Source organism: Papaver somniferum, chromosome 8, assembly GCF_003573695.1.
Source record: "Papaver somniferum cultivar HN1 chromosome 8, ASM357369v1, whole genome shotgun sequence".
NCBI classification, from domain to species: Eukaryota; Viridiplantae; Streptophyta; class Magnoliopsida; order Ranunculales; family Papaveraceae; genus Papaver; species Papaver somniferum.
In genome coordinates, this window is record NC_039365.1 from 136,460,579 (window position 1) to 136,532,667 (window position 72,089).

Consider the following 72,089-nt stretch of genomic DNA (forward strand, 5'->3'; position numbering starts at 1 on the left):
TGGGTGAAGAAAACAAACAGGCGTAAGAGAGATTTGGAAGAAGACGACCCTTTTTCTTGAAGGGTAAAATCGTAAGATACATTAAAAATTTAGACGGGGTTAGTCCACAAGGGAGTTGGAGGAAGTTTAATGTATTTTGATTCTTGTGGATATCGAGGGAGTGTAAGATAGTATAGGGATTTTGGTGCTTCGAGTGTAGGGAGTTTGAGAGACTCTCCCAAAATTTCTACTCTTTTGAGAGATTTGTAGTGAGGAAAAAATACATTATAAACTCCTTAAAACTCTCCAAAACAAACCAACTCCATAGTATTCTAGTTTTTACCACTAGCAGGGAGTTCAAGAGTATCTTTCAAACTCCCGACAACTAACGGGTTTTCTTAGGGAGTTTGGGAGACTCTTCTAAACTCTTCCACGATTAACGGGGATTTCGAGAGACTTTTTCGAACTCCCCGCGACTAACGGATAAAAACTGAACTACAGTCAACTCTCCCGAGGACTAACCCCTGTTAATAACGAACAAAATAAAAAATGGTCAAATGTTTACTTTGACGGTCAAAGACTGGTCTAGGTACCAACCATTAATTATTGAAATGTTGGATATCAAAACTAGGTATTGGACATTTGCTGAGTACCAAACGTTAAATAACCTTTTTTTTTTTTTCTTTTTTTTTTTTCAGTGAAGACATAACGGCCCATCAATCGTCTTACTAGTTGTGCGCTTTTTCGCATAATCTTACCCTGCCGACAAAAACGGTATAATATAGAGTGGGAATCAATCAGACCTCCAATGTATGCCTATTGTATGACAAGCAAGCCAAAAAATACCTTATCTACAATTTCATTGCCATTTCGTGACCAAAATTGCAACTATTTTGTATGCGCCTATGCGGAGCTACATAAGTACGTACCTACAAACGATATCACAGTTAAAAGTTGTGGAAGGTTAAGAGATTGCAACGAAAGAGCAAAAAGGTCTAACATGTGGTTTCATATGCAATGATGCGGGGAAGATTCGGAAGGAAATGAAAGAAAGGAAGACTACTAGTTATTTTATTCTTTTTGAGGCATGGATTTTGTTGAAAATTAGAGAACTATTACACGATGTTACGAATATAAAGTCTTTGGTAATATTTAGTTAAGGATAGTGGAATCGCCAAATTAATTGGTTTCTATCCGCCGCATCCTGCATAGTTAGCTAGTCCATCTGCAGTTTTATTTACTTCCTTATAACTATAGTGGATATTGTTCACAGACTATATGGTGAAAGGCACAAGAATAGCTTTGAACTATTGTTGTTGGTGAAACAAATTTTGAATCTCTACTACTCAATGAGGGATTCGTTCAAAAGCTACCCAATTTTGAATTTTTGATTTAATTGAAGGAAATTTTCAAATCTTGATATTCTTTTTTGAGATAAAAGGGTTTGGATTTGCCTTTACATTTTACTCTTTGTTCTTATTTTCAATTTTTCTTACGATTTAACTTTTCTTTTTTCAATATAACCTTCTTTTTTTCAAAAATGAATGTCACACTATGTACATACAAGTCATTTGAAAGAATAATATTTTAAGAACGACTTATTTCAAAATCTTCTTGTTTATAACAAAGGTGAAAAAAGAGAAGATGCACCTATATGATTAGTATTTCTGGTTGACTTGACCGAGTGAGTTTTATATGAGGGTGTGTTATCGGCTTTATAGTTTATACATGATGTTCTTCAATTATTATGAAATATGTATTGTTGTGGTCACAAGGCAAAACAATTAATAATCACCGATATTTGATAGATTTGCTTCTTTTTTGTGTGTGTTTGATGCAAATTTTGTCTTTATATCGTTTTTGTAATCAATAATAAATTAAAAGCTACATGAGGGAAGTGGATGACCGTGAAATGAATTTCGTAACTTTTTTTTTCCTCACAAAATTGGTCAATTAATCTAATTATGACAATTCGTGGATGAAAAAGGCATGTAAAAATTGATACTATTTAACCTGGCTAAATTGGGGCATATGTCATTTAATTAGGGCCTATAGCTACGTGATAAAATAGGGTCATTACGAAATAATTCATAGAAACCCCTTATCCACTATTTATGTTAATGCATGATATGTCCTTGTTAGATTAGTGCTAACTCAAAAAATTAAAAAGTGTTTAATCAAGTTAATCCTGAGATTAACTTACATTAATGCATAATCAAAACCTGTAAAATTTTTTTTTACTTTATCCAGAATCGGTTGAAGTTAATGCATTTGTAAACCAATTCTGGGTTGAGTTTTATGCTTGGGAAGATGTAAACCCAGAATCGGAGTTTGATTAATACCCACATAAACCGATTCCTAAAATCGGGCTTTTATAATGCACATGTAAACCGATTATGCCTTACTTTCAGAAACAAGATATTCATTACATAGTTTAGGAAATTAGCCCACTACATATATATAGGACTCAGTATGGGAATTCCAGAATTTGACACATCAAATGCTCGTCAATGAACCTCCGAGCACGTCGGTACAACGTCGTGTATTCTTTGTGGTGAATGAACTTTCTTTCCCCATTACGAATTCTCCATAGCCCGTTGAAACGTTCCAGCTGAAATTCAATGAATTCTTATATGTTAGTATGTGAACTAGTATAATTGAAATAGGTATAAAAATGATCGCATTACTCACTTTTTCCCTAAGAGGAGCTCTTGGATGATAGTTGTACACCATATTTCTAACTATTACGTACTCTCGCATTGCGCCTTATATGCAGTTGAATCGAAAAGCCAAGTCTCTCTATTTTCGGTTGTTGGGATTCGTGGTACGCCCGCAAAAGAACTCTTTAACTCTCTTCCAAAACATTGAATAGATTTCATTCGGACGTTCGCGGAACGTATTAGCAAAGGATTTAACCAGACACAAATCTTCAAACGGTTCCGATTCCATTTTATAAGCTAAGTGTGTGATGTGGGAGTGGCTCAAAGAGGTTGTCCTTATATAGACGAAGTATCAACGGCTATTTTTTTTTAATTCAATTCAAACAATCGGATTTTATATATTACCACATAGACCGATTTTGTCCTTACAAAATCATATAAATTTCCTCTAACAAATCGGGACTTTGTAATGCACATGTAAACCGATTCTCAAAGTTACAGAACTTTTCTTCATAAAAATCGGATTACATATTTATACATGTAAACCGATTCTAAAAGTTACAGAACTTTTCTTCTTAGAAATCGAATTACATATTTATACATGAAACCCGATTCTAAAACTGAACATTTGGGAAACTATCAGAATCGGATTACATATAGTTATATGTAATCCGATTCTGACAGAAAGAATGCTAGAATCCTCCATTTTTTCCACACATATTAAGTCTTTCATAAACTAGAAACCAGATCAAGTCATTCATAGACTAGGAGCCAAACATAATTCGACAATAAGTTTAAGACAAGACATAAGTTTTTACTCCATAATTATCCATCCTTAAAGACATAAACATGAATATAACCATTCATTCGTGAACATCCCCACCACGGCCACGTCCACCGCCACGACCACGTCCACCGCGTCCTCGTTTACCAGGTTGGGCGTTGCTCGATGCACCTTCAGTCATCTTTTTTTTGGAGGGGGGGGGGGCTCTCTTCTTCTTTTTTGGCTCCTCCTCCTCATCCTCCTCCTCATCATCATCACCACCATCCTGCTCCCCAAACTTTGCACCAGATTCTACATCTTCGAGACCATTCAATTCATCAATTAGATTTTCATTGGCCTTCACATTTTTCCCTTCCCTGATTTCTAGCTTTGCCTGGGTTATCAAGTGTCCGACTCGTCTTCTATGTTCAAATAACAAACATTCAATATATAATGCTAAAACCATTAACAAAATCGTAATTGAGTAACAATACGCACTATGTAATCGAGAGTCGTATATTTGTCCTCTATCTTGAGCCTCTCATCTACTCGTATCACCCGAGTATGCGAAACTTTGAGGTACCACGGTATGTAACCCGAAATTGCCTCGTCATCTGCTCGAGATGGACCATCCAAAGGATATCCGTGGAACGCTCTGTCGTTCCAATAATCACATGATGGGAAAGGCTTGTGAACAATGATAATATCATTATCATGTGATTTGGTTTTTGTCTCATTGATGTTGAACATCTTGTGCGCCTTTGGGACTTTTTGTACGTAACCGCATTGTCTTGCGACTCTCGCAGGGTTGTACATTACATATCCTCTTGGTTGAAACAAAGAACCAAAATATTCACTTATCTCTCGTCATCCAACCTTCTTTCCTTTTCCTTTAGCCAAATACTCCTTGTAAGGATCAAAGACAACATCCTTCGTCGTCAAGTTGTCTAACTGGCGTCTCAAATTCAGAAAATCCATTTTTTGTTTCTTCGGCTTACTTTTGTAGTTGTACTTGTCTCCAAAATGCTCTCCGTCCTAATCCTTTTTCTCAAAAGTCCTTTTAGCAAATATTGGGAAGTGCATATATATCCAAGCCTGCAGAAAAGCCATATTCCCTCTTATTTGGTTCCTTTGAGACCTAGAAGCCTTTCTCACCTCCTTCAACGAGTGTGCAAGGATGGCAGTGGCCCAAGAGTATTCGTGAATCTCTCCAAATGGTTGCAAAAGCTGGATAAAGTTGGCACTCACACGGACACCGGAAACGTCGGGGAAGATTACATCTCCCAGGACATACGCATTGGCCGTGGCGATGATACGTTGCGGCGTCACCTCTTTTACCCAGTACGAAGCTTCTTTGTTCCCATGAAGTTGGCCCTCAGCCTCGAGAGATGGAATATCCTCTGCTTTGCCTTGCCTACTAGCATCTCCCTCTTGGTCTTCTCCTCATCCCATTGGAACACTTCCTTGGTCCACTCATAAATCTTGTCCCACCCAAGCTCTGGATCGTACCCTTTGTGCTTCACGGCTTTACCTTCTATGCTTAGGCCGCTAATTAACTTCGCACCATTTGGACTTATCGTCGTTTCTCCAAACGGAAGATGTAAAGTATCTGTTTCCCCGTAGTATCTCTCGGAAAAGGCGGAACAAAGAGGTCTGTCATAACCAAGGTGGTCCAAATTGTCGACCGCAGGTACCAACCCCGTAGAATTGACTAGATCGATTATTTCCGGAACTTCTCTAACGGTTGATTCTATTCCTTCCAGTGGCCATTTCCTCATCATACTCACTAATGTTCCTGGCTTTATAAGACGAACGACATCCTTGTGATCCTGAAAAGGCGAGGGTACCCAAATATACCTCAAGCTAAAACTTTTCTTACCTATAAGTCCTTTCTCCGAAAGTGATTGTCTATGGACTGAGTCGAGACAATACAACTAATTGGTTCACACTTCGTGTGATCGTCTATGGATACGAGATCGAGACAATACAACAACGAAGTATGTTTACTTGATACAGAGGTTCGGACTTAACCAAACACAATAGGATTGCTTATCAAGTAAATAGGAATTAACGTTTGTGTAATTTACTTTAATTATAATAAAACAATTATAATGCTGAATATAAAAGTAAATGACACAGCAAGATTTTGTTAACGAGAAAACCGCAAATGCAGAAAAACCCCAGGACCTAGTCCATAATTGAATACTCTCAGGATTAAGCCGCTACACAAAATTACACTAACTTCGTATAGTTGAAACCAAGTAACTAACCCTATAGTTTACCTAGTTCCTTCTGTATTCCCACACCTCCAACTTATAAATAAGTGACGTACTTGGAACAATTCCTTTGGTTCGTATTCCAAACAGTAAAGGAACAAAAAATCTGTTTGGTAACAACTCTATCCAACCAAGTGATATGAGTCGTACAAAAACTCTTACGTTTATCTCAACATAAACTCATTCGTCAGGTCCTTAGATCTGTCTTATATTCAATCACCCAAAGGTAATCGTTTAAGATTAAGCCAACAACACCTTTAATCCGAAGAATCGTGTTGATGCCGATCTACTCAATTAATCAATCCAATCTACCACAAGGATAAACCGATTATTAATTGGATCCTCTTTTAACGAAACAAGTATTGTGCACACCAAAGATTATAAAACCCAAGTCAGATCTTCAATATCTTCTTTGTCTTCAAATCTTCTTAAATCTTCAATAAAAACCTGCAGACAATCACTTGAATCTCTTGTGATCAATCACGCACAGAACGGAGTCTGTTAACAATGGATTATCACAAGATCGTCTTTAGAACTAACAACAGTCTAAAGATCCATGTCGGAACTCTGAACTAGTTTGAGTGAATCTTATATCAGAAGAGAAGATTCTCAAGAATAAACAAACTAGGTGGAATCATATTTCAACCACCGTTAGTTAATCAAATCAATCGAAAACAAAAGATAAACCGTAATTATCTAGTTTCCCACCAACAGTACATGCTAGAGCTTCTCAATCCCAAAGAAGACTTTAAACTGAGCGGCCGTAAGAGATTTCGCCTAATTAGGTTACTCTCCTCTCCGAATAGGCGGCTACACCAGTAACAACAACAAAAGAGTAAATCTCTTGTTACGAAGGATTAGTTTGCTAGAAAGGCAAACTTCGAGTATTTATAGACAAGGAAGTTTGGACACCAAGGAATTTCCAAAACCGAAAATATTCTCAAGATATTCATTAAATAACATATTCGGTTTTCATAATTCCTGGAAATGCTCTGTCCAAAAATAATGATCGAAATCTCTCGGAAAATCTAATTAGTAAATGCACATTACTAATTCTGTTATTTTCCTACAAAATGAAATTAATAACCTTAATTAAAAGATTCTTAACTTACTTATGTTTCGATCGTGGGATTCTCTTCCCTTAGTCGTTAAGGAATATCTTTGAACAATTAAAGAAATAAACATTCACAGCACGTGTTCAAAGTTTGTCGACATCTTAACTTTGTAAGTTCTCTTTCACACTTACAACCTTGAAACTGATTTGCCACACTTCCAAACAAGTTTAGAATTGGTTCATATGAATTTCTAGAACTATGTGATTGATCAAACCAACATTCAATCACAATCATGGGTTTAACGGTTCTACCAAAACAAGTTTCGGTTCTACCTCCATGTGAGTACTGTGCATAATCACACTAGCTTTCCAAAAATTCGGTTGACTAGGTACTAGGATCGGTTCCCCACATATATATGGTATCTAACTTATATGTGTTTCACATGTCCATAGGATCAGTTCCCCTTTGCCTAAAAACGTGTTGCGCATGTCCATAGGATCGGTTCCCATTTCTTCTATAAACCTTGTTGCACCTTATACAAGGATCGATTCCCTTTGATGTACTGCACCCCTTACAAGGATTGGTTCCCATTTCCTTTTAATTGGTCAGACATACAAAATCGGATCATACCACGGGTGATTACTTAATATCGGTTTTACTAATAAAAGTTATACCAATACATACGTCAGGCCTTTGTGAGTAGTTCTACCAAGAACACAACAAGTTGTGAGCGGTTATACTCTATCACACGTATTGGTTGTTCATAAGATATGCAATGAATAACAAAACTAATAACACCTGGAAATTTCCTTTTCGGCCCACAAACAAGTTTATGAACTTACTTCCTTAGAACACATGTAAACATTGTTCCCTAGGATGAAATCCTCACCTCATACCCATACATAATCACAATAGCATTCAAATGATTATGGTGATGTCTTATCTACAAAGTTTAATGGTTAAGCAATAAACCTCGTATTGTATTCCTTAATACTATGTATATTTAGAGTTCAAATATGCTTCGCAGTTATGTTTTCAATATGCACGACTTGAAAGATACGTTAGGGAATGAAACAGTTCAAGTCAAATATCACTAACCTCAAGTGGAAGGATGATTGTTGTCGTTGTAGCTCCTTGCTTCTTCACATCTTCAAGACTTCGCAATACTTGTAATGTCTCATATCCTAATACTCTAGTACATAATCAAGCAACTCTTAACATGAGTTTTTATTCAATAAAATATGACAACCAAACTTGACATACCAACGCTTAGTGGGTTCAACCGAGCAATGCTCTAACAGATCCTATAAAACAAAACAACCACGATGGACAACAATCAAAACAGTACACGGATAATAATGTTTACATCACATAGCATAAGGTTTAGGTACTTACTATGGTATTGTAAACGACAGAGGCCCAACTGTCTTTGTAACCCCATAATACCTTTCCTCCATCACCGGGTATCCCTAAAGGTGGATCATCAGGGCCGCGAGCAAACATCTTCAGCGAGTCGGGCATGTGGTCACCTTTCTTCTTCTTTGGTCCTTTTTTATTACCTTTTTCTTGAGCATCTCCTCCTTGGTCTTGTTGTTGAACTTCTTGTTCTTGCACTTGTTCTTGAACGACTTCTCTTATCTCTTAATCACTTTCTTCCTCACCTTCTTCTTCATCACTTTCATCCTCACCTTCTTCTCCATCACTTTCACTCTCATCACTTTCTTCTTCACCACCTTCCTTGCCACCACCTTCCTCATCACTTTCACTCTCATCCCTTTCTTCTTCACCACCTTCCTTGCCACCACCTTCCTCATCACCTTTTTCTTCTTCAATTTCTCTATCACCACCTTCTTCACCACCTTCCTTGCCACCACCTTCACTTTTTTCGGAATCAGATTCTTCATGTGTTGGTTGCTCCGCTTGAGGTGGTGGGTCATTGATGATGATCCCTTTGGCTTTACTCCCCGTGCCCCTTGGGATTCGGTGGGAAGCATTCAAATTTTTACCGTCTTTTCGGCGAGGTCCCAAAGGCTTAGGAGTAGCAAGGTCATATTTCCGCCTATATTTCTTTTCAGCTTTATTTTTTTTGCATGTAGAATACGGATTTAAGCGACAAAAAACAATGGAATAGAATGCATTTTTAAAGTCAAGGTACATAATCGGTTTACTCGATATACATATCAAATCCAATTCCTAACATAATAAAATTCACAGTCGGATTTTGTTAAGTGCTAATGTAAACCGATTCCAGAAATCGGTTTACTCGATATACGTATAAAGTCTGATTCTAAACTACACAATCGGTTTTTGTGAAGACATATGTAATCTGATTCCAACAAAATAAAGATCCAGGAATATTGCCTACAATAATCGGGTTATTTATACATTAACGTTCACCGATTCCTTTTCACATGCAGAACAATCAAGTTTAAGAACATAATCCGTTTCTAACAAGCATCGGGTTACTTCGACATTAACGTAACCCGATTTTGTGAACACTGAAATTTTTTGATTTCAAAATTCTCGATTTCTAACCTAATGCATGTTACTAAAACCTAGTTTAGAGGATTGGGTTGATAGAAAAGTACCTGATTCGACCCATTTCCTCCGCTTGTGCGATATGAGAGGCTTTGGATTGTTCTTGCACTTCCTTCGTTTTATTTGAATCGCTTCAACAAGTCCGGGATTGTCGGCACTAGAATGATTCATGTTAGTGGCATACTTAGTTCTTGTTGGTTTCGACATTTTATAGAAGAAAGAAAACGATTAATCATTTTTGAATCGTCGATCATCGACGATTTTTGGTTTCAAAAAAAATGAAAAAAGAGGGAGTAGAGGAGATGAAGAATCGGTTTTTAGGTTAGAAATTGAAACTGATTTTTGTTAGTTAGGTTTATTAAGGATTGATAGGGATAATTTAGTAATATTAATATTTTTTTGAGGGTAATTTTGGTAGTTTACATAAATATTAGACACCCCTTATCATTGTGTATTAGGTAGATGAAGTAATCTATAGTCCCCAATTAAGTGGCATAGGCCCAATTTAGCCAGGCTATTTAAATTGACGAGAATGTAAAAATAGCTAGGATGTTAACAGTTTCATCCTACTCATTTTCAAATACTTTTTCTTATTTTTAATTTGCATCAGGATGCATCCAGTTTTATCCTCGTTATTTTTTAAGTTTAAGCCAGAATGAATCCAAATTTATTCTTGCTATTTTTTTGATTTTCATTTCACCCATACTAATTTTTACTCGTCCATTAAAATCATGTTTTAAAAATATTTAGACAATTGACCTAATGTCTTTTTTTTTTTTTTTTTTTTTTTTTTTTTTTTTTTTTTTTTTTTTTTTTTTTTTTTTTTTTTTTGCGTATAGCTTACCTCGGCATTGTGACAGTCCGACCGGAGATCAATTTTGGAATTCAAAAATACGATACTCCTCCTACTTTAGATCTTTGCTTTCTTTGCAAGTGGGGTAAGGTAATCAATTATTGTCAACGAAATTCAAACTATCCCACCAATTTGACTTTTCTGTTCACTAATTATATTTCTTCTTTTCTCCCAACATTTTTCGCAAAAAGTTCCCAGCAGGATCAAATTTCGCACCTGTTATTGTCTAAGCTTGTCTATGGTCCATGACGTTGTACCCGAAGATCTTATTTGATAACTAACGCATCATACGTAATTATATTAAAATGATTTTAAATTGTAAAATTACATTGCATTACGATACGATTTTAATTTAACTATGAAATTAAAATTTGTATATATGATGGGGTCACTAGGGAAAAAAGATTTCTCACTTGGTCGGAGCAGGTAAGGGTTTTTGCTTTGGCCTTTTCGTAAGATTTGATTTTTTTGCCGTGGAATGGTTAAAGATTTTTTAAACTCTCTCCCTCATAAATCATTCGGTGGTGTGACTGGTGTCCTTTAGAGAGAGTGGGGGCTGGTTCCAAATCTGTGTTTTGATGTCCGCGTGATAGTTATTGGGTCCATCTCTACTTCCCACTAGTCCAGCATGCTGATTCGGTGTAATTTTATGATTCATGATTCAGGAAAAGGTTTTATTGACCAAAAAAAAACGTTGGCAGAACATGTCCGTAGACATCTTTTCAAGAGAAGTTGTTCATTACATCTTGATCATTCCTTCTTCGAGAGAGAACACGGGGGGTGCAAATTTCAACAATGCATCATCTGTTTAACTTACAGAGTTCATTTAAGAGAACGGTTTTATTGTCCAGGGTTTTTTTCCGACACGATCCGCGGCGGGATTCGAATCTTTGACCCAACAACTTGAGAGGTCGATCCTAGCCAACTAAACTAGCCCCAGTTAGTTTTATTGTCTAGGTTACAGTATGCACGCATTGCCGTTTTCCGAACCTGGAAACGTCCCTGGACAGCTCACCGTGTTAAGAGTGGGCCAGTGGGGTAAGCTCAGCCCTAAAAGACATTATGTTAAGAGAGAGAAAAATTGGAAAAATATTGTTAAGCTCATAATTTACAAGCAGAGGTTGCTGCATTTATCGCGAAAATCCCCAAAGAAATTCTGTGATATCTTTTCTTTAGATAAGTGGCATTAATATAGAAGCCTATTATAGGGGCTCCAAACATTTGTTTTTGAGGGCCTATCGAAAGCGGATCATCAAATAACAATTGAAAAAAATCCCCTATCCTATTAATTTTGCTAATGGTTGGAATATCATAAATTAATTAGTGTTAATGATTGATTAACAAAACTAAGATTAGTAATCAGATTAGACTAATAATTTAATTTATAACTAGTATTGGAAATTATATTTAACTATCCATACAATCAAAAGCAAAAAAATAAAAATGTGGGTTTTTCAATTCATACCCAATCATAATCATTATTGGATAATATAATCGTCGTTGAGAAATAAAAATGGAAAAAAGGGAAGAAGAGGCGATGAACGAGAAAAATAGAGGAGGAAGAAGAAAAAGAAAGACGTTTGTTTGTTTGTTTAAGGTTTAGTTTTGTTTTAATTAGACTTAAGTTAGGTAATTAAATTAATTGTTTTCCTAATCACTAAGAGAGGACCACCTAATAATGAGAATATAATTCTTGTTCACGTATCTTGAGTTTGATCAAGGGGAAATTAGTGAACCAAGCTGGAAGAAGTACTCAGATTCATGCAGTTATTGGTTCGATGTCTCAGTACGAATGAGTTGTATGTATGCTCCGGATAAATCAATAAAGAAAATGGATGCTTTACAAAGAAATTATTTGTGGAACAAAACAAACTCTAAAGGTGGTCATATAGTTGGATGGCAGGATATCTACCAAAAAGAATGGGGGTTTAGGATTTAAGAATCTGAGATTTTTTAATGAAGCTTTTTTTGGCAAAGTTGGCATGGCAAATGACTCATCAGAGAGATGCAAAATGGGTTCAACTGTTGTAAGCTAGATACTTCAAGAATGGAGATCCTTTAGCTTTATATGGTGAGATTAAACAGAAAGGTACATGGATTTGGAATGTGATTCAAAGAGGCTTGCAATAGATTAAACGTTTTCATGTCTGGGAAGTTGGTGATGGTTCTAAAATCAATATATGGTAGACTAATTGGTTCAGTGAAGGGATTCCTCATAACTTTCAATTCCATGTCTATTGTAATATGCTTTATTCTCAGCAAGTCTCTGAATTTATAGATCATGAGAACAGAATATGGAGAACAGATAAGCTACAACAATTTTATTCTAATGAGCAGATTACTAAGATTGAGAATATTAGAATTTCTCAACAGCCAGCAAAGGATAAACTGAGATGGTCTTTGACTGGGAATGGTCAGCTTACAGTTAACTCTATGTATCAGGCTATTGTTTTGCAAAATTCTAAAAAAAATGTCTGTAAACAACAAAAGAAGATGTGGCTTATGATATGGCATATTGAGGTGCTATTCAAGTGCCAACTGTTTATATGGTAGATTTCCAAAGATATCTTAACAGTGGCTGCTTGACATCAGAGAAGTGCTTGTTTAAAACCATTCTAAGTGTGTGATGTGTGATTTAAGTTTGGAAACTGTAGAACATTTGATGTTTTAATGCTCATTTGCTCAAGCTATATGGTCTGGGATTTCTAACACTGTTCTTCAAGAAGCACAGAAATACAAAACAATACAAGATTGGGTAATTTGATTTCAGTTGCAAGGAAGAATATGATCAATTAATGTGGTGTATATGGAAGACCAGATGTTTGCGGGTCTTTGAAGGGAAACATAAATTTCCTAAGGTTGTGATTCAACATATATTTAAGTTCTGTCATGATTACAAGATTTGCATTTACTCATGCAGATCATAGCCACACATTTAAGCATCCTTTAGTATCACCTATTTCCACTAAGAATTATTGGCACCCTCCTTCATTGAATTGGTTAAAAATCAATGTTGATGCTTCTAACAATCCTAATTCTAATAATGTTGGTGTTTCTTTTGTGGTTCGCAATCACTCAAGAGAGTTCCTGAAAGCCATGGTCTGGACAATAAGAGTAAGAGATGTGGAACAAGCGGAGGCTCTAGCTCGGCTTATGGCTGTTCAATGGGTTATGCAGCAGAAGCTCAGTAAAGTAGTCCTGGAGGGGGATAAAAAAAGCAATATTGGAAGCCTTAAACAAGAGTCTACCGGATGCTGTCAGGTGGGAGGATCACAATATTCTGCTTGAATGTTTAAATCTAGTTAAGAGTCTTAATAAGTTTGAAATTATGTTTAGTCCTAGAGTTTGTAATAGGGTAGCTTATGCACTAGCTAAGTTTACTAGAATAAATAAATGTCGACAGTAGTTTTTAGAGCCTCCTAAGGTTATCATTCCTTTTCTGCTCAGAAATAAGTATGAAATGGTTGTTAATCAAGTAGAGGAATAAAATGCTGGTAATTATGCTCATAACATAATGTAAAATAGGAGTTTACTTGAGTTGGCTTAGTGTTGGCTTGTTGTGAGTTCTAGTCTATGTGTCAGTCAGATTCTAAGTGAAATCTTAGTATGTCTGTGGTGTTTACTTGAGTTGAATTGTGAGTCTTTTATAAATAAAATATTTATTTTTCTTCAAAAAAAAAGAGTTTGATCAAGGAGATTACCAGCTAGGAAAATACTTTGGAACTGAATTTCTTTCGATAAATTAATATAAAAACATTGCGGATTTAATGCACCAACTTCAAGAAAAAAACGAAAAATTAGTTATAAATTTGTAGTATTTTCTCTAATAGTTTATTTATCTACAAAAAATAAATACTGAAACCAATATGAACTAATTTTAGTATCATACTGCCTTTGCTTCAGGAAAAGTAATATTCTCACTTTTCATTTTTGCCTAAAAATAGCCCATATCGAAACAGTGAAAGTAAAATAAAATAAAATTGAGGCATAAAAAAGAATATATTAAATTCAGCTAAGACTACACGGGGGTATGTTACCCCATACACTCTTCAAACAACCATCTTTCATGTCCTACAAGAATCGGCCTCAATCTTGACTATCACGTCGATTTGTTATCTTTTCTGGATATTGTGGCTAGTTAAGAGTGGTGTGACAATTAGAAGCACACAAAACACTTGCAAGTATACAAGGCCAAGATTTGTAATAAAAGGGTGAGTAGGGGTTTGTCCACAGGGAGAGGAGCATACAAGAAGTCTTCCTAGGCTAACAATGGTGACAATGCACTATGGCAGTGAGCAAAGCAAGGTAAATCAGCAAAGAACCAACTAAGAAAAGAAAAACAGACAAGAACCAAGGCTTGGAAGCCAAGGGCAGAGTGAGGATTGTGCACTGACTTCAGTGCACAGAAGCTACAAAGTGCAAGAAAATAAAAGGCAAGAAAATTAACTGAGTTGAAAGCACACAGGACTGAAAATGCAAATTACTGAGAAGGGATTGGTGGTTAAGCCAAGGCTTAGGATCCACCTTGTGTCCTAATCAAATGACATGTTTCTAGGTTGTGTTTGCTCCTATGCATACATCTAGAAATGGAAGAATACCAAATTGCTCACTAGTCTGCCCCTAGCATTGGCTGTCTTTTGACAGTACAGCCAATCACAGGCTCTATGAGCATTGGTATCTCTCATTTGCTCAATCAAAACAAAGCAACAGGAGAACTATCCTAGCTTCTAGTCACATGACAGTGCACAAGGCTTCAGCTGAGCCTTGGCCTGATGCTGTTTAGCTCATGCTAAACATGATATAGCAACATACATACATTAATACAGATGATTCATACACAATTAACATTCAAGATAAAATTCTAAAAACACATGCAACATTAACCATCAACAGATAAGCAATTGAAATTGAAGTTCATTAAAATTTTGTGACAAATTCTCTACTGGCTAGTCCAGAGAGATACACAGTGTCTTTCACACACTCCACACAACACCAATTTATACCCAATTACCCATTTAGGGTTTTCCCCCAATTTTTCCCCAAAATCAGTAGAACTAGGGTTTGGTGAAATTGATTTACCTACTGTTGATGAGATACTCGCTCCATCTCGTCGACCCACTCTTCTCCTGCTTCTTCTCGTTCCTCTCATGCTCCAATTGATGCTTTAATCATCACTTATATCCCCAATTTCTCACCTAGGGTTTCAGTGAGCAGAGAGATGAGAAATTGAGGTTATTAGTGATGCTAAAGAGATGGTACGTGATGGTGATGATGGGCTTAGGTAGAGTAGAGTTGGGGAGAAAATAGTGGAGTGATTTGGGGTGAGGTGGTGGTGATGGAGACGGACATGGTGGTGGTACGGGGTATGGTGGTTCTGCAGAGGGGGGTGATGGAGGAGATGGGTTCGATGGAGAAAGGGGAAGGGTGCGTTTGTTTGAGGTCTAGGGTGTTTGGCACTTGGGTGTGAGGCGAGTGTATCGAGTTTGATGATCTGCGACGCTGAGCCGTGGGATAGGGAGATGAAAGATCAATCGGACGGTGATATGAAGTGAAGCTTGTAGCGACCGCTGGATTATATAATACAACAAAATCAACGGCGCCAGATGGAGTTAGGTGTTGTAGTGTTAGGCGGAGATATCCAACTTCGATGCACAGCAAGGGAGCGACCGTCGGATGCTTCTGAGAACTGATCTGACGGCTGAAGACGCAAGCGGGTATGGATTTGGGTTTTAGGCTTTTGGGTATAGAATATGGGTTTGGGAAATGAGTTTGGGCTTGGAAAACCTTGAGCCCACTTCTTCTTTAAGAACAACTTTCTTCTTCTTGAGCCCATTTCCAGCTTTTTGGACGTGCGCTCCATTCTTTGCGGCTTCCTTGCGTGATTTCTCCCGGCTTTTCACTACTTTTCCGCTCTTTTCGCTCCGCGACTCATCCGAACTTTATTTATTACCTAAAATGCAAAATTAATTAATAAAAATATTTATTCTTGAAAACAATGAAAATACAGAATATGGGATAAAATGTAGAATTAATGCATAAAATGAGTTAAATGCCAACAAAAAGGGATAAATATATACAATTTGGCACTCATCAAATACCCCCAAACCTGAATTTTACTTGTCCTCAAGTAAAACAAAACTAAGGAAATCCTAACTATACCACTGTCGCTGGTCTCTCGAATGCATTTAGCGTATGCACTAAGCCTTTTAAACCACTAAGTGTCCCTAGTGGACGAGTTGAAGTCTCGTGAAGGTTTGCTTAGAACGTACCTACAAAGTTCTAGGTCAAAATATAAGCTCAGATTCCATCAAAGTGACATGTGCAAAACAGTTAAGCTCACAGCAAAATGGAGATGTCAATCTAGCTATCGAAGGCACAATCCTAGCACTGATAACAAAAAACATGTGATAAGAGTGTAAAGTGTATCTACACATGTGTAAAGAAAGATCTGAAGTCATGACTACTAATCACCAAGAGATAGTTTCTCAGGCTAAGAACTGAGGTCGAAATCTAGCTAGCTGTCCGGACTTTACGAGAATTGTGAATGAGTTGGAGGTATTTCACAATTACTCGCGTTGTACATCAATGGCATACACCCTCCTTGCTTACAACAAAAAACAAAAGATGACTATTTACATGACTCTTATTTACATTGACTATCTCTTTTTATTTTTGGAACAAGAGAGATGGAATTGAAAATACTTGATTTTTTTTTTTTTGTATTTTTTTGATTTTTTTTTTTTTTTTTTTTTTTTTTTTTTGAATTTACATTTTTTTTTTTTTTTTTTTTTTTAACAGAAACACTTTTGATACATAACAAAAGGAAACAAAAGATTACATGACACTTTGCAAGAGGTAGCCCTTTTTGATGCACCCAGTTAAATTCGATGGTTGTCTTTCTTAATGTAACCTCCACCTTCTATCCCAACCAACCAAAGAACAAGCTAGTCAAGTTTCGTTCAGTATTCTAAAGTGATTGGCAATCGTAACTTCCTATCAAACACCTTGAAGATCGAGGCCATACATGTATTGGTAGATCGTGCGCGTGCAAATTTCTTATCACTATGTGAATTGTGCTAGAATCAGGGTGCCTAAATATCTAGACTAAGACTCCTAATAAAAATACATATTTGCACAAGAGTCAACATTTCAAGGTAAATGAGCTCCATTTTTATGATTTTTTCATTTTTTAATTTTTTTGAATTTTGATTTTTAATTTTTTTGGAATTTTTCAATTTTTTCAAAAAAAGAAGGAGTTCGTTTTCAATTATGCAAATTATCATGGTATCTACTTATACTACTATACCCCCAAACCTAAACTAAACATTGTCCTCAATGTTTCAAAATGGAAAGAATTATAAAACAATATGAAGAGGAACATGCTGAGTAGAGTAAAAGGAGAGAGAATACCCGATTGTACGGTGCAGCTCGATTAAAACTCCGTTATTCAAGGCAAAAATCCATCATATTAGCAGTCACAATGGATGAGCACAAAATATACACAAAGGAAATTTAACTAACACATTATCTACAAGAAAATTTGGTTTTTAATGGGATTGGACTTTTTGGAAAAAATTTGGTTTTGTTGGGAACATTTGGTTTTGATGGGAAAACGAAAAATTTTGGTTTTTAGGGAAATTTGGAAAACTTTTTGGTTATTTAGGGAAAGAGTGGACCAGTTTAGTCCACATAGACTGGGTCCTCCAGGTTGGTTGTTTCAATGTCGGGTGGAAATGGCTCAAGGAATGGCTTTAATCTCTGCCCGTTGACTTTGAAAACGTTCTTGTTGGAGACATCCTCCAGCTCTACAGCTCCATGAGGAAAAACTGTGCGTACTAGGTACGGACCCTTCCATCTGGAACGCAGTTTTCCTGGAAAAAGATGTAATCGGGAGTCATACAGCAAGACTTTCTGACCAGGAGTGAAGGATTTGCGCAGAATACGCTTGTCATGAAACATCTTCATCTTCTGCTTGTACAGCTTGGCACTGTCATAAGCCTCATTTCTCAATTCTTCCAACTCGTTGAGTTGAAGTTTCCTTTGAATTCCAGCTTCGTCCAGAGAAAAGTTCAGCTCTTTGATTGCCCAGTAGGCACGATGTTCTAATTCCACAGGTAGATGGCACGGCTTTCCATACACTAGACGATAGGGGGACATGCCAATTGGTGTCTTATAAGCTGTTCTATAGGCCCACAAAGCATCATTCAATCTCAATGACCAATCTTTCCTGGACGGGTTGACCGTCTTCTCCAGAATGTGCTTAATTTCCCTATTAGACACTTCCACTTGTCCACTAGTCTGAGGGTGGTACGGAGTAGCAACCTTGTGAGTTATGCCATACTTGCGTACTAAAGACTCAAAGTACTTGTTACGAAAATGTGAACCGCCGTCACTGATGATAGCTCTAGGGGTACCAAAACGTGCAAATATGTTCTCCTTTAGAAATGAAAGTACCACCTTGTGGTCATTTGTTCTGGTTGCTATGGCTTCTACCCCTTAGAAACGTAATCAACTGCGACTAGGATGTACAACTTGCTGTCAGACATGGGAAATGGACCCATGAAGTCTATCCCCCAAACATCAAAAATCTCCACAATCAAAATGGGGTTCAATGGCATCATGTTTCTCCTCGAAATGCTTCCTAGCTTTTGACAGCGTTCACAAGCAACACAATAATCATGGCAATCCTTGAACAATGATGGCCAATAGAATCCACACTGCAAGATCTTTGCAGCGTTTTCTTGGCACTGAAATGGCCTCCACATGCTTGGTCATGACAGAAAGATATCACATCTTTCTGTTCAGTGTTGGGGACACATCTCCTAATGATTTGGTCTGGACAGTACTTAAACAAATATGGGTCATCCCAAAGGAAATGTTTGACTTCAGCCAGGAATTTAGAGCGGTCTTGTCTCGACCAACGTGAGGGCATCCTACCTGTAGCGAGGTAGTTAACAATATCAGCAAACCAAGGAAGGTCTGAGATAGACATCAGCTGTTCATCTGGGAATGATTCTCTAATCAGCTCACATTCATCAATAGACTCTAAAGTTAATCTAGACAAATGATCAGCAACCACATTCTCACAACCTTTCTTATCACGGATTTCGAGATCGAATTCCTGTAATAAGAGTATCCATCGAATAAGGCGAGCTTTAGCATCCTTCTTGGAAAGAAGATACTTCAAAGCCGCATGGTCTGTGTATATGATGATCTTAGACCCTATCAGATAAGATCTAAACTTGTCTAATGCGAAAACGACGGCAAGCAATTCCTTCTCGGTAGTTGAATAATTGAGTTGGGCATCATTAAGGGTTTTGCTAGCATAGTATATCACATATGGTAGTCTATCAACTCGCTGTCCTAAAACAGCACCAACAGCATAATCAGAGGCATCACACATAAGTTCGAACGGAAGCTTCCAATCGGGTGGTCGGACTATAGGAGCGGTGGTGAGAAGGGTTTTTAATTCCTCCCATGCCTTCACACAAGCAGCATCGAAATTGAAGGCAACATCTTTGGAGAGAAGACTGCACAGAGGTCTGGAGATTTTGCTGAAATCTTTGATGAATCGCCGGTAAAAACCAGCATGACCTAGAAATGATCTGATCTCCTTCACAGAGCAAGGTTGTGGTAGATGTTGAATGAGGTCAACTTTAGCTTTATCCACTTCAATTCCTTTTCTGAGATGATGTGTCCTAGAACTATTCCTGAATTCACCATAAAATGGCATTTTTCCCAATTTAGAACAAGGTTCTTTTCTTTACATCTGGATATCACGAGGGCAAGATGCTTCAAACATTCGTCAAACGAGGAACCAAAAACAGAGAAATCATCCATAAAGATCTCGAGAAAACTATCTATCATGTCAGAAAAAATGCTCATCATGCAACGCTGAAAAGTAGCAGGTGCATTACACAACCCGAAGGGCATACGTCTATAAGCAAACGTCCCAAATGGACACGTGAATGTAGTTTTTTCCTGATCTTCCGGAGCAATGTGAATTTGGTTATAACCGGAAAAGCCATCTAGAAAACAGTAGTGACTGTGTCCAGACACACGTTCTAGCATTTGGTCAATGAAAGGGAGCGGGAAGTGATCCTTCCTTGTTACTGTGTTCAACTTCCTGTAGTCGATGCATACTCGCCATCCTGTGGTTGTACGAGTAGGGACTAATTCATTCTTGTCGTTCTGAACAACAGTAATGCCTGACTTCTTAGGCACAACTTGAATGGGACTAACCCATTTGCTATCGGGAATTGGGTATATGATACCCATCAAGTAGTTTCAGGATCTCTCCTTTGACTACATCTCTCATGTTAGGATTAAGTCTCCTTTGCATTTCCCTCGATGGTTTGGCATTCTCTTCAAGGTTAATGTGGTGCATGCAAATGGTGGGACTAATTCCTTTGAGATCTGAGATGGTCCATCCTAAGGCCTCTTTGTGTTCCTTAAGTACTTCTAAAAGCTTACTTTCCTGTTCCGTGTCTAAACATGATGAAATAATGACAGGTAAAGTATCAGAAGAACCTAGGAATGCGTACTTCAACGTACTAGGCAATGTTTTCAATTCAAGCTTGGGTGGCTCAACAATGGATGGAATAAGCTTGGAATCAGAGAGTAGGGGTGGTTCCACTTCATATTTCCTTTCAGTGACGTCCATTTGAGGTACAGATTCGAGCAGAGATAGGACGTCACTACAGTATGCATCATCATAGGAATCAGGGTTAAAGTTCTCCATACATGCTTGAAAGGGGTCGACGGATAGAATGTTAGTCAACGAATCTTGCATTAATCCTTCAATCATATTAACTTCATGCACATCATCATCATCAAGATTCACAGGTTGTTGACTAATATCGAACACATTCAATTCTACCGTCATGTTACCAAAAGACAGTTTTAACACTCCATTCCGACAGTTGATGATCGCGTTGGACGTAGCCAAGAAAGGACGTCCTAAGATGACAGGAATGTGACAGTCTGGGTTTTGTACAGGTTGAGTGTCTAAGACAATGAAGTCTACGGGAAAATAGAATTTGTCAACCTTGATCAAAACATCTTCGACCACTCCACGAGGAATCTTGACAGATCGGTCTGCCAGTGTAGAGTGATAGATGTTGGTTTCAACTCCCCAAGACCTAACTGCTCATAAACAGAATATGGCAGTAGGTTAACACTTGCACCTAGGTCTAATAACGCTTTATTGACCGTGTGTTCTCCTATAGTGCAAGAAATTGTTGGACATCCTGGATCCCTAAACTTGGGTGGAGTTTTGTTCAGAATGATGGAACTCACCTGCTCAGCTAAGAAAGCACGTTTTTGCACATTGAGCTTGCGCTTTTGAGTACACAAGTCTTTGAGGAATTTGGCATAAGCAGGGATTTGCTTGATTGCTTCAAGAAAAGGAATGTTGATGTTGACTCTCTTGAACAGATCTAACATCTCATTGTAATGGGTACTTTTCTGTTGATAGATCAATCTTTGAGGAAATGGAGCAACAGGAAGATGAGTTGGCAAAGGGACATTCACAGCAGTAGAATTGTCAGATTTTCCAACTTGCTCAGATTCTTTGGTTTTCTGGGGTTGTGGAGACAGCGTGGAATTTGTATCAGATTCATTAGGTTCGCCCACGTTGTTCTCGATGACTTTACCACTTCGGAGGGTGGTAATGGCATGGATTTGATCAGGTGAGGTTTCAGTGCAGGATGTTGTGCCTGTTTGAAATATCCTCTTTGGATTTTGTTGGGGTTGGCTCGGAAGTTTACCCTTTTCTCTCTCACACATTTGATCCATCTTTTGATCTAGATTTTTCTGACTTTGCATCAAACTCTGGAACATTTCCTCTAGGTGGATAATCTCTTGTCGGTATTGTGTTGAGGATATGATTGTTGTTGAGAGTTTGATTGTTGTTGAGGGTTTCTCGGGTGTTGATAACCTTGATTGTTCTGATATCCCTGATTGTTTTGATAGCTCTGATTGGGTTGAGATGGTCCTCCTTGAGTGGGTCCTTTTGACCATGAAAAGTTAGGGTGGTTTCTCCATCCTGGATTGTAGGTCTGTGAATAAGGGTTATGCTCTGGTTTTTGAAACATGGCATGTGCCTGTTCAAGCCTAGACTCCTGGACTGCAAGCAAATCTGGACAATTTTGGAATTGATGGTTGGGGTCGTTACAAGCAGCACAAACAGACGAAGCGACATGTTCTCGGAGAGTAGTGGTGGAAGGTTTTGAATTTTTATGTAGTTCTAACTCTTCTAATCTCCTAACTATTGATGCCATGTTTGCTCTACCCTCAAAATCCGCTTCAATCCTAAAAGCCTTTGCTTCGGATGTAGTCTTTCTGGTTTCACGGATGGATTCCCACTGTTGCGTCTTTTCAGCTACTTCAATCAAGAAGTCCCAAGACGCGTCAGCAGTTTTATCTACGAATAGACCATTACACATCGACTCAACCGTTGTTCGGGTGGACACATCTAGACCTTCATACAAAATTTGCACAAGTCTCCATTTTTCAAAACCATGATGGGGACATTGGAGCAATAATTCATTGAATCTCTCCAGGTATCTAGCTAAGGTCTCACCTTCTAATTGCACAAAGCTATTCAGACTTTGACGAATTGTCGCAGTCTTGTGGTTCGGGAAAAACTTTTTGAAAAACTCCTTTATGAGGTCATCCCATGTCATGATGGATTGAGGCTGTAAAGCATAGAGCCAGGCCTTTGCCTTATCTTTCAGGGAGAAAGGAAAAAGCCTTAACTTCAGGGTTTCGTCGGTCATTTGAGTGAAACGCAGAGTTCCACAAATTTCCTCGAATTCTCTCACGTGGTGGTACGGGTTTTCATTCTCAACACCTCTAAAAATAGGAAGCATCTGTATTGTGCTTGATTTCAGCTCATAATGGCCATTAGCCTCGGGCAGCAAATACAAGAAGGTTGACTGGCTCTAGTTGGGTACATATAATCCTTGAGGGTACGGGGTTCTCCCATTGTTTCTGGTTGATCTGGACTGTCTCCCTCAGAACTTAGAATTTCGATAGGTTCGTCTGGGTTAATTCTAACAAGTCTGTTTGTCTGGTCTCTGTAGGTCACAATCATGTCCTAGTAGGTACCTTAACTAACATGTTGGTCAGACAGAGCAATCGGAAACAATTTGGCCCACAAGGGTTATGAAGATTTGGTTTTGAATGGGTTTTGGTTTAAAGAAGGGGTTTTGTTTTTGGTTTAAAAAATTTGGGCTTTGGAAAAAAAATTTTGAACTAAACCTAGCATAAATTATCACAACTCATAAAAGAAAATAAAAACAATAATAATAATTAAACAAACCCATAAAAGAAAAAAAAAATAAAGAAAAATAAAGAAAACAAAAAAAATAATTACAGTCCCAAATATAAAAAAAGAAAAAGAAAATAAAAATTATTACAATCCCAAATAAATAATTAAATTTATTACAAGCCCAAATTTGAATTTAAATGAGGCCCAAGTGGGTTAACTCATGGGTTAGGCTTACTTGTTTTTGGAGGGAAGCCCAAAAATAGGCTTTTTAGTCCCCTTTTAGTTGCACAGCCCAGTTGGGCTTTAGGATCGTCCTAAGCAGCTCACGTCCAAGCCCAGCAGCAGCAGCGAGCCCAAGAGCAGAAGTTGCAAGCCCAGCAGAAGTTGCAAGCCCAAGAAGTTTGAGGTTACTGAGCCCAGCTCAGTTGGTTCAAGCCCAGCAACAAAGGTTGGACAGCCCAGCAGCAGAGGTTGCACAAGCCCAGTTGACAGCTTGGCAGCCCAGTTGGCTTGGCAGCAGCTTGGCAGCAGCAACACAGCAGCTTGGCAGCAAGCAAAAGCAACAACAACAGCAGCAGCAGCAGCTTGGCAGCAACAGCAGCAGCAGACTTTGAAACTTCAAAAATATGGCAGCCAGCTCCCCGGCAGCGGCGCCAAAAACTTGGTGTGAAATTAGAAGCACACAAAACACTTGCAAGTATACAAGGCCAAGATTTGTAATAAAAGGGTGAGTAGGGGTTTGTCCACAGGGAGAGGAGCATACAAGAAGTTTCCTAGCTAACAATGTGATGCAGATGGCAGAGTCAGAACAAGGTAATAGCAAGAACCACAGAAGAAAAGCAACAGAACCAAGGCTTGGAAGCCAAGGGCAGAGTGAGATTGTGCACTGACTTCAGTGCACAGAAGCTACAAAGTGCAAGAAAATAAAAGGCAAGAAAATTAACTGAGTTGCAAACACACAGGACTGAAAATTAAGTTACTGAGAAGGGATTGGTGGTTAAGCCAAGGCTTAGGATCCACCTTGTGTCCTAATCAAATGACATGTTTCTAGGTTTGTTTGTTCCTATGCATACATCTAGAAATGGAAGAATACCAATTGCTCACTAGTCTGCCCCTAGCATTGGCTGTCTTTTGACAGTACAGCCAATCACAGGCTCTATGAGCATTGGTATCTCTCATTTGCTCAATCAAAACAACAAGGAACTATCCTAGCTTCTAGTCACTTGACAGTGCACAAGGCTTCACTGAGCCTTGGCCTGATGCTGATTAGCTCATGCTAACATGATAGCAATACATTAAACAGATGATTCATACACAACTAGCACATTTGAGATAACTAAAAATATGCAATTTTCAACTTAACCGATAAGCACTGAAATTGAAATTCATAAAAATTTTGTGCAAATTCTCTACTGGCTAGTCCAGAGAGATACACAGTGTCTTTCACACACTCCACACAACACCAATTTATACCCAATTACCCATTTAGGGTTTTCCCCCAATTTTTCCCCAAAATCAGTAGAACTAGGGTTTGGTGAAATTGATTTACCTACTGTTGATGAGATACTCGCTCCATCTCGTCGACCCACTCTTCTCCTGCTTCTTCTCGTTCCTCTCATGCTCCAATTGATGCTTTAATCATCACTTATATCCCCAATTTCTCACCTAGGGTTTCAGTGAGCAGAGAGATGAGAAATTGAGGTTATTAGTGATGCTAAAGAGATGGTACGTGATGGTGATGATGGGCTTAGGTAGAGTAGAGTTGGGGAGAAAATAGTGGAGTGATTTGGGGTGAGGTGGTGGTGATGGAGACGGACATGGTGGTGGTACGGGGTATGGTGGTTCTGCAGAGGGGGGTGATGGAGGAGATGGGTTCGATGGAGAAAGGGGAAGGGTGCGTTTGTTTGAGGTCTAGGGTGTTCGGCACTTGGGTGTGAGGCGAGTGTATCGAGTTTGATGATCTGCGACGCTGAGCCGTGGGATAGGGAGATGAAAGATCAATCGGACGGTGATATGAAGTGAAGCTTGTAGCGACCGCTGGATTATATAATACAACAAAATCAACAACGCCAGATGGAGTTAGGTGTTGTAGTGTTAGGCGGAGATATCCAACTTCGATGCACAGCAAGGGAGCGACCGTCGGATGCTTCTGAGAACTGATCTGACGGCTGAAGACGCAAGCGGGTATGGATTTGGGTTTTAGGCTTTTGGGTATAGAATATGGGTTTGGGAAATGAGTTTGGGCTTGGAAAACCTTGAGCCCACTTCTTCTTTAAGAACAACTTTCTTCTTCTTGAGCCCATTTCCAGCTTTTTGGACGTGCGCTCCATTCTTTGCGGCTTCCTTGCGTGATTTCTCCCGGCTTTTCACTACTTTTCCGCTCTTTTCGCTCCGCGACTCATCCGAACTTTATTTATTACCTAAAAATGCAAAATTAATTAATAAAAATATTTATTCTTGAAAACAATGAAAATACAGAATATGGGATAAAATGTAGAATTAATGCATAAAAGATGAGTTAAATGCCAACAAAAAGGGATAAATATATACAATATTTGGCACTCATCAAAGAGTGACCTAATATACAACATAAAGTAGATAACTTCAGAGGAAATTTTAGCTAGGGATTACAGCAGCAACAAGAATGCTCATGGGATGTGGAATCCCTACCACATATACTCCCGGGTGATTCGTGATCTTATAACTAGTTAGTAGGAACCAAAACAATAGCGACAATCTCATTCGGCTGGCCACCCCTATCATAGATTGGATAAAGATCAACATTGATGGCTGCAAGAGGACATCAGATATGGAGGGTGTTGGATTCATCTGCAGGGACTTTGAGGCAAAAAACTGTGACGACAACGGCGTAACCACTAGGAATCACGACTACTTTAATAGCTGAAACTTGGGCCTTGCTGCTAACATCTAGAACCGCTACAAAAAAGCAATGGTCAAAAGTTCTTTTTTAAACAAATTCCGAAAATCTTCTTCGTTTCATGACCTATCCTGCTACACCGCCCTGGTGTATCTCTGATATGATCAGAGGCGGAACTAGGTTATGACTTACCCAAGCTCAAGCCACCCTTAAATCCCCCCCAAAAAAAATTATATCCCTTTTAAAGTTGGGTTGACACAACAAGCCTAAACTATAAGCTTAAGCCAGGGTGAAAAGTGGTCAAGCTAGGACTGATAGCCAAGTCTAGTTCCACTAGTGGATATGATCGATGAACTAAAGAGAAGAACGCGACAAACACCGCATTCTGCTACCCAACACAACTACAGGGAAGGAAATCATGTGGCAGATGGAAGTCAAACTGAAATCTATCGACAAAAATCTGGGGCCAGACAATCCCAAATATTACTAATCATATTATTTTTCATGACTTTACAGGGTATTAAACACCCACACATAACTGTAATCTAGTTTTAGTTCTTTGATAAATGCATGTTTAAAATAAATAAGGAAAAGAAAACTCGTAGAGCCATTTATTACTATTTGGTTTAAGAAATTGGTTGTTATATGATCCCAGATTTTTGCCGAGAAGATTCCTTATTGATTGTCGCTTCCTGCATAATTGTCTAACCCGCTTGTTGCTTGATTGGTTTCCCTGTATTTATAGTGGAGAGTGCATTGTGGGATTTCACGAATTACATAGTTAATATCTGATATCAAAAATGTTGTGATACCGAGATGTTGTGCCATTGAGATGATTGTTGATGTCGTTAAATCTCTGCATATAAATCCCTCTATAACAGGTTCGGCCCTGTCCGTGTTTATTTTAATCCAATCTATGTTGGGACCAAGGAGGAAACCAAACCACAAAAATTATGGTTGAAGTACGAATCGGGCGTTTGTTGTTTACTGTTGGTTGCATGTCAGAAAGATGCAGAGGTAGGACACTGTTTTCCCGAGTGAATTCTTGTGTGACTGGGCGATAATTTCCGAACTATTGAGGTATTTAACAATAAGCAAAATCATTTTCTAGCTAACCGTTGGGACATAAAACAACAACAATATACTATGGTTATGTCAGAGGGGTTCTTAAGTCGTAAGAGTCGAGGGATTGTAGTCGAATGGGTGATTTGGATAGGTTGTCCATTGTTGGTGGACCCTCAGACATAAAAAGTAGAAGGTGTTTGGTGGATTCAAGGTCTAAGTCAGAGTGTAATGGAGAGGAAGAGTGGGACGATTGAGGCAGAAAACCGTGATTTAAAGTCTCGTTCGTCTCTCTCGGCTCGAAAACAAGGATCGCTGTAGGGGATTTAGACATGACAGAGGATTTAATCCTCGCTGGAACAAATAAATATGCGAGGATCCAATCCACATTTATTGACTAATAAAATATATTATGAAAGGATTTTGGCCCACTTATATCTTATAAAATCTTATAAAATAAATAATAATATATTTGAGCGACTCGACAAGTCTTCTTTCCCTCCTTCGCCACTACACTCAGACCTTCCTCCTTGATGATGTGGCGACACTGTTAAACTCACCACATCCTATTTCCACTAAACTCAGCCTAAGTGGTACCACGGGCATAAGTGTGAGAAAGCTAATGTCGTTTGAATTACAGACTTAAACTTTCTCTCTCTCTCAGGTGTTTATAACATTTCAAAACACGCTACCTTCACAACAGGTGACTAACGTACATTTTAACCGTCACCTGCAGTTACCACACACACACACTTTTCGCACAAGTTTAAGACGGTTTCCTGACCCCCCCCCCCCCCCCCCCCCCCCCAAAAGAACAGGGTCTATGCAGAGGCAAATACACTGAGCTTGTACCTTAAGGCTGAAAACCTACTGCTGGATAAGCCTTTGGTTAAGATATCTGCTATTTGATCTTGTTTTGAGAGAAAACGAACATTCAGAGCTTTTGCTGCAACTAACTCCCTGACATAGCAAAATGCAATCTCTATATGCTTCATTATGTGATGGAAAATTGGATTTGCTATAAAATATATGGCTCCCATATTATCACACCACATAACTGGTACTCTTGGAGAAGAAAACTGCAACTCATGAAGTAAGGACTGCACCCATACTAGTTCTGAAGTAGCATCTGCTAGAGCACGATATTCTGCTTTTGTGCTAGATCTGGAAACTGTCTTCTGCTTTCTAGAGCACCATGAAATAAGATTAGGACCCAGAAATAGTGTCATGCCACCAGTAGATCTTCTATCAGTGATATCACCAGCCCAATCAACATATGAGTAAGCTTGAAGTTGAAGAGAAATAGACCTTTTAAATTGCAAACCATGAGAGATAGTGCCTTTTAAATACCTTAGTATCCTTTTCACAGCTGACCAGTCTGCATCAGATGGATTATGCATATGTTGACAAGCTTTATTAACAGTATAAGAGATATCAAGTCTTGTAATGGTTGCATATTGAAGTGCACCAACTGTGCTTCTATAGAGAATTGGATCTTCAAATGGAGAAGAATTCATCACAGAAGTTGTTGTAGAAATAGGAGTTGCACATCTAGAAGCATTATCCATTTTAGTCTTGATTAGAAGATTAGAGACATATTGTGCTTGTGAGAGTAAGATACCTGCTGAATTCTGTATAGCTTGAATGCCTAAGAAAAAGTGCAAGAGACCCAAATTCTTAATGGCAAATTCTCTGCCTAAATAGCAATCAATGAATCTATGTCAGTGGAAGAACTCCCTGTCATCAAAATATCATCCACATAGATTAAAATGTAAAGCACTGAAGTAGATGTCACTCTGAAGAAAAGTGAAGTGTCAGTCTTAGAAGAAGAAAATCCATTCTTAACCAGAAACTGACTCAATCTCTCAAACAAAGCCCTTGGGGCTTGTTTCAAACCATATAGAGACTTTTGAATCTTGCACACATGACTGGGAAGCAACTTATCTGTGTAACCTGGCGGTTGAATCATAAAGACATCTTCAGATAAGTCACCATGTAGAAAAGCATTCTTCACATCTAGTTATCTTATCTGCCAGTTCTTGTAAAGAGATGTAGAAAGAATAATCCTCACAGTAGTAGGCTTGACTACAGGGCTAAATGTATCTTGATAATCAATTCCTTCTACTTGATTGTAGCCTTTGGCCACCAGTCTTTCCTTATACCTTTCAATAGAACCATTTGCTCTTCTTTTTATTCTAAAAATCCACTTGCAACCAATCACATTTTGTCCTGCAATTGCTTGTACCAGTTTCCAAGTACCATTCTGCAACAGAGCAGTGATTTCTTCATCCATAGCTGCTCTCCAATTTGGATCCTTACAAGCTTCAGTATAACAGGTTAGAACTGCAATATCTTCACACACAGACTGAACTTCTGAAGCATAAATTCTTGGTTTGGATCTGGTAATGCCCATTTTACCTTTAGTGTTCATAGGATGAGCATTAGTAACAACAGAAGGAGGAGTAGGTGACTCAGTAGCAGGTGCAGGTGATGAGATATCAGCTTCATTAGAAATAGGTTGCAATGTAGTAGCTGGTAATGACTCAGTAGCAGGTGCAGTTGATGAAGTAACATCCATAGTTGGCAGAGCAACAGGAATAGAATCAAAGACCAATATAGAAGCATAAGGAAAAACTGTTTCATCAAACTGTACATCCCTTGAGATAATTATTTTATTTGTATGTGGATTAAATCACCTATACCCCTTGTGCATAAGAATGTAACCAAGGAATATACACCTTACTGATCTTGGCTCCAACTTGTGATGATTAAATTTTCTGAGACAAGGATAACAAGCACTGCCAAATGTGTGTAATAACAGATAGTCTGGTTTGACTTGAAACAAGTATTCTGAAGGTGACAAGTCTTGGAGTTTTGGTGTTGGAAGTCTGTTAATCAAGAAATTTGTTGTCTCAAAAGCATATGACCAGAAAGCTAAAGGCAAAGAGGCATGATTAAGTAAGGCCAATCCTGTTTCAACTATGTGTCTATGTATTCTCTCAACTGTTCCATTTTGAGCATGAGCATGAGGAAAAGACACTCTATGACCAATGCCACATTTATCCAAATAAAAAGAAACAGTTCTGTATTCACCTCCCCAATCAGACTGAACAAACTTAATTCTTTTATTAAGTTGATTTTACACAAATGCTTTGAATTTCACAAATGTTTCAAGTACTTCAGATTTATTCGCTAATGGATACAACCACGTAAATCTACTAAAGGAGTCTATAAAAGAGACATAATATTTGTAACCATTAATAGAGCACAATGGTGAGACCTATACATCTGAGTAAATCAAATCTAAAGGACCATACTCATTATTTGTAGAACTAAGTGGATAAGGTAGAGCATGACTTTTTGTTGATTGACAGGATGGACAAATAGTAGAGGATAAATGAGAATCAATAACCTCATCTACTGAAGTGAGAACATGCTTGAGAGTCTGATAAGATGGATGTCCAAGTTTGTTGTGCCAACTTGTTGATGAAGAAATCCTAGAAGACAATGCTTTCTTGAGCTGAGCAGAAGTGAAGTCCATGTGATAGAGACCATCGTTAATAGTACCATGAAGGAGCACCTTGTGTGTAACCATATCCTTTATAAGAAATTTATCAAAATAGAATTCAAAATAGCAGTTATTTTCTTTGGTGAATTGAAGAACAGATATCAAGTTCTTGGTAATAGATGGTACATGAATCACATTAGAAATAGTAAATTGAACAGAATTATTGGTGAATGTGGAAGAACCAATATGAGAAATATTCAAACCTGATCCATTGCCAACTTTGACCTAAGGGTGCACACGGTACGGTTCGGCTCGGTTCTTGCCGAGGCCGAGTACCTGTACCTCCCTAGGATCGGTACGAAGATTTTGGACCGGTACCGTGTACCTCGATTCCGGTACCATTCGGTTCCGGAACCAAGGGGGAATACGAAACTGCAAGCAGGATTTGTTTTTCACTCCATTAATTATTCAGAGCTTAACATCACTTCAAATGAATAGTGAGCTAATCCTCCTGTACCAGCAAATATGGTTTTCCCTTTTCTACCTATTCTCAAAATTTGAATTAGAAGTAAACAAATTAATTCTTATTGTATACTCAGCTTAAAGAAACCACGGAAACATAAATATTGTATGAAATAAAGCCTATGTCAGATCAACTCAAAATTGATCATGTTTGTAATCTAACGGTACCTTATTGAATGACTCTGATCAAACACAGGACTTTGCTGCTGCTGCCTTGTTCCTAACACTCACCTGTGAATTTCAAGCCAAGGACGAATTATTTCCTATACTTAAAAATGAAGAGAATGTTTTGCAATAGTTCATGAATAGATGTAGATACAACTACAATTTCAAACTTACAGAAAACCACGTACCGGAACTGGTTTTGTTGTTCGTGGATCGAGAGGTGGATAAGTAACTGGTGTTGTTGTCCGTGGAGTTGTGATTCTTGTGAAGTAAAGAAACGAATCACCAAGAGCGAATACGAATCAGAGAATCAGAGTTCTTCTGAGTTCTCCATCTCAGTGAGAAAACGAAGAAAAAAAAACGAAAAATGAAAACCCTAGCGTTAAGGTTGTATATATACCCCTCCTTAATCTAACGGCTATTATTACTCTACTATCCCTAAATCTAATGGCTACAAATGGTCGGTTCTTTCAGTCCGGACGGTACGGGACTTGGGCAGGACCATTGACCTGTACCTCCTCAGCCTCGGTTCCTACTTTTTGGACCGGTACCTGTACCCCCTTCCTCGGTTCGGGACAAAAACAGGTACGGTTCCGGGACGATTTCTCGGTCCGGTTCGGTTCTTGTGCACCCTTACTTTGACATGATCAGAAACTTGATATTCTGAATGCATATTAAGATTGGAAAGATATGAAGTAATGTGATGAGTAGCTCCAGAATCAAGGACCCAGCTAGATTATGAAGAAGTACCTTCCTCATTGTAAACTGGAAAAGCCTCAGGTTCAGGGCACCAATAATCCTCAAAGTCATCACCATATGAATCATAAGAAGTATGATATGCTTGCAGCATTGGGTGATCAGTTGACATAAATCTATATCTGCAGTCAGGAGCTAAATGTCCTGGTTTCTTGCAGAATTGACATTCAACATAATAGTCATACTTTGGTGTAGGAGGATAAAAGTTGTTTGAGCCACCAGTGTGACCAAATCTTCCACCATGAAAATTTCTACCTCCTCTAAAGTTTCTACCACCACCATTTCTATTTCCTCTAAAGCCAGAATAGTTATGCCTTCCAAAATTACCATGATTTGAATTATTGTGCCAAGAAGAATAACCAAAATTGTTTGGATATGATGTACCTGAATGTTGTGGGTAATCATTGTGTGGATAAGCAGGTGCACCATCATCTAGATGATGTGAATTGATGTTGTTGCGGTTGTGAAACATTTGCAGAAGCAGTAGTAAGATCCACCTTAGATTCAACAACAACTCTAGCTTCTTCAGATAACAACAATCCAAGAAGTTCTGAGGAAGTAATGAGATTATCATTCTTCAACTGTTGAGTACAGACTGATGTTTTGAAAGCATTAAACTCAGACGGTAAGCCTTGTAGAATATCAATTACCAAGTCTTCATCAGATATTACTCTACCAATTTGAGCTAATTGATGTGAAATTGAACGTGCTTTATTGAAATAAACTAACACCGAGTCTGAGCTCTTCTTCAAGCTAATCAAATCAGTCTTAAGTTGTAACAAACGAGATTTAGTAGACGAATTATAATTTTGTTCCAATCGATTCCAAATCTCATGAGAAAAAGTGCAATCAATGACTTGAGAATGAATTTCTTCAGTACAAGCAGAAAATAACCAAGATAAAAGAGTTGAGTCTTGATTTACCCAATAAACATAAGCTGGATTAGAAACAAATTCATTATCAGGATCAGAATCAACGAAATCTGAAGCAGTGACGATAGCAACACCAGCAGGAGATGTTTTTCTTACATATTTCGCAGGGCAGTGAAAGGATCCATCAACGAAGCAAAAGAGATCATAACTTCGTAGTAGTGGAGCTATCTGAGATTTTCAGAGAGGATAATTGTTTGCAGATAATTTTGATGGAGGTTTGAATGTTAATGGGATATGTTTGTTTGAATTAGCCATTGAAGATGATATTGAAAAAAATATGAAGTTAGGGTTTATCTGATACCATGTGAGAAAGCTAATATCGTTTGACAGGCTTCTCTGGTTTTGATTTCATTGAACTTTGATTTGAATTATAGATTTAAACTCTCTCTCTCAGGTGTTTATAAACATTTCAAAGCACGCTACCTTCACCGAAGGTGGGTAACGTACATTTTAACCGTCACCTAGCAGTTACCACACACCCACTACACATGACTTGCACACACACTTTTCACACAAGTTTAAGATTGTTTCCTGACAATAAGTATAATACAGTTAAAAAATTTTGTATACTACTCGTCCTTAATTGCCAAGTTGAGGCTGGATTTTTTAATCCAATGAGGTTATCAACTTGTGGCAAATTAGTATGAGGAAGGATCCATGGACACTTTTAAATGGACAAGGTCAGACAAGATTTGCGCCATTTTCTCTGGCAAATTCAAACGACGATGAATTTAAGTCTAATATTTTAATGATAAGTTCCTATTATAAAACTTTATATTCCTACCAAAAATGAATGCAATTCGAGATAGCAAACCTGACCATCTACCGATCTTAATTTCAACCGTTAATTTTGAACCACTGATATTTAAAGGGGTAGATGGCGGTTTTATACATCTCGAATTATGCTCATTTTTTGTATGAATGTAGAGTCTTATAAGAAGAATATACCATCAAATTATTAGACTTAAGTTCATTATTGTTTGGGTTTTGCGGAGAAAATGGCACAAATCTTATCCGACCTTGTCCATCTAAGAGTGTCCATGGATCCTCCCTCAATTAGTATACCGAAATTTTTACTACAATCACATTTAAAACCCAAAAATTGACCTTCCAATTCCCCAAAATACAGTTCTTGGTGAATCAGTGGTGGGCTGTGGGCTGTGAACATCCATAAGTACATATTGCAAACCAGCCATACCCTTGTCAAACATCAAACTTTACATTACAACTAAAATCTACATCTTCATTTGATTTCCCATCTGCTGTAGAAGGGTTGCATCAGCAACACAAGATAATAAATTCATATGCATTTTTACGCCTCTGTTCATCATTCAGAATACGAGGTCTTAGTTCGCAACCTGATAATAAGAAGTTTTCTTTCATGCCTCATAAAACATTCCAACCTCCATTCGCTGTGTAAGAGGTATTCCCAAAGCCGGCAATGCAGACCTACAATTACTGTGTAAAACTTCGTAAAATGCAAGAATAAGCTTATCGAACCAGTTAACATTTTTCCCTATATGAAACCTAGTCTTTCCTCGAACATGAACAACTCCCGCTGATAGTGCCCGTTCCAACTCAAGCAACTCTTCTTCAGCTTGTAGGCTCGTAGAAGTTAAAGTCCCTGAGCAGTTCTGTATATGTAACCTTATATTGTCAGTCACTTGACTGACAAAATCATTTCCTTCGAGATTGAGGGAGTCCGCATAACCATACTGGATAAGGCAGCCATAAACACCTTTAGGACCCAATTTTTTTACTACAATCCGTTCATGTTGAGGTACTTTAGGTATCAACTTGTAACGAAGAGTGGTGAAAATAGTAACCTTATGTAATGACCTCATATTCTTGATGTAATGACCTAACACCGGTGTCAATCCATCTTGAATGTTGCTATAGAAGAAACAGAGGCCGTGAACTCTCTGGAATTCAGGATTAGATAAGAGAATTGCAAGGTTCTCCAATGTTATTTTATAAGTCATTTCATATTCTAACTTCTTCTGTCTTCCATAAAACCAACCAAACATAATGAAGGCAAGAACTAGAGAAATGGCAAACGGAACCCATCCACCTTCCATGATTTTAGTGATGACAGCACTTACATATACTCCTTCCATAACGAAAAATGTTACAAAGTAAAGAGCTACTAGAATGAGCGGGGTTCTCCATATCATGATCATGACTAGTGTCAATAATACAGTTGTGATGAGCATAACTAGACTAACCACAACGCCTGTAAATAAAATCACTGATTAGTATTTCTGAAATAAATCAAAGCAAATCTATTTGTTGGGGAAAATTGCACCCTTCATGCCTAGAGATAATGTACACCTATCACTATCCAATAAGCAAGTTAAAAAAACAAATAGAAATCTGCTGGGTGGATATTATAACTTACCAAATGCATTTCCGATGTCTTTCCCGTCTCCAAAAATAAGCACGACAGAGACACATAAAACCATGAGGATGTAGTTAATCTCTGGAGAGTACACTTCACCCTCTTTGTTAGGCGAGGTGTGTACAACTTTAACTCTTGGGAAGTAATCAAGAACTACTGATTGCTTGATAATAGAAAATGTTGCAGAGATTAAAGATTGGCTAGCAACAGTTGCTGCCAAAGTGGCTATTACAAGCATTGGCCAGTAAACTTTAGTGGGTATAAATTTGTAAAACCCATCATCATGATCATTTGGGTGCCTGATCAGGTATGCCGTCTGGCCGGCATATGTCAGCACCAGAGAAGGATATATTGTGCACAGAAATGCAATCTGTGACAAGGAAAGATGTTACGGTACCGTTGATAGGAAAAGGTGTTACAATACTGTGCATAGAAATTGAATCTTTTAAATAGCAGCAGCAGAATTTTTACTTGAATTGAACTCCTAGAGAAATGACCAAGATCAGCAAACAGTGCTTCAGTACCTGAAATATCACTGTGTTAAAACATTCTATACTTATGACTCCACATAAACTTGTGTAAATACAAGTGCCACTTGCTTTTCCACCACAACTACACCTTTTGGCCCCAACATGGGTTCAAGGGTAAAAACAATTCCGGACATTCTCCTCACAGTATATTATCTCTGAAGATAAATCAGAGAGTTCAGAATCTTTTCTGCGCACCAAGATGCACATAAAATACTCTGCTTTTGAAATCCTTCCAGATAATTATCTTTATATAAATGCAGATTGTTCTGTATTTTTATCCACAGTATGAACCTTTACTTTTTCTTTCAAAATGCAAGGGTTGTGGTACATTGGTTTTAGCAAATTGACGCTTGAAGTAGTTGGGGATGAATGGATTCGAGTTTAAAGTTTAAGCAACTGGAAATATTGAAGATAAATATTCTGCTTTCGGAATCCTTGAAGATAATCAAATGGAATACACACCTGTGATGCAGAGAACGGTTCCTCCAAGTAACAACCAGCCATCCTTTCCATTATTGTGGAAGAAACGCAAGATATAGTGCGGTGATAAAGCCTTAAAATCCCTGGGTAATAATGTACAATGCTATATATTCCAACCATTGGAGTGGTTAAAGTCCAGGTACCCATGATAGGAGAGAATATGAAACTCACTCTTGAAGTGCCAAACTTTTGCACCAGGAACAACACAATTAGTATTACCGCAGAGAGAGCTTCAACATGAGCTGTAAAGTAAAAGATAGTTACACAAATGTAAAAAAAAAGTTATAGAGCTGTGAGTCTGAGACATAGATTCAATAATGTGGATAGAAAGGCTGCTTCAGTATCTCATTAACGCTGTTGAAGCCCATCGGTCTTCTTGTGTTTTCCTAGTAACTTTTAAGCATGTTTCCTTGTGTTCGAATATATTGCCAAACTAAATGTTTATTTGGGTTTTAATTCGTCGGGTAAAGAGGGGTTTCTCTACTGTATAAAACATACAATAGTGGTATTACTTACTTTTAGTTACCGAAGGAAAAGGTGCTCTTAATCCATCCATTGCTGATAGCACTGATACACAAATATTAAAAGAAGACTGTGGGTTTTGAATTCAAAGTGTTATACTGGCAACCTGAATGAATGGAAAATGAGATGCTCAGTAGGAAACCTGAAATTGCTGGAGTAAGTATGCCATCACCAATCAGCATGCACATTCCCAACATTGCTATGAAAAGTAGTAATCTTCTTGCAACCAAACTTCCTTCAAACAATATAGCTAGACGACTTTTCTTTGTGGTACCTCTATAAGGGCTTGGGCTAGAATGGTGATCTGAAATTGAATCTCTTTTGGAAGAAAGAATACTAATGTTTGCATGCCTACAGAGTAACGAATACAATGCGAAAGTCCCACCTGCAATTTAGCATAGGAGTTATTAGATGAAATTTATCTCCATACTTACTTTTCTTTTTTGTTTCATTGGGGCTGACAATAATAACTATTCACCTTTTTATGAAACTCTCATTCGCCAAGATCTACATTGAAATTTCAAAATCCAGTTCACCAAATCTAAGGTGAGGTAAGATGGTCAGTAATATCTGTTCTTGCAACTCCCCGGCAATAATTAGTCTCGCTAATCTCTAAATGTTGATCACTTGATCTTGCTAATACAAAACTTCTAACTGTTCCAATTTAATCTTTAAAAGGAAAAATAAAAACAAAACCGATCGACCGCCACTTCCTTTAACAAACACGAATAAGAGAACTACAATTAATATAAAAGAAAACTCCCTCAAGATCAGTGTTTAAGGAGGTATACAAATCCATATTGTTGTCTTGTGTCTATTCCTATTATAACCCTGTCGGGGACATCCGTAAATACATCACTACTTTCTTTCTAACTGCTTAACCATCTAAGGTTAGTGCTAGACAACACCTTAATATTCATGATAAGTTTCTAATAACTGCTTTAGTTATCAGTCGTTTTCAAATAACTTTGCATATCACTAGGTAAACGAAAGAATGGTAAAATGAGATTACCTTCACCCTGGTCATCAGCTTTAAGAGCAATGCAAGCATACTTGACACAACCAATAAGGGTGAGAGTCCAAAACATGATGCTGTAAATCCCCAAATAATCATCTTCACTGGGAGACTTTAGGTTCATTGATGGGTATACATAAAGAGGGGAAGTAACAAGTCCTCCAAAAACAACACCCAATGTATTGTAAGCAAGAAATAAATTCTTCCCCCAACTGGGTTTATCCTGAAACAACAAATAATTTGTACTTCCAAATTGGAATTTTGACCATATGCTCCCCTTTACATTGAAAAATAATAAAAAGTACAAGATAAGGTAACAAAATCCTACTAATCATAATAACAAGGACATTGAAAAAATTTCATAATCAAAAAAGTAACTCTATACTGTGAAAAATAATTAAAAAAACTTAAAAAGCTACTAAGAGAAAAGAAAAAAACCTTTTGAGTTTAAGGTTATTATCACAAGAACTATTCATTAAAAATGCCCATTTAAACTCCTTTAAAAATCAACCAAAGCCCAAATGAGAACAGATAACAAAACCCTGATAATGCAAAGCGGCAAAAAAAAAAAATGAAGGATTTGGATTAAGTAAACTTTACATTGACTTGCTCGGTTAACGAAGAAGAAGAAGTGAATCCATGATTATCATCTAATGAAGTTGACTCGATAACAATTTCAGAGAAATTAATCTGTGGGTTTGAGTTACTTGTAGAGAGATGGAGATCCATCTACTCTAATGTAATCTATTTAAAATGCAGTAGTTTGTATATTTTTCTCTTTCGAGTAAACACGAGAAAAACAGAAAACAAATAAATGCGAGAGATATGGAGAAATAGGTGTGTGACTCCGTAGCTCGGTGATCTCTTATTTATCTCTGACACTTATTAGGAAAAAAATGCAACATGCCAAAGAACGACTAGACTTTGGAAATAAACGCTGTGGGGACCATGGATCGGGATTTTGACTTCGGTAACAGACACCGTGGGAGACCCCAAAAATCTTTTTTCTTGGTATTATACTAGATAATGACCTGTGTCGTAACGGTCCGGAATATGATTCATTTTTGCCACTGCACAGCGTTAGCATGTTATGTTACTTGGATTGGTCCGAGTTAGAAATATTGCTAACAGGGGTTATCAATTTACCTGAGGGTGTATTAAAATTTACATAAGACAAAACTTCACTTACTGTGAAATAGTACACCCCCAACAAATTTGTAACCCCTATTAGTATCCATGTTTAGCACCTACTCATATAGGGGTTGCAAATTGAGAATAGCCGGTGTCACAGTAGTCTTACGTTGTCGGAACTACTTTAAAATCCATGTTGTTGAATCAAGGTTGCATGGACCGGACGTTGTAGCAGGCTATATTCCGAAGCATCGGTTCGAATTTTTCGCTAAGGTGCTAACTAAACCTGCGAGTAAACTTAAAAGGATTCCAAAAAAATATTTGCACTCACTTTTCGTGTTGCAGCAACAATTATTCAAGTACTGGTATGGACCTAAGGCACAAAGATCAGATTTTGCATCTGGATAACACGCAGTAGCAGATTTGTCACCATCATATATGCCAGCTTAAATTTCTCCTCGGCCTTGTCTAATTCATGATCATGTCCAGGAATCACAGTTGCAACCACTAATGATTATGGAGGGTATGGAAGGGATTTTGTGGTTGCTGTGAAGGTTGAATCAGAAGCCGCCGCACAATATCGAGTAAAAAATACTTGTCATAATCCAGTAATCCTCTTTAAGAAAAAGCAGATGTAACCAAAACCAAGAAAACATAAGATCCACAACCATAGTGACATTCTCTTAATGTCATTTTAACGCAGGAGTGAACCGTAAGCAAACAAATATATGGATTTTTTAATTTACACATTGGCAATCTATTAACTTTTATTAGACCGTAGATATGGATACGGTTAAAAGGCTCTATCCTTTAGGAAAAATATTGTAAGACCCCATGGCATTTCACATTTATCAACCGCATAAGCTAATATGCCATTCATTCTAGAAGTAAAGCTTCGTCTTGCCTAATATTGTCTGGGTCTAAATGAATTATAAACTTATTAGAAATTCATATTTTCCAAATTGAAGTGGTCATTGAACAACTTAAAGCTGAATTCTACCTAATATTTTTCAAAAAAAAAAGCAAGGTAAACCAAAACCGGCATCGATAATCCCAGATTCATGAGAAACATTCCATGTATCTTTTAAAGAAGTAACAACTACAAAACTATGAAGTACGGGTGGGTGTAGGTAGAGAGGCATTATCATTTTCAAGTGACGGAACTACAGAAGTTACACTATATCAGTATCGGGTGGCATTTCAAAAATTTATAGAGAACAATATTGACAATTTAAAGTTTATAGAGAACCTAATAGGATAGGCGATGTGTCGACCATTTTTTAATCCAAATTGTGTTCAGACAGGCACCTAAGGCATGTAAAGTTATTATAATCAATAATTCATAGAAGACAGGCATATGTCACTACTCCAAGGGTTATAGAATGGAAACTCAATTACCTCCAGTTCTGCGATAAACAACATTTCCAGGAGTAACGCTTCCCACCTTCTCAATCATTTCCATCTCTTGATTCAGTTATTACAGCGTATCCACCAATTCCATCTAAAGCAACTACTGGATAGCCATCCTGTAAAAATCACATGAATTCACTTAAAGAGGGTCATTAGCCTCCTAAAAATACTATCTAATAGAATGATAACAAATAAAATGACGAATTTAGTGAAAATCTGTCCATTTACTATAGTGTGTTTTACGGGTAGTTTATCCACAAATAATTGTCCCTTCAGATTTTGCCGAAGAAAAATAACGAATGACAATGAATTTAGACATGAAACCCAGTCCCAGACGTGATTGAAGGTTTCGTATTGAACATGTTTATACAATTATGTATCTTTGTATTGCCCTTTGGTAGAATGGTGAACCTGTTAAGCGAATATATTCCACCATGCGTAGCAATGGATCGAATTTCCAAATGAGTTTTTTTGGTACAACGACGGTTTGAACATGGAACTTCAAAATATATAACATACTATTTCCAACTGTTATTGCATGTGGGGGAAAACACTTATCTAACTTCAGATTTTTAGCATGTACCAAAGATTTTAGATATATTTGATTCAATGTACAGAAATCTATGTACTAAAAATATGATATGTTCAGTACGATATTAGAGCTGAGACTACAGGACAAACATATTTCAGATACAAATTCAGATGCTTACACTGTCATCAGCATGAAGACGTCCAGGTTGGTGACCTCGTTGGTACCCATGAAATCTAGTACATTCCAGTTTCTTGACATTCGAACGCGAGTCATCCATTTTGTGCCTTCTTCGGTCTCACCAATATGAAAGAAGGTTTTATAGATGTTTGCCTGACGTTTGGAAGGGCTGTTCACAATCTGGAAATCCATTTGAATATAAAGAAAGAGTATGGACTGCATAAAATTGGAAAAAAATAGTCAGAAAAAGTATCCTCTTACATAAATATACATAGCAGGTTGAGAAGAAAAAAAAGACCCGAACTCAAAAAGGGACTTACTATTTGTGTGGTTTATGAAACTTAAGAGGCCTTCATGGTATTTTCTTCACTCATGTTTGTACCTTTGTACTTCCAGGGGATATTTTTTTAACTTATCATTGTCGGAGAAATAATCAAATTCCACCACTCTATTGTAAATCAATCATAACATCCACAATTTGGTTCCTTTATTGAAGTGGAGTTCTATCAGAATAGGTTACTGAAACTTAAATTGACACAAATAAAAATCAGAGAACAATGACCTAATATGGATGGCACCTCAAGAGAAATTCATAAAAAAAATCAAGAACACAATTGCCTAAGATGGAAATTCAAAGTCTAACACAATCAAAAATTAAAGTCAGGAACACAATTAACTAAGATGGATGACACCTATTTTCCGAAAACAACAATTGAAACCTGCAGTGAACTTGGAAACTTAAAATTGAAAAACTCAAACAAAAACTGAAAAGAATTAAAGAACAAAAGACGGGCAAAATCAGAACGAAAATTGAAAAAAATTAAAGGAAAAAATGGCCATTACCTAACAGTATTGAAAGAGAATGCGTCTCAAACATGGTAAGATGATGACCTATGTTGGTGTTTATGTAGGGAAACATTTGTAACATATGAGGAACTTGATTGACGGGTCTTCAATATTACCGATACTTAGGGGAAGAGAACTTTTTTTTTTTGTAATGAGAAAATAAGATCAGGCGATAATATGGTAACGTAAAAGGATAATTAGGGGAAGAGACTAGAGAGGCGAGGGGATAATAACGGAGGAACGTTTTGATTATGTGTAACGTAAGAAGATGATAATAATGGAGGAGCCAATCTGAGCGGTTAGATCCAGAGTAGAACATGGATTGATTTTCAGCCATCATTTGTCTTTCAAAACTGTGAGACTTTGAGAGCAAATGGCAGCCGTGGATTGCAATAAAAGTCCCAATTGCAACCATCGGATTTTACAAAAACCATTGTAACATAGATAGCTTCAAGTTGCACGGGCTAGTCTCACATGTATCTACCATAATTCGTGGTGATGGAACGCATCCTTCCCAATTCAGTATTTTTCTCCTTTATTTTCTTTTTTGGTCGATCAAAATACGTCACAATTAAACACCAAAAGTCATTAGAAACAAACGGAAAGTCATTAAACAATGACAATGACCCAAAGCTAAATCACATAAACAAATGAGTTCAAAGCGTCAAGTCTACAAAAATCCATAATTCTGAGTATTTTGGTGCGCAATCAAGCCTGAAAAATCTGGTTTATGTTAGAAAAACTCATCTTCTCCACCTTTTGGCCAACTTTTCTATAGAAAATTTACCCCTCTGTAAACATGCAGAAAACAAATATGTTGTTGATCAGAGAAGCTAACTGGAGCTCTGCAACGTCATCCCGACGTTTTGCACCATTCCCTTGTTCATGTTTTCCGAATTACTCAATCTAAGAATCAAGCTTAGTAATACTCTTCAATCTTTGCTCCTAATTGCCATTTTCATTAGCAGTTATATCATCTACAGATCTCTGTTACTTCTCACTACTTTCTCAGATAGAAAATCTTTGCAAAATTCAATCGTTTCCAACAAAAACAAGTATAAGCAATACTCAAACATCTTTGTAACAAATAGTAATCAGTTCATAAATTTATACATAAAGAGTTTCAATCTCTGCATTCAGCAGTGCATTTCCATTTTCCCATCTAACTCCCAAAAGATTAAAGCTTTAAACCATAAACATATCAAACCTGAAATAAATTACCAAAATACTACTTCCCAAATCCTAACTATTACCAAACACCTAAACATTCCTGAGACAACCACAACCACTACAAACTTTACATATTTAACCCAGAAAATCACCCCGAATATTCACATCACCACCACCAACAACTAAAGAGAAAAACTGTCAGAATCCGCAACCGCAAAAAGAAGCTTACCACAATTTGCACCAGCATCAAAAAGAGAAGAAATAAGGAAAATTACCAGAAAAGCTGTATGTTTAAAAAAAACTTGTTGATCGTCTTCAAGCTTGATGCGCAACCTGAAGAGATTACCATAAATCCTCTTCATCGGTATCCCATCCTTCTTCCTCATAAAGCGCGCCATCATCACTGTCAGACGGAGCATGTGAAGTTCCACTCGAAGATGATAAATCATCTCTGTCCTCATCTTCTTCTCCATCCTCTTCTTCAGTATCCTCTTCATCTGAAATGGCTATACGTATGCTTACCTTTATCTTGCTGGGCTCACCTTCATTCATGGTGCGTGCAAAGACTTTGGGATTGGAAAGCTCATATACGAATCGGCTCCTCAGCTTCCCATCATGATAAGCCTCCATCTTGCGTTTATCCTCTGCAACATCAGATTCAAGGTCACTGGTGTTTACCTCTTCTACATCATACTCAAATCCGTCAGAAGCTTCAGAATCACTCTTAGTTGCACTGCCATATCTGGGAGTTTTGGCATGCTTCTCGGCCAATTCCTCATCCTTTCTGGTTTGACATGATATGAATTTGGGTAGCCATGCAGAATAGAGAGACTCAATCCTTCGTTCCCTTTGGAGACGAGCAGCTTCTTCCTCTTCTCTCAGACGTATTTGTGCTTGAACACGACGATCAATCTCAGATTGAGTTTCATCTCTCAATCTCTGCAATTCTCCAAACTCAAAAAAGGAAGTATTGATTTGGCTTGAGAAAACTCAGGCGTCTCAGGTGGTGCAACAGGAAGGTTACCATTGGTGGTTGGTGGATTTTGTCCAGGAAAATCATCCATTTTCTCCAATTAGATTCCTAACTCTAAACCTTTCCTCTTCTGTGAAAAACTATTATGAAAATGATAATCTCTCTGCTAATTATCCCTTTAAATACCCATTTGTACCTATTCAATTCCATTTATGGCGCTTAGTTAACCGTCATGTCCCTTTGTTTACCACGCACATTCAAAGCCATGCATACCTCCTTCACTCGAATAACCATTATTACCCTATCAAGACCTATTTTAACACCTAATCTTTACTATTGCCTTTACTCCTATTGGAACTGCCATTAAGGAAGGTTTTGGTGGGTTACCAAACTTTGAAACTTCATTTTGGGGTCTAATTAAAATTTTATGTTTTATGCAGATTAGAAGAAGACAACATCAGTTGGGAGGCACCATTGCGATTTGGGGCATGTCAGACAGTTGCGTTACTAGCTTTACCCTTGAACCAAAAATCTCAATGGACCCTCCACATCAATCCCTGAACCATTCACCCCAAAATAAACTTTCCCTCCACTTTTCTACCATTATTACTCTTGGCAATTTACATCATCACATAAACGTCAGCCCAAGAAATGACAAATCCAATAAATATCCAACAACCTCAATCCATGTCATGCAATCCCAGTCCAACCTACTTCAGAAGATCCAACAATGTATTATTGGGTCTGTCCACATGTGGTTTTCTCTCTACAATACTCACGTGAATACTTCAACTCGAATAACTTATATCAAGTTTGGATATGAAAGTGACATTCCATATGTTAATCCTCCTCCCCAAAGAAAACTTTGCAGTCCACCTACAACTACCTTACACCAATTTTCTCCTAAAAGTTTCACAGTCCATAGTCAACAACTTTCTCATTCTTTTTTTAAGGTTCAAATTCAAATACAAACAAATCATGCTTATCTCTCCTTCCTTCATATTGTCTGCAACCAATATCAAAACAGTATCACCAAGAGATTCTTTTCTCTACAACAGTTTTTTATATTAGTTATTTGGAAACCTGATCTCCATGAATCCATATTCATATATATCCAATTTTCTTACATGATGGAAATCCCACATCCCTCAGAGAACTCTCAAACCTTGAACCAAGAGATTCAAACACTTTCTGCTCAAATGACTGAGAAACTAACTCTACCATCCTCTCTTACTAAACCAGTCTTCATTGATAAGAAAGTTGTCTTAGCTGAAGCTGATACCAATTGGAAATGGTGCATACTGGGATACGCTTGCTGTGAAACTTTGATCCCAACCTCTTCTATCAGATTTTATATCTGTAGTAACTGGCCTTTAGCTCAACACCCAACCATAACTACCTTCAATGGCCAGCGAAACAAAGTTCTTATCCGTTATCTATCTGAAGAGGATTTTAACAGAATCAATTCTCAAAAACCTTGGTTTGTCCGTGGTTATCTAATGGTGCTAAAAGTTGTTCCCGTAGAAGGCTGGCCTCCAAACCATCAACTCATATTTGATGAAGAAATCATGTGGTTCATTTTATGCAACATTCCCGATGAATGCACATAATTTGAGGATCTTCAGATTCTCACTCTCAGTATAGGGGAACTTATTGAAGCTCAAAATCCTTTTGGCAAACATCCTCTCAAGAAGAATGTCAAAGTCTGTATTAGAATCCCAGTTCAGAAAGCTCTACCTACATGCATTCCTCTTTTCACAACTGGTAGGAGTGAACCCCTCTTGATTAAATGTAGACACATTAGAGTTCCAGGATATTTCTGCACCTCTTGTCGCATCCTTGATAATAAAGATCAAAACTGTCCTACTTGGAAGCTAAAGCAAAAAAAAAAAATCAAAGAAATTGATGCTCGTTGCAGTAACTATACTCTTCCGGCTTTCTCAAAGTTAATGATGTCGTCTGAAATCAAGCAAGTAAACCCTACTTCTGCTGCTATCACTGATACCAACATGCTACAGTCCGAGGTCATACCAGAAACACAAATTGAAACGACTGCAATCGATGTGTGCAACAAAGATAAAAGCTGCAGCTTTTGATCAAAGAATGGATAATACTACTCAGAAGAGCTTATCAAACACCTTTCAAATGGGACCTTTCATCAACAGATCCACAACTTTGAAGATCTTTGATATTGGTCCTGTTCAGAAACACTCAACCCAGTTGGAGAATGGTATGCCAATTATTCTAAAGCAAGTTACTATTCAAAATTTTATTGTAGCTGCTTCTATATCTGGTGCTGAGTCAACCCCTAGTGGACCAATTCGTACCACAAACTCATCTAGGAGATTCAAAACTGTTGTTATCCTAAATACCAGCTCAATCATCACTAGAGAAACAGTCAACACTGCTGAACAAGATGCTCTAGCAAATCTCAAGAGAAATATTAATCCCAGAGATGATTTACGGAAACGTACTAGAGCCAACTCTAGCTTGGCTAGTCTAGTGGTTATCCCTGAAGAACAAACCTCTACTGAACCTGATTATGCTCAATTGTGTACTCCAATCACCAATTTGGGAGAACTTCCAGCTATCGATCTTTCTACATGCTCTCTCAACACCCAACCAATTTTCAATTCCTTTGGGAGCTACAACGTACCTGCTGATAATTCCTCAGATAACAATGATGTATGCAACAATTCCCATCTCAATGCTGCTAGCTCTAGTCTCAATTCCTCCCAAAGTGATTTTCAAAGTGGTAACGGAAACAATACCTCTCTTGGTGGTGGATATGACTCTACCACTCAGGTAAACTCAATACCCTTACCTCCTTCTCTTGATAATTCCAATCCTACTTTGAATCAATCCCCTATCAATAACGTAAACATTGTTGCTTGGAACATTAGAGGATTTGGAAAAAAAATCTGCCAACAAAGAACTTAGTCTGCTTTGTAAGAATGTTAACACTCATATCATTTTCCTCTCTGAAACTAAAATGGGTAAAGATATGGCGGTTAGGAAACTTAAAAATATGGGCTTTCCCTGCACCTTCAATGTCCCCAGTGTTGGTAGAAGTGGTGGTATGATTTTAGTTTGGAAAAAGGAAATTCACCTGAATGTGGTCTCATCCAACTTGAGGGGCATCCATGTTACTTCAACTGATACTATTCACTCAAAAAATTGTCATATTCATTGTGTCTATGGAGAAACCAATAGTAGTCTAAGACCTTCCTCTTGGGAACAATAATATGTCAACAAACTGTTGTTCCTTTAGATGAGCATGTCTTATTCATTGGTGATTTTAATACCCTTCTAGGAACAGAAGATAAAAATGGTGGCCTTGAAGTGAATAATTCTGACTTTGAATATCTTAAAAAAAATTGTTCTGTTTTCAACCTGCATGATCCTATTTTTTCTGGTCCAAGATTCACTTGGTCCAATATGCAATAAGGTCCTGATTTAATTCTTGAAAGGCTTGACAGATGTTTTTTAAACCAAATTGCTGAAGATCTTTCCTAAATTCTGTGTAAATAATCTCCCTAGGGACTCTTCTGACCATTGCCCCATGCATATAGGTTTTAACTATGAGGATACTTGCATGCCTAGACCTTTCCATTTTATGGCTATGTGGATTGAGGATCCAACCTGCAGAGACATTATAACAAATTCCTGGTCTGTTAATGTTGTAGGATCTCCAACCTATAAATTAAGAGCTAAGATTCTTAGTACTAAAAAAGGCCTTAGAGATTGGAACAAATCTTCCTTTGGTAATATTCAAACTGATATATCTACCATCAGGAAAGAATTGTTAGATTTACATATTTCTGATCCTAGTGATTCTACTACTTCTGCTAGACTTAAAGCCAGACTAGAGTACCTCTACAATATAGAAGAACTCTACTGGAAAGACAAGTCTAGAGAGGTATGGCTCTTGGAAGGGGACAGAAACACATCCTATTTTCATAGAGTCACTCTCTTCAAGAGAAAGAGAAATGCTATCAGTTGGATCAAGGATTCCTCCAATACTATCCTAACAGATAGAGATAGTATTGGAAATTCTTTCATAGATTATTTGAAAAATCTTTATTCTTCTCAACCTCGTCAATTTCAGGATGAAATTTTGAATGATCTTCCTGTTAAAATTTCTGCTGCGGATAATGATACCTTAAATCTTCCCCTCACTGCTGAGGAAATAAAAAATGATATTTTCCAAATGTGAGGGAAAAAAAGGCCCTGGACCAGATGGTTTCACAGGCTTATTCTATCAGAAAAATTAGGATATTGTTGGAGAAGCTGTTGTCGATATGACCCAAACCTGTTTCAGAACAGGGCATATTGCAAAAGCCTTCAATCATACCAACATTGCTCTTATCCCTAAAGTCCCTTTAGCAGATCTGGTCAGTCAATATAGACCCATAGGACTATGTAACTTCATTTACAAAATCCTTTCTAAAACTCTAGCTAACAGGTTAAAACCCTTTATGAACAATATCATATCCCAAAATCAAAGTGCTTTCATACCAAATAGAAGTATTTCTGATAATATTCTTCTAGAAAATGAAGCCATATATTCTGTCAATCATAATGACAAAGTTGAGGGTACTGCTGTTATCAAACTTGACATGTCCAAAGCTTATGATAAACTGGAGTGGTCTTTTCTTGAAAAAGTTTTGAGAAAAATGGGGTTAGCTGAAAATTGGATTAAACTCATAAATCAATGTGTCTCTACTGTCTCATATTCTGTTCTTTTAAAAGGTAGCCCTACTGTTTTTTTCCAACCTGAAAAAGGTCTAAGGCAAGGGGATACTTTATCCCCTTACCTATATATTATCTGTGTTGAGGCTCTTTCCTCTTATATAGATACTCTTCAAAGGAATGGTACCCTGAGAGGTATCAAAATTTGTAAAACTTCCCCTGAGATGACTCATCTTCTGTTTGCTGATGATTCTCTTCTGTTCACTTCTGCTACCACAGAAAACTTCTCTGCTATAAAAACTACCTCCAAAAGTACTGCCTTGCTTCTGGGCAAGAAATTAATTTTGATAAGTCTGATATTCTATTCAGTAGAAGAATCCCCGAGCATAGGAAAGCCCTTTTGGCTAATATTCTGGAGATTCAAAGCAGAGATTTGAGAGAAAAATATCTTGGGACTCCTACTGTTTTCCAAGCTTCTTAAAACCAAATCCATGTGGGTATTCTCCAAGCTGTGGACGCTAGAATTACTGTTTTTCTTCATAAGCTCCTTTCTCAAGTTGCTAGAACTACTTTGGTTAAACATATTGGTCAAGCTATTCCTTTATTTCAGATGGGGGCTTTCTTAATCCCAAAACATCTTTGCAGACAGATGGATGCTCACCTCTGCAAATTCTGGTGGGGAGAGACTCTGGAACCAAAAGATAGGAAACTTCACCTTTTGGGTTGGGATATTCTCTGCTCACCTAAATCTGAAGGTGGTTTGGGATTCAGAAAAGTTGAAATACATAATCTTGCTATGTTAGCTAGAGATGTCTGGAAAATTATTGAAAATCCTGATTGCATGTTAGCCAAGATTTTAAAAACTAGATATTTCCCTAGAATTGACTTTCTGAATGCTAAGTGTCCTGACAAGTGTTCTTGGACCTGGAAATGCTTACATGCTATTAAGGAGTTGATAAAACCTTTTATCTCCTGGATTGTTGGTGATGGAAAGTTCATTGATCCCTGGTGTGATAAATGGATTCCATCTTTGGGCTCTGCAACCCCCAGCCCTCTTACCCCTCCTGATCCTAGTGTTAAAGTTAATTATTTCATTGATGATAATACTAGAACCTGGAATGTTTCTAGACTCATTACTCATTTTGATGATGCTTATGTTAAGAAGATCGTCATTATTCCCTTAAGCCAGCTTTGCACTCCTGATATGAGGGCTTGGGATCTTTCAAAGAATGGTAAATTTTCTTCAAAATATGCCTGTTTGGGACTCAGAGGCATTAAACCCTCTCCCAGTAAAACTCTTTGGTTGCATATTTGGAAAATTAGAGTTCCATACAGAATTCAATTATTCATCTGGAAAGCATCGAAAAATGCCTTACCGTCTAGAACTAGCCTTCATACTAGAATGCTTATGCATTCTGTTGAATGTGTTAGGTGCAAGGATCCCCATGAAAACATAATGCATACTCTGGTTCTGTGCCCTTTTGCTTATAAGGTCTGGTTTTTATCTAGTTTTTGCATAAACACTTCTTTCTTTTCCCAAAAAAACTCTCATCAGTGGCTCATTTTCTGGCTTCTAGATCTAAACTCCAAATCGCCTGATGATTCCCAAAGTTTCTTTGTTGCCATCATGTGGTCTCTCTGGACTAGTAGAAACAACTTGGTTTTTCAAAATGTGTCTGAAACTCATACTTCTGTCTTATAAAGGGCTAAAGTTATGCTTCTCATTAGGAAAAATGCCAATGTAGCTACTCTTACTACCCATATTGCTCTAAGTCATAAATGGATGCCCCATTTGTTTGGATGGATAATATGTAATACTGATGGAGCCTTTGATGACATTACTGGAGAGAATGGTGCAGGTTATGTGATGAGAGACTTTTCAAGCAAAGCCTCTTTCTGTGCTGCAATGGTGTTTGAAGTTTCATCTGCAGAAGAAGCGGAAGCCAGAGCTATATGGGGAGTTCTTAAGAAAGCAGTGGAACAGAAGATGACTCATATAATCATAGAAAGTGATGCTAAAAAGTTGGTGGAACAATTGTCTTTTGGTTATTTTGATGGTGATCCTAGGACAGATGCCATTTTTAAAGACATTAAGTTGTTTTCTTCTAAGCTGTCTGCTTGTATCTTTAGTTTTCAACCTAGAATCTGTAACTTTGTCGCTCATGAGTTAGCTCAATGGGCAAAACGTAAGAAATCCACTATGTACTGGTATGTGCTTCCTTCTTGGCTTGCTCCAACAGTTGAGGGGGATTATTAGCCTTTTTGAAAGCTCTTGATTATAAAAAAAAATGTTGGAATATATGTCACGTATGACATATTCGCCCACCGGGGAGATTAAGGTGGGATATTCAGAAGACCAAAGACCAAGTCAGTAGAAGATTTATTTTTACCTAGTCAAGTTTATTATATAGGTTTAGGTTTACCGGTGTAGATGGTGAAATTTGGATAAGGGGTAAAAGTGTCATTTCAAGACCATGGGACAAAACTCAATTCTCACGGGAGAGATTCAGTCATTGGTACTCAAGGAACCCATAGCCTAGCCACGATTTCTAGTATACGTCCTCGCGTTACACTGCTGGTCGTGATGTCGTGACTCCTAGCGCACATCCTCGACGAGATACTGTTGGTCATGTAGGTTTTGTAGAGCGTAAAACGTCCCCGACTGACTTATGAACCCAAACAACCATAATTTCATCATTTCTTCGCGAGACGCAGCTGGTTGTGATGCCATGATTCCTGGTATAAATCCTCAACGAGATATACTGTTGGTCACGTAGGATCTGTAGATGCGTAAAACCGTCCCCGACGGACTTATGACCCAGAGCGGAGGCATACATGTCTCCTGTAAGCACGACGCACCCTATTTTAGATCAATGACACTGTTCATGTCTACTCTAGGCTCTGACTCGACTTATGAGGCTTCCAAATAATTCCTAGGAAATCACCGCGAGATACACTGGTTATTCTGCCTCTAGGCCCTTTCGACAGACTCCTAGAACATCCTCTCGAGATACATCGGTCATGTCGGCCCGTTATACGTACACAATTAACCCCTAGCACATCTCTACAAGACACGATGGTGAAAGACAAGTGAGCCAATGTCTCGCAGAGACATTATTAGGCGTGCAAGCCTTCATTTCTCTCCCAGAACATGTCTCAGATGATTTCGGAGAGACTTAATCGTGTGAGCCAAATCTCATAAGGCCTCAGTCGCGTCAGCAAAATCTTAGATGGCTTCAGCTGTGTCGGCCAAATCTCAGACAACCTAGGTAGAGGCGGCCAAATCTCAGACAGCCACAGTCGCGTCAGCCAAACCTCGGATGGCCTTATCCGAGCTGAGCTAGCTCGTCTGAAGAGTCTTATACAAGCATAAAACTCAGGCACAAGCCTCACTTAGGGCTCATGCCTCTTTCTCAGCCTCTTAAATATATTCCTGGCTAGTAAAATTAGGCATGAATTGTACATGTTTATCAAAAAAAAAACATGGATAAGCTTCCTTGAGCTGCATGCTCAACAACGGGACCCCCTTGTGCGGTCCAACAGAACTTCGTATGTAGTTCTTCACATATAGTGCTTCGAATATATGTCTTGAAATGTAGTTCTCTCTTTGATGACTATTCAGTCTCAGTCAATTGCTTCATTAGAACTTTGCTAGTAAAATCCAGTGGGACAAAACCTTATTGCAATTCTTCACATTTAGTGTTTTACGTTTTGTACTTTACATGTAGTTCATCACGTGTAGTGCGATCTTCAAAGACCACTGAGTCTAAGTTAATTGTGTTGCTAAAACCTTGTCAGGAAAATACAGTTGTATAAAACCTGAGCTAAGGAAAAAGAGTACAATATTGAGAAGACTTGGAGCATAATTGGACTCTCATATGTTGCCTCATTAAAACCTTGACAAGGAAAACCCAGTGGGGAAAAACCTTGGCGAAGTAAAAATAGTACAACGCGATAAGTCCAGGTAAAGTTACTTCATTCAAGTTCACTTCTATTGTTTCTTCACAACTCAGAAAAATCCCGTGAGAAAAAGAATAACCTTGGAAAATCAGATTCCAGGTGTTTGTTATTGTCTCATTAAAAACCTTGTCGAGTAACAACACTCTATGGGAAAAAGTAATCTCGGTGAGGAAAAAAGAGTTCAACACACCGTTAGATGCTCCCCCTGATACTATACGATTTCTTCAGGCTTATGCATTCATGGGGCTTGAACAATTTCTTTAGTCCTGCGCAATCAACGGAGTTTGGACAATTTCCTTAGTCTTGTACTTTCACATGTGGATTTAGTTTATAAGTCTGCCACATTTTCGTCAGACTTTACTTTGCTGACTTGAAATGTCTTGAAGACATTGTTGTTGTTATTGATTGTATTATAACGCTTAACAGACTATCACGCATCATTTCTTTGATTTAGATATTTTCAGTAATATCAATGCGGTATTTAGCGTTCAACATATGCCCGGTGTTGTGTAACGTTGTATCGCCAAAAAGGTTATCGAGTAACAAAAACCCTATAGGAAAAAATGATCTCGAACGAAGGGAAAAAGAGTGCAACAAACCTTCACATTTCGAAGTAAATTATATCGACATCATATCCTTGGATCATCCCCCTGATGTCATTATCTCCCTATGTTTCCATTCAAGGAAGTGTCTAGACAATTCCTTTAGTCATGTGTTTTACGAAAGTGAATTTTGGTAATGCTTAATAAATAATTCTACTACATCTCCCCATGATTACTTCTATGAAATGTATCTTATTTTTCCTTCATAATGAACAATTGTTCGGACTGTAGTTTCGTTAGCAAACCTTTTCATGTATTTGTAGGAATAAACTAACATATTTGAGAAGTTTCCTTTAGGTATATGTTTACATTTCATATATCATTCCAATGATACTGCGTTGGAGCTGAGCTATATCTAGCTAATAAGTTCAAATGAGGATGTTGTATTTTGTCGATCGTAGAGTACAATAATGCTTATATTGCACTAAGATATGGGAATTTCATCTCCCAATACATCTTCGTCATATTTGTTTAGACGAAATGGTCGTTCATGTACATTTGAAACTCGACTAATCATGGGAGTGCCCGCAGGATGCATGTCTTTGTTAAATTGCCTGACAATGGGCATATGCAAACTGGTAGAATAATACACCACAAGCTCGGTCTTCTAGTTCAGAACATAGATAAGATCGAGATTTCCCAGAATTTTCATCTCAAATTCAGATTTTACATAGCTTGTAAGATCTCTTATTCCATTAAGAGTACTTATCATGTCCATACCGTCAACATATGAGGCTATAATTATGAATCAGGAACTTAGTTAATACGCATGGCACAAAATCGTACTTGTTTATCCCTTCCCAATCAAATAGTCACTTATACTGGTATACCACATCCGTCGGATTGTTTCAATCAATAAGTGAGTGTTCCAGTGTAACTGCAAACACACTCCGTGGTTTAGAGTCATTTGACTTGGGAAGCAAAAGTCCATCATTCACTTTTGAAAATATTTTTGAGTCTAAATCTTCAGAGATGTTACCACATCTACTGTGTTTCAAGTTCTTTTGAAACTACCAACCAAATTAATTAATAGTACATTATGATGTTCAAAAGAGTAAGCAATCCAGGGGTTTGTGAGAAACCTCACGCCACAAGGTGATTCTTTATACTTAAAGACCTCATTCTTCTCACTACACTTTGTGACAAATAACCACATGTGTCTCACTGGATTTACACTTGGTTAGTTAGCACTACTACACCAAATACCCATATATTTGTCAAAGAACTAAGTTCTAGCTGGATTGCGTAAGCCAAATCTGCTCTTTATTTGAAACTAACAAAATAAAGAATGGTTCGATCTCATTGTGCTCTACTTCTGGAGCAACTATTTATGGATTATATCATCACTGTGCACACATGATCCTTGAATTGACTCATGTGCATTCTCATAATCCGTCAGGATTTCATTGTTCTCTAGAATCATTCAAAACTTCGGAGCGTCCTCCCATTTGATTCATGGACATATTTAGATACAATCTTATGATATGATTTCAGATGATATAATTAGGTTGTGCCTAACTCACCTATTTCATTCCTAGGTGAGCACTGATCCAACCTAGCGGTCTCTTCATCCTCCCTTATGGATCCGCAGCCTCAACCACACTTCCACCAAGTGTAATTATAACACCTTAGTTTATGGTGCATATCATTTATTAACCTTACGGGCACGTTTTCAGTTGGTATGTGTGATCTTGTCAGTTTAGCGATATCAGTGTGCATTCCGAAAATAGATAATTATTTTTTTCACTTCACATTTCCATTGTGGAGTATAGGAGTCTATATGATAAAAAATGAAAAAAAAAAAAAAAAAACGATTGTTTGTGGGTAAAAACGGCTCACAGGTTTTCTGGTAAAAAAGTGGTGGATGGGGCAAGTACTTGCTGAAGCAGATGCTCGGAGTTGTGAATCATCTGAAACTTTAAACAAATGTACTGCAAGGGAGTACTTTGAGTTCGAGAGACTAATCTGTAGGACCCTGGTCTGTAGGGATGGAAGCTGAGATTGTGTGGAGATCAATGGAGATTTATCTATAGATGATGTGATGTATTGAACTGTTGTGAATAGAATTCTATGTGTAAACGAGAGAAATCCTCTGAAAGTGTTTGATAACTTGACAGTGATGAGTCTTAGTTGTTGTTCATTATCAGATCATAGGTTCAGAAACCTATTTATAGCAGCACATCAATCTCCTGTAAGTTGTGACGGTTAAGGGTAGCGGTGTGTAAGAACCATTTCCAATTTACACGGAAAACTGGGTTAATCAACCATGCACTACTCCATTCATTACTTAACTGTCAGCACGACTTACCACAACTCTCATCGTGGATGTACCTCGCATCGCATATGTTGTATACCGCCAGACTAAAACCCTAGTGATATCCCCCCATGTGTATGAGTGGTCAATCTTTGACCTACAACTATGAGTCTTATGAATTGAACTGACGAAGTTCAATACTGTGATAGATGAGGCATGGGATGATGAAACATCAACACGCTCTATAGACCATGAACGTTGAACTATCAATATGCTAGTTGAAGCAAACATGATAGTCGAATGACTTAGTGATAGTTTTATGAGATTGCTGGATCGATCACAAACCATTGTGTTGGTGCACAGAGCACTTGTGATAATAATCATTGTTGAATGATCATTGAAGGTCTTTCTTAATTCATGTCTCATGACTCAGTCGAATGACGAGGAGAGATTACAATATTAAAATAATGGTTGACAGACGAACCAAATGGACCAATAAAATACTGATAGCTGGATTAGTGTTAAATTCTCAAATATTGATGGCTGGATCAACATGAGAATATTGTTCTGAGCAATTAGATATTGATAGTTGAATCAATATTGGTGGTTCTGAACCCTGTTGGTCGTGACCCTTTGCTAGCTGAAGCAATTAGGGTATTGCCAAATAGAGCATTGGTGATTAGAGCAAGTATTGCTAGTCAGAGCAAATACTGCTAGATCCATGAATAATTGGTAGCAAGACCAAATAAAATATTAATTAAAAATATTTTCCGAATATTACTTAATTAATTAATTAAAATATTGATTGCTGAATCAATGTTAAAATACTGGTGTTTGAACATGTTCAGAATTATGCTAGACAAAGCATTCAGTTCAAAACCCTAATTATGATCATTGAATGATCGATGAATGATTGACTGAGAATCAACCAATGGATGAGAGAGGGACCGCCTCTACGTGATGGACCTATCATGTAGTACTTTGGATGCTAGAATGAGTATTTACCAAACTCCTTTGCAGAGCAGTTGGTGAAAGGATGATTAATTGTTGTTTTATCATTATTAAACTGTGCTTGACTGAGCAATAGGTAGTAGGACCTAGTCATGGAGAGAGAGAGTGACCTACCAAGAGGTGTAAAACCGGCCCTTGGTGGTCGTGGGATCATATGATGGTGAGTGAATCTCATTCCCAGTTGCAGGAAGGAGTTTGAAACAAATATGGACTCTGGATGATTAATTAGGTTAAAAAATCATCAAGAGAGTTGGGACCGGCTTCTACAAGCCAAAGGGTCGGCCATGACCGGTCATAGTGACGTGCTCGTGTTGCCATGCTCTTCACGGACAAATCCTGAGAATATTGGTATTTTTTGATGGTCTATTGAGCATTATTTCATTTTTGTATGAAGAATTTGAGTTTAACTGAAACTCTTAATAGTGGTGGAAGGACCACTATTAAATGTATTAAAATAATATTATTTTAAAATTTCTCGTGGTAGTAGAAGGACAAGTCATGATGGTTGCGAGACCACTTTATTTGCTAACCACATGGTTCATTGATAGACACATTTTTGTGTCTACGTTATCCTTGATTTTCTGTATTGTTGGTACTCGATTTTGTATTTATTATGGTGTTTTGTGTGTTTGTAGGTATTTTTTTGGCAATAAACATTTTTGGAAAATTCGGCTCGAAAGTTGCTAAAGGCACCCCGAATGGCACATGTTATTCGGACTCGCAGTTTTGGATATGGGGTAACCTATTACTAAGGGGCACCCACTTACTAAGGGACACCTCTTTTACTATTACACCACGGGGAGTCACCTGCTAAGGGCACCCCTACTCTGGATAAGGGGCACTCTTCTTCATTGTTTAAACTGAGTTTTGGCAGGAAAGTGGTTTGTGAAAACCTGAGAATTGGCAGTGATCGATTTTGGGAGTTTTCCAGCGAGACTCAATCGCTCCAATAAGTTTTATCGTGCCTGTTACACTTAAGCAGAACTAGTAAGTCCATTGGATTCGACAGAATTGGGTTAGACACGTGATTTCTCGTGACACAGAGGAGATAGTTTTGCTCGGAATTTTTCCAGCTATTTTTGGTTGGTTTGCGAGTGGGTAAATGGAGTTGGCCAAGATCTGGAGCGTGTATGGGTAACAAATCAACGTGTTTAAAGTGGTCTAGCACGAGAGATCAGGTTGAGAAGAGATATTCTCGTCGGTTTAAGAAAGCAGGAAAAGCCACGTATGGGAAAGATACTCGGGATTTTTGTGCCATGTTGAGGAGATTTCGTGAGGATACTGCATGTATAACTGCTACTGGGATTAGGTAGAAACGTGCTGGAGCAATTCTGTGTACAACATACGCATGAGAAGGCAAATCAGGGAAGAAAATATTTCCGATAACATTTTTCTTCACTGTCGAGTAATGGGACATTTCGTGGAGTAATGAGGAGTTATTCTTGTCCCTGTTGATTATAAATACGACTCTGGGGTAACGTAGAGTGTTATGGAGAGTTAGGGGTGAAAACAGAGGTGATTTCTGAGCTGTAGAGAAGAAATCAGAGGTTGCAGAGTCGTTTCTGCTGCTGTTGCACCTCAAGAACACGAAGAACATAAGACACGCAAGAACAATTGTTGTGCCACAGTGAAAAAAACAGATAGTTATTATCATTCTTTGTAACAGCTCGGTTTGTAACAAAAATAAGTGTTACAAACCCGGTTTAATAATTTTCCCTCCATTTTCATCTTTCTAAACACCCTTTGAGCAATAAAAATGAATTATGAGCGTGTTTCCAATATGTGGAGCTAGACTCCATCACTGGGACGACGAAAGAGGTTGTTTTTCGTTCATGGGGTAATTAAAATAATTCTTTTATAACTATTTGCATAGAATTTAATTATTTTCTGATTTCTATTAATTATTTGTTATTTTGTTTGATGTCGCATGCTTAGTTTTAATTACTTTTGATGCATCATGCTCACAACTTACAACTAATGTTTTATGAAATCTACTTTGGAAAAGAATAGAGTTATTGTTTCTTTTGTTTTGAGCTATAAATGTTTAGGATTAATTTATGAACCCATGAACATGAAAAACAGTAAAATCCCGAGTCCCAGTAAATTCTTCATCCTGTGACCATATTTTGTATATATATTTTCTTATTTTTAGTATTTTCTTTTATTAAAACTTAAAATCAATCCAACAAAGTCCGAGTGAACGACAACCTTATTTACCACTATTTAAAATCCGATCATTCAAGGAAAAATATGGAAGTTTCATGAGTTTTGATTGAAAGAGGAATCCTTGAAAAAGCAAAACCATAATAATAATAATTTATGCAGTTCTCTGTTTCATAGGCTAGGTATTATTATTCAAAAAGGTGTTGGTGCGCAACTTGTTGCGGGTCTCCCAGCCAAATCCTTGTAGTTGTACTTATGCTTTCTAATAAAAGCCTCAGTGGCATCCTTTCATAATAATAATAATAATAATAATATAATTGCCTAGTTAATCTTGATGTTAACAATAAAATAGGCGGTTCTCTATTTCATAGGGTAGGTTTTGCTATCCAAAAAGGAGTTGGAGCATAGATAGTTGCTCGACTCCCATTCATTCATGTACACAACGCTATTTGATTTTTTTAATAGTAGTCCCTGGAGGTAGTCTTTTTTTATTATAATAATAATAAAATAAGGAAAATAGGGGAGTGCCGGCTAGAACCGGCGGCATGGCCGGCCGGATAGCCGTGTGGGCCCACCCTCACAGTTCCTTTATTATTTTATCTTTTCCCTTTCCTTCTTTAATCAGACTTTCAATCCTAGTCCTTTGAACATTATCACTAAATACACCTGTGCCTTTTGCTCGGGGCTTACTCGGGGTGTCTCAAATGTTCGAAAGGTAAATATCCATTACTTTCCATGGAATTCTACCGAGAAAAGCCACGGATCCTGAGTAGGTTAACATTTAGGGTTCAGTTAGTGTATAATCTCTAGGAATTCAATCCGATGAATACTGCGACTAGATTTAATTAATCCATTGCTCTATACTAGCATATAATATGTCTAGGAGCATTCAAATATGATGTGATCAGCATCATACATTGTTCAGGGTTGATTCAGACACCAGAGATGAATTCTGAATTCAATAAAAATGTACTAAGTCTTTCAGCTTTAATCGTGAAATGCATAGAATATTAAAAGTTTTGCCTCATGAACCCTAATATTGCTATTACAAGTTATCACTGTCATGACATTACAGAACTCCGATTCACCCCTTGTGAGGATACAAATTTCTTATGATTCTGATACCGATTAGAGATACATGATTTCCGATGTAATTTTACGAATATGACCTTCGTCAAAAATCCACCATCAATATTAAGTCCCTGCTTAGTGTGGGACAGTCATATTCCGCAGTATGCATATAGATGGTGTTTTTTACTGATATAAACGAAATAAATAAATAAGCTCAGTTGTCAGATGTTACCAGGATTTGCGATCCAATAATGCTCCAATCATGTCGAATGGTCGTTGAAGGAGTAATAGTCAGTCGTAGAAGTTCTTATATAGTGATTGGACATCTTTCGTAGAGCAAAAAATGATAAGGCACGCTGATTTTGGTGGTAGAAAGACCATGTTGACCCGTGTATGTCACGGACGTTGCTTGAAAGATGAGTTTTATTTTGACCGAAAACCTAAAAATACGTATAAAAGGGAGTGAAACCCTTAAAAAAAAATTCCACCTTCTCTCATCACCACCGACAGACCAGCAGGAGCGCCTTCCTTTTCCTTTTCTTCCATTCGCCCGAGGCAGCAGCAAAACTGCCAGAAATTCCCGCTGGCCGGCCAATTTTCAGCTCCGGCACCGACCGAGTTCCGGTAAGTTTTTTTTTTGATTTTATTGTTTTCTTTTCCTTTTATGTGAAACATGATGCTTCATTTATGGAAATAAAAATTATTTTAGTATTTTTTACGAATTAATGAAGTTTTTAGGTCAAAATACCATATTTTTGACTTTCGGCGCTTCAAAGTCTTCGTAGGTGCTTTAATCAACTTTGGTACAGCAAAGCGGAGGTCCTTGTAGAAGAAACTCTTGTGCCATCACCACTGGTCGTTGGTTGAACCATAAACAGGTAGTAATCAAGGTTTCATCACTTTTCCCTCGTTTTTCGTCGTTTTAATCGTTTTACGCAATTTTGCGATGTAATCATCTTCTGAAACCAGCGCTCTTTAATTTATATATCTTGATGATTTTTTGGGTTCTTTGTCCTCTTGCATGATGTTTGAAGTAAACATGCCTAGACGATCCGTAGAAACATCAGAGGATAATTATGAATGTGCTTCCAATGATGGAGATGAGAGCACGAGTAAGACTATTCCGAACATGGATGATGAATTCTTTGTGGTTCAGTATAAACCAGCAAAGTCTCCCCAAGGCCGTAACTTTCATCTTCTTGTAAACCCCAGAGAAAGTGATAAGATGAAGATGGTTTCTCCAAAAGCCATCATTCGGTTCTGTTTACAAGGAGGACATTATACTGCTTCAGTCATAGAATTTAGGATTGCTAGAAAAGCCTTACCCGATTTTTCTGGGTGCACGAGACATATGTTTGGTTATGATCATGTCATGAAGATGTTGAACAAAGCACAAGATACCGAAGCCATTAGCGCGTCTGGAGAAATCTACATATATCACGACATGCCTGGTATCGTGACTTTGCTTGCTCGATGGTGTGTTCCGACACACACATTCATATGAAGGTGGGGTGAACTCACCATTACCTTGGAGAATGTTGCAGCTTTTCTTCATCTGCCAGTCACTAGTAATCTTCTTATTGTGTTTTCAGTAGAGCAAACTAGAATACAACTTTAAGAACTAAGATGATTAGGATCAATGGGATAGGAAATCGTTATTCCCAGTGGTTGAAGCATTGGTTCTCGGTAGAGAAAGATCCAGCCAGACCTGATGACAGCACCCTGACCATTGCCGCATTCTTATCATTGTGGTTATTTAGGGACGTGTTTGAAGAAGGCAGTTCCCAGCTGAAAGCATTCGTAATTCCTCTTGCGGTCAAGATGGCTCAAGGTGAAAAAACTCCCCATGGGCAGTCTGTTTCCTGGTTCATTATACTCCCAATTGGACTCCTTATTCATTGACAACCGCATCTCCAATGGTTTTATGAAGGTGGAATCATATGTTAACACGTTATTCATCCAATCGTGGTTGTAGGAACACCTTAGTAATTATGCACCTACTCCACGCAATGTTTTGCAGAAGAAAGTCGTAGATTCTCGTCATTCTTTTTATGAAGACAACAATGCAAGGATAATGCGTTGGTCTAGTAAGATGCCACATTCTAGGGTACGCCTTGCCGATTTTCCGGATAACGAAGTTGAATTCGATTTCCGTCCATGGGCACCAGTCCCTCCTTATGTCTCTCAGTTAACCACCTTTGCTGGAGAAGAGGATGTAGTGTTACAATCCGGTAACAATCTTACCGATAGTGAAAGAACATTTATGCTGAGTTGCACTCTTGTTCATCTTGTGTCTGTCATGCAACAAGAATACCTTGTGGAAGAATAAAATATTGATAGGGCTGCTAGGCAAATGGGTCTTGATCAATGCGCTCCTCCGTTCAGAGCCAGCAAGCCCCAAGTTCATCATCTCATGGCCAACTTGGATCGTACTCATGTAGCCAGAAGTAGATATTTGTCTATTTGTCGTGATCGCGCCACATATGTAACTCCGGGTTACATAAGTTTCTAGAATCACCAACATGAGCGCCTTTATGATTTCGCAGTGCTGGCGGCGGCCCATCGCGTGGTACTCCTTCTAGAGAGATGACAGTTGATCATCCTCGATTGAAACCGCTTCCCAGTAATGATAAGAGAAAAACATTTCCAGAATCCTCGCAGGTGAGTATTTTCTTCGTAATTTCCAGAGAAGTATAATATCTTATGGTTTAATTATTTTGTTGAATCCAACTGCAGAGTGAGCGTGTCGTGAGACCCCGAAATAATGGTGACTTTGCGGATGTTGGAATAAGTCCCCATAGCGGTGAGAAGAGAAGTAAAAGTCATAGGATCCTATCTAACGTTGTTGAACCTCCACCTACTTCTTTGGTTAGTTGCCTTGCTTAACGACTTCCCTTCTTAGAGTTCATGAAAATAATCATATTATTATTCCATTGTAGGGTTTTGTTCCTTATAGCATAAAGGGTCTTCGATTCTCCACAGCTGAGCAGTCAACTTGATAAGCACGTAAGTGCGACGCTTTTTCACCCATAATTACATTGGCTAGGACTCATTTTATTGCAAATAATCTTGTTTTAAGTCTTTTCAAGAAAATAAGTTCTTATGGAGAAATCGACTCGAAAAATCGCTAAAGTCACTCAGAAAAATGTTAAAGGCATCTAACCTTTGGATAATGGCACCCCCAGAAATGCGTTGAAGGCACCCGGAGGAGTTGATAAAGGCACCCCAGAAGTTTTCCCTATTTACGGCCCAAAATTGCTATTCACATCCCATGAATTGCTATTTAGACCCCATATTGCTAAAGGGACACCAGAACTGGATAAGGGGAGTTCATCTTCTCTATTTGTATTTCAAATTCTGGCGGGAAAACTGGTTTTCAATGGCAGCAGATTAGGGTTCGTGATTTGGACAAGTTTTAATGAGACTAAAGCTCTGAAAATTGGCCAGATAATCGGGATATTATGAAAACGGAGTTCTCGGTTTTGGCGGGAAAATTTTGTTCTTCACGGCAGAAATTAGGGTTCGATAATTGAAGTTGTTATAATGAGATTAAAAGGCTGAAATTGATTGGGTTTGCTCCAATGGTTTAAACAGGGATGGTAATGGAATTTTCTTCAAATAAATTGGCTGGAATCATGAATTTGAAGGAAATGGTATTCTCGGGTTTACTTTTCTCCGGGAAGTTCTATTTGGACCTGTAAAGAATTTGGGTGAGATCCAAGCGTTGATTTGGATTGATACTGGCATGTTTAGTCGACCCAGGGTTGTTAAGTTAGTTATTGTTGAAAGAAATGGATATATTCACCACATGAAGAAAACAAGGGAGTAGACAATCACGGGATTTTGTGGGATTTTCTCTGGCCACCGTGTGCTGTTAGACAGTTTGATTCTGTCTAGAACGTGTTTAGCTTACTTGGGAAGAGTTGGACACCAACAGATGTGTGAAAGATTAAAAAATATAAGGAAAATATTTATGTATCTGCAGTGACTAAAGAAGGAATTTCGGGAGTTATTACAAAGATTTCTTGAACCTGTTGAGTATATAAGAGCCTGTTGGGGGTCTAGAGAATAAAACTGAGAGACTGGGAGAGAATAGGTGCTTAGAATCGAGAATTTTTGAAGTTCTTCTGCTGCTGCAAAACTCAAGAACACGAAGAACAAACCTGTCAGCAACAGTCGCATAAACAGTTGCAGTTAACTACAGAAGTCTTGTATCGTTTATCGTTCTGCTGCGAGATACCTTTAGCCACTGTGCCATTAAGGAGCTGAACTGTTTGGATTCGGAACTGCAGAACATTTGTAAGAATTTTTGATTATTTCGAATACAGTGTTTAATCCAATTTTCTTCATATTTCGATTCATGAGTAGCTAAATTAATTTCTAGGGTTGGGAGGAAGCTATTTTCTTGATGGGTTTATTGAAATAATTATTTTTTATCATATTTGCTCCCCCTTTGTGCTAATAATTCCTAAAAAATTCTCTCTTCTTTGCATGCCTTATTTAATTTTTTTTGAATATTTTAAACTATTGATTTTTTATAGGCGAAGGAGAATTAGGCCTAAGATTAATGACAGAGTCATAAAAATAGAGATTGCAGCGATTTATCCTCCAAGGCATGAGATTGAGTTCGAAACTCCCTTGAGTAATTTGGAGCATTGTGTAGAAGTTATAATTAGTAAATTTACAACATCAAAATAGTGGAATCCTAAACCCTAGTTCTCCATCTCATTTTACCAACAAAAAGTTAATTCGTTTTTTTTTTTTTTAATTAGTCTCAAACCGAATCTTTACAAAAAGTCCGAGTGAACAATATCTTTACTTTCACTATTAAAACTACATTACAACTCAGATTGTTGGATCCTCTGAGGAAGATGAAGAAACTAAAACCGAAGATAAAGAAGTCGATGTAAGTATCCTGCTTGATTGTTTGTAATTCTTTTCGAAGAGAATAACCTTATATCCGTGATTGTTGTTTATAGAAGGAAATAGACACGGAAAATCAAGGCGGTGGTGGTGGTAGGCTTGGGAATGTGTGCAAGAAAATAAGAGCAAAGAGGAAGCCTACTTGTTAACCGCAAGTGCACGGTGTCGATTGTAGCTTGTGCAAATACGGGTCGAATCCACAGGGACTAGGGTGTGAGTTGAAGTTTCCTAAGCTAATTTTCTAAACTAAATGATGACAGTGAGTAAGAAGCAAAGGTGGTGACAGTGACAGTGAGTGACAAAGAGTGATAGTGGCAAAGAAACCAAGGCAGTAACACAGGCAGTGAAGTATAGAAGGGACTAGGATCTTGAATCCACCCTTTTCCTAAGCTAAGTCCTCCAACTATGTTCTTGTCCCTTGTTAGTTATCAGTCAGCTTCTAGGCTCTCTGAATAACTAGATGACAGTTGCGGTTCAAAGCCGGCTGTTCATCTAAGGGTTGGTCTAGAAAGATTACTAAGAACACTAAGATGAATCTAATCCTAGTAGTAGTTGGGGCTCTCACACTGCAACTACCCGCAGAGAAGCTTGCTTAGTGTTTTAACAACCTAAAAGGATATTCAATCCTAGACAGTTCAAGCACAACAAGATCAGAGCATGGATGGGACAAATACAATTGAAATTTACAAAATAATTTAAATTAAGAACTAAACCTTGAGGCACTGGCTATTCCAGTCCTCTTGGGTGAAGCACTGGCTAGCCCAGGCATATCCCATTACAACACCCAAAGACCCCTATTTATACATACAATGGAAATCCCAAAAAATCCCCAATTAACAGCAAAATTAGGGTTTGTAAAAAAATACAATTAAACCCAAAATTGGTTCACCTAACCTACTGATAACAACCCAATCAATCAACCCATGCTTCAATTAGACCTATAATCATGTTCCCCCGATTATCCCCAAATTATGAAATTAGGGTTTATAAGAAATAGAAATTAGGTTTACCTAATCACTGCAAACTCTTGATAGCTCTCACCCATGCTTCCTTACGATCTTCTGATGCTTCCCACGCCTCCAATTGATCTATATTATCAACTAATTTCACCAACTCACTCTTAGGGTTCAGTGGTGAGAGAATAGGCGAAATTAGTTGTTTGAGAGAGATTAGAACGTGATATAGGTGATGCGTCGAGTGTGTATGATTATTTGAGAATAGATGGTGGTGGTTGTGGTGATTGAGAAGGAGTTGGTGGCGGAGCAGGTGGTGGTCGTGGAGTTGCAGAGGAGAAGAAAGGGGGAGAAGAAGGAGAAGCCGATAGTTTTAGAGTTAAGGTGTGTTTGGGTTAGGGTATAGGGATTTGGTGCTTAGGTGTTGAGCGGATGCATCAAGTCTCGATGATACGCGAAGCTGAGCCGTGGGATGCGGAAATGATAGATTGATCTAACGGCTACAAGTGAAGAGTCTGGTATCGACCGTCAGATGCCTGATACAACGAAACTGACGGCTCAAGATGGAGTTAGGTGCTGTAGTGATAGACAGGACCTTCAGACTTTGATGCACTATGATGAAGCGACCGTAGGATGCTGAGATGATCCAATATGACGGTTGAAGATGAAGGCGGGTATGGATATTGGAAATGGGTTTGGGTGAGGGTTTTGGGCCTTGGGTATGCCAAGCCCATATCTTCTTTAAGGACAATTCTTCCTCTTCAAGCCCACTTCCAGTTGATCCGGCTCTTGCAAACATCATTCTTCGCTGCCTTTCTGCGGGAGTCTTTGCCGTTTCTTTGTTCTTTTCGCTCCGTGAGTTAACCAGGCTTTATTTAGTACTTAAAAATGCAAAATTAATTAAGAAAAGTATTTATTCTTGAAAACAATGAAAATATAGAATATGGGATAAAATGTAGAATTAATGCACAAAAGATGAGTTAAATGCCAAGAAAAATATATAGAAATATGCACTTTGTAGCACTCATCAAATACCCCCAAACCTGAATTTTACTTGTCCTCAAGTAAAACAAAACTAAAGAAATCCTACCTATACCACTGTCGCTGGTCTCTCGAATGCATTTAGCGTATTCACTAAGCCTTTTAAACCACTAAGTGTCCCTAGTGGACGAGTTGAAGTCTCGTGAAGGTTTGCTTAGAACGTACCTACAAAGTTCTAGGACAAAATATAAGCTCAGATTCCATCAAATGTGACATGTGCAAGACAGTAGAAGCTCACAGCAAAATGGAGATGTCAATCTAGCTATCAAAGGCACAATCCTAGCACTGATAACAACTAAAGACACGTGATAAGAGTGTAAAGTGTATCTACACATGTGTAAAGAAAGATCGGATGTTATGACTACTAATCACCAAGAGATAGTTTCTCAGGCTAAGAACCGAGGTCGAAATCTAGCTAGCTGTCCGGACTTTACGAGAATTGTGAATGAGTTGGAGGTATTTCACAATTACTCGCGTTGTACATCAATGGCATACACCCTTCCTTGCTTATAACACAAAAAAACAAAAGATGACTCTTTACATGACTCTTATTTACATTGACTACTCTCTTTTATTTTTGGAACAAGAGAGGATGGAATTGATAAATACTTGATTTTTTTTTTTTTTTTTAATTTACAATATGGTAGCTCTTTTGATACATAAGCAAAAAGAAACAAAAAATTACATGACACTTTGCAATAGGTAGCCCTTTTTGATGCACCCAGTTAAATTCGATGGTTGTCTTTCTTAATGTAACCTCCACCTTTTATCCCAACCAACCAAAGAACAAGCTAGTCAAGTTTCGTTCAGTATTCTAAAGTGATTGGCAATCGTGACTTCCGATAGAACACCTTAAGGATGAGGCTATACATGTATTGGTAGATCGTGCGCGTGCAAGTTTCTTATCACTATGTGAATTGTGCTAGAATCAGGGTGCCTAAATATCTAGACTAAGAATCCTTATGTTACATACATGCACAAGAGTCAACATTTCAAGGTAATGAGCTCCATTTTTATGATTTTTTTTTTTTCAAAAAGAAAGAGTTCTGTTTTCAATTATTGCATGCTATCGTGGTATCTACTCTTTATCCCCAAACCTAAACTAAACATTGTCCTCAATGTTTCAAAAGATGAACATGATTATAACACATACCATGAGAACGATGCTAAGTGTAGAAAAAGGAAAGAGATTACCCGATTTGACGGCGAAAGCAAAATTAGAACTCCGTTATTCAAGGCAAAAATCCAACATATTTCAGTTAAGAGTCACATTGGATTAGCAAAATATGTACAAAATAAACAAAAGATTTAACTAAGAAACTATCTATTAGATTCTATACAAGAAAATTTGGTTTTTAGTGGGATTGGACTTTTTGGGAAAAATTTGGTTTTGTCGGGAGACATTTGGTTTTGATGGGAAAAAGAAAAATTTTGGTCTTTAGGGAAAAAGAAAATTTTGGTTTTTATGGGAGAAAGAAACTTTTTGGTTTTTTAGGGAGAAAAGTTTGGTTTTAAAATTGGGAGCAAGCCCACATTGGCGGGAGAATGAACAGCCCACTAGGAAATTTGAAAACAGCCCACAACTGCTGTGCAAAATGAAGCCTAGCTGAGTGTGAAGTGAAGCCCAACGAATCAGTTAGAATTGAGCCCAGCAAAAGGTTTTGAATAAAAGAGCCCAACCGTTTAGGGCAAAGCTTGGTCTGAAGCCCAGATGGGTTGTTTTTGGAGCCCAAATTTGTTTTAAAAACTTTGATTCTTAGGCCCACTGTTGGTGAGTAAATCTCACCGTTGGTTTTGAACCATAATTTTGGGCATACCAAAATCTTTCAAGGCATACTGAATGAAGACAAAAAAGGTTGTTGAATAGCAAAATCAGATAACCCCTTAACACAAATTTTTTTTAATGGCAAATCTTCCCTTTACGTATTAGTGTTAATAATCTTGATTAGTGATTAAATATTTTGTTTAGAGATTAAGATAATTTTCAGAATTATAAGAGTTGTTTAGATGAAAAATATGAGGAAAAAAAATCAAAGTTTTGGTTTGGTTAAGAAGGAGAGAAAGAGAAGGAGAAAGTGAGAAAATTATAATTCTTGATTCAATGGAGGATGAGGAGGGTCATATATCATCTAAAAAACCTAGGAAAATACACATCAACTACACCAATGATTCCCAAATGGATGATTTCTTAGATTATGAATCATGGTTCGGCGAAACAGGTTGAGGTTCGGCTCACATCTATGAGCCGAATCTACCAATTGATGAACGGTTCGGCTTACTGAATCTGTTTACTGCATGCGCCGAACCTATAATTTCCAATTCCCACCCTTTTGCTAGACACTAGTTCGGCTTATATGAAAGTTTCATAGTAAGCCGAACAACATCCTGAATAGCCCGGAATAGAATCATTACTAATTCGGCTTACATATCCAAATTCGTATGTGCCGAACATAATTTTTTAATTTCTGGGTTGAAATATTGTTACTGGTTCGGCACATATGGAGAATATAGTATCAGCCGAAACCTCTTATGTTCAAGGTTCGGCACATAATATGATTATCGTCTGAGACGAACATGAATTTGTTAATTTTTGGGTTAAAATATTGTTCGCGGTTCGGCACATATTGAGGATATCGTATAAGCCGAAACCTGTAGATGTTCATAGTTCGGCACATAATGTGATTATCGAATGCGCCGAACCTGAAGGACAAATGATTCGGCGTGTAACTAACATTAGAGGATAAGCCGAACTCTGTAAATTCGGCATATAACTGTTAATCTATTCATTAAAACATGAAATTGACGGAGTCCATAACCCAATCCCAGCACCATTAAAAACAAAGTTCAGCACCTTAAAGCAAAGGTGTTTGAAACACCATAAAAGTGTACTTAAAACTTAAGAAAAAGTGTACCATAAAAGTGTACATAAAATGGCATTTAACCACGACCCCTCTTCTTAGTTCCACGACCACCTCTTCTTCCACCTTGGTCTTCATCTTCCGACGCATCATTACCGGGTTGGACGGTAGCACCAACTTGGCTTGTAGTTTCACCAACTTGTCGAGACCTCTTAGTGGTAGGCCTTTGTTCGGGTTCCTCGGGTCCTTGTCCTTTGTTGATGATTGCATCCCACTTGTCGATGAGGTATTTTTGTTCTTCCACGGTCATTGTTGTTTTGCAACCAAGTTTGGCCTTCATTTTCTTCAACATATCCCTACCCGCGGCAACTTATTTTTAATTTGAGAACAACTTATAACCATGAGGTTGAAGACATTTTTACCATAACTAATATATGAAAACAGTATAAAGTGAAGTCATTCTTACCATAACCTTGAAAGCCTTGACTACATCTTCGGAAGTAGACTTGTTGGTGATCTTGATTGGCCTCGCCTTCCCCTTATCAGATATCTTTTGCCTCTTCTTATTGATAATGAAGGGATGAGAAATTTGGTTATACCAATCCATATAGCCCGGATCCTCTTCACATGGATCATCAAGTAAAGGTGTTAACTTGGACGCATCTAATGTGTGATTGTCTAAATTATTCCAAAACTCAACGGCGGGATCAGGATCATACCTTGGTTCCCAAGATGAAGTGGTGCTTTTAGTTCCCTTACCACTCTTTGGTAACAACCTGAATTTCTCGTCAAACAAAGGAACCTTTTGGACACATCCTAATTGACGGAGTACTCGCCTATGATCGTATATAACATAACCACAGGGATACCACAATGGCCCATGATATATACCTACCGGCATATCCTCATCTTCAACAACTTCATCTTCTTCATCTTCATTCTCATATGGTTGAAAAACGACATCATCAACACAAAGACAGTCTAACGTCTCTCTCAAACTTGCCACCAACTTCTTTTTGTTCCTTTTCTTGGAGTCCTCGTACGCGTACCGTGCTGCAGTTGGCTCAGTATCAACATAATCGACATCTTTCTCAAATACTTTGGCCAAGTTCAAAATTGGGAAATGGTCATATATCCACACCTGCATCGAAAGAACCACATTAAAAAACCAAAGGAATTGAATTGATAGAAACAAGTTTTACTTGGAAACATCAAAGTAAGACTAAAGTTTGCAAACTCAGAGAAGTGTTCGGCTTATATGGATCAAGTATTATAATCCGAACCAAGTAAGAAAAAACTTCGGCTTAAAAGGTTTTATGGTTATAAGCCGAACCATACTCTGAACTCCCAAAAGTTACCTGGAGCAAAGTGAAGTTCCCTCCGATGTTTGTACTTGTCAACCTAGACGCGGTGGCAAGTTGGTCCAGCAGGTAAGCGAGCGTATCCGTTCCCCAAGAAAACTTGTTACAAGTTTCAAGATTCTTTACCAATTGGAGATAATTAGCATTTACCTTGTTTCCGGTAGTGTCGGGAAAGATGTCTCTACCAAGAGTATAAAGCAAGTAGGCAGTTCCTGTTTGCTTCACTTTGACGGGATCCATTATCAACAAACCTTGTGTGACTCTTTCCTTTGTGTTCTCAAACTCCCTTTTAAGTTAGTCAACTTGATCTTCTTATTCTTCTTATTTCTGCCACCTGGTATGAAAACGGTATCGACATCTTTAACTGATCGACAAAACTCCAACTCAGTTTTCATTGAACCCCAACCAAGGCATTCCAGGTACAAATTGTATAGCTCATCCCAACTCATGTCATAAAAACCAGCATCCACACTTACACCCCTTGCTTTAAGACCTGTAATTAGGCCTGTCAATATATGTCCGATATCCGGAATCCGTTTCCGATTATTCGAGATCCTATAGGATTTTATCCGTTTTATCGGATATCGGATATCGGATAAAAAAAATTATCGGATATTTCTTCCTTAACCTATCTATATCGGATTAGGCTATATCCGTTTTGTTAACATCCGATATCCGATAGAATTAGGGGTATAATTGTAATTTCATCTATTAATCGATTATCACTGCCTGGATTGAGTGGATTCAGTCGAGAACCGAGTCATTTTTTTCGTTTTCTTTTTTTCCTTCTCTTCTC

At 37.9% G+C, this 72,089-nt stretch overlaps 1 protein-coding gene and 2 pseudogenes across 1 annotated transcript; 1 reads left to right on the forward strand and 2 right to left on the reverse strand.

The window, feature by feature from the left end:
* Window positions 1-18,206: 18,206 nt before the first annotated feature.
* On the reverse strand, window positions 18,207-28,905 carry LOC113306078 (annotated as a pseudogene).
* Window positions 28,906-34,265: 5,360 nt separating this feature from the next.
* Window positions 34,266-42,469, reverse strand: LOC113303161 (annotated as a pseudogene).
* Window positions 42,470-46,465: 3,996 nt separating this feature from the next.
* LOC113306079 lies at window positions 46,466-51,353 on the forward strand. The gene is made up of 7 exons (XM_026555065.1): window positions 46,466-47,209; window positions 47,910-48,616; window positions 48,726-49,196; window positions 49,376-49,559; window positions 49,707-50,104; window positions 50,528-50,593; window positions 50,801-51,353. Exons 1-7 carry the CDS (start codon window positions 46,466-46,468, stop codon window positions 51,351-51,353), a joined length of 3,123 nt encoding a protein of 1,040 aa, XP_026410850.1.
* Window positions 51,354-72,089: the final 20,736 nt, after the last annotated feature.

Coding starts and splice junctions, on each gene's coding strand:
- LOC113306079 (XM_026555065.1), top strand. CDS start 46,466: ATGTGTGCAACAAAGATAAAAGCTGCAGCTTTTGATCAAAGAATGGAT. Junction 48,617..48,725: donor AAAAATGATATTTTCCAAAT/GTGAGGGAAAAA, acceptor AACCTGTTTCAG/AACAGGGCATATTGCAAAAG. Junction 49,197..49,375: donor CAACCTGAAAAAGGTCTAAG/GCAAGGGGATAC, acceptor CTGCTACCACAG/AAAACTTCTCTGCTATAAAA.